General features: G+C 32.1%; 1 protein-coding gene and 1 long non-coding RNA gene across 2 annotated transcripts in view; both read right to left on the reverse strand.

Moving 5' to 3' along the window:
- Window positions 1-21,888: 21,888 nt before the first annotated feature.
- Window positions 21,889-35,392, reverse strand: LOC134712092 (homeobox protein OTX1-like). Its single transcript, XM_063573246.1, has 3 exons — window positions 34,787-35,392; window positions 31,811-32,016; window positions 21,889-22,544 (listed from the first exon to the last, which is right to left on the reverse strand). Exons 1-3 carry the CDS (start codon window positions 34,989-34,991, stop codon window positions 22,152-22,154), a joined length of 804 nt encoding a protein of 267 aa, XP_063429316.1. The 5' UTR covers window positions 34,992-35,392; the 3' UTR covers window positions 21,889-22,151.
- A 31,104-nt stretch (window positions 35,393-66,496) lies between these two features.
- The window catches only part of LOC134709626 (uncharacterized), a 13,806-nt gene continuing 8,213 nt past the window's right edge, over window positions 66,497-72,089 (reverse strand). The window contains exons 2-3 of the long non-coding RNA XR_010106005.1: window positions 67,424-67,631; window positions 66,497-66,772 (exon numbers count right to left, since the gene is read on the reverse strand). This is a non-coding gene — a long non-coding RNA (uncharacterized LOC134709626). The remainder of the gene's footprint in view (window positions 66,773-67,423; window positions 67,632-72,089) is intronic.

Here is a 72,089-nt window from a genome sequence, read left to right on the forward strand (position 1 = left end):
TTTCTGATAAAATACTCATAGAATGTTTTTCATTTGAACAAATGGTTTATTGTTTTCTGTACAGTAGTTAATATTGCGGATTAAAGCGTGGCAAAATAAAAGACGAAAAATTTCAGACAGACTTTCTTCTCTGTCGTACTTAATTTTTTTGTAAGCAAACTCTCTCGTGTGATTAACCATATAAGATTTTCCGCAGTTGGCATGCATAATGATGTTGTGCCAAATATTAGATTATTTTCTTGGGTTCTTCATACAAAAACTTGCCGTATTAAAAGTATAAAAGAAATCTAGCTGCGGAAAAAAAACTAAGTGTTTTTTAGAAAATATTTAAGTGGAGTTTTTTTTCACACAACATTGGTATTATTTATATATTGTAGAAGGTTAATACGTAAATCATCACATATCGTGGTACTATGTCATAATGAGACTTGCTGATGTGTGGGATTTTATTATATTGTTTATAAATCATTCCTATCAAGACAGTAAGAATATACAGCGTGTCAAAACAAGCATTTGAAAAGTTTTAATAGAAATTTATCACAAAATTAAATTTTAAATCGTAAATACGGCATTTTTTTACAGAAGTATTTAAGTGTATTAATATAAGAATAGACTGTTCAGTTCACATGGATAACGCTATGTTTAGAAAAAATATCTCAATTTCAACGTGCAATTTATCGGTTTGTTCTACGTTACATTCTAGCGTTGACTACCGATAACGACGTCAAATGCGATAAGGGTGGTTTTTGCTTGACGGGCGTCATATAGAAAACTTGACGTTCGTGACGTCACATACCTAACAATGACGTCATTCAAAAAGTTGACCTATTTTGTGGAAAATTTTTCTTGAGAAAAAAAAAATCGAACTAACTTTACGTAAAAAAAAAAATAAAAAAAAATAGGGGTGCGATAAAGGATAGGGGCGTGATAAAGGGTATGCGATAAAGGCTGCGCATCAAAGTTGCGCGATATGGATTAAACAGCAGGCTATTTATCACATATGCAAAACTATTGTATTTACTACTAAACATATGATAAATATATTTATCATATACTTAGACTAAATAACATATAAATTTTACCGTATGATAATAGCATTAAATTAACGTAAATTGCATATTTTTTTAATTGGTGCTTAGCGGGCTGATATGAAAAGTTTATCACATGCTTCGATTATTATCACATGCCTTTCCGTAACGTTATCACATGGCATTCCGGTGATACTCGGCCAATTCCGGAAAATACACTTCAATGCTACGTTTTCAGTGAAAAACATTACAAAGTAGTGTACAAAACAATTATAATGGAAAGTATATCGTGTAAAATAATAAAAGTAATAAAAATAATAAAAAAACAAACACATTATTAAATAAATGCATTTTAAAAAAAAATTCTGAAACATAATTTAGAAAGTTTCTTTACAAAAAATGACTTTTCCTAACAATGTTCATAATTATGTATATTGTTGAATCATTTTTTTTGTCGATTCGTTTATATTAAATTATTGTTTTTTTTCTCTCTGTTGAGGCATATGATAGAAAAAAGTCATATTGAATGTATCAAATTTTGGGTCTGACGTTCGTGAACGTTTTTACTCTTTAAACTTCGGGAACCACGTAAAAGGATCAATACATTAATCTGTTATTTTTCTTTACTGTTGAAGCATATGATAAAAAGATCATAACATGTCATTTTTCATATCGCATGTATTATCAGCCCTCGAGCCATGCGGCTCTTGGGCTGATATTAAACCTAGGGCTGATAATACATGCGATATGAAAAATTCCATGTAATAATCTGATAATATCATATCCAGAAATTTATCAACGAAATATATGCTCAGATTTTCAAGTTACAAGATGATGTTATTTCATTTATAGATTAAAAGCAAAATTTACCTCAAATTGCTGACAAGCAATCAAACCTTACAAGCACTTTGAATTTGGATTTCTCAGGGGCGTGGCATTACTTGTCGCATTGGCGACTTTTATTTCCATGCCCCAGCCATGTAATAAACCCTAAATAATGTATAGATTACGAGTGATAGAGGATTCTTTTTCATATGAAAACACATGGAAACATGACAAAATACTTTTAATATTGCCCAAACCTTTTTTGGTGGTCTTGATTAGGGAACATATGAATGGACAGCTAGATATGAAAAACATTACAGAAACAGAATTCCAAAAGGAAATTTTATAACATAGGCATCAGTAAATTTACCAAGCTGAATAGATATATAGAAAAACACACAGTTCAGGATTGTAGTCGAGAACCGATTTTGTAGAAAAAACGTTCAACAGAAATTCTGGCCAGCAATAAGAAAACCACAATTTGTATGAATGATATGCATGCCAGTCTCTCTGTTGTTATATCAACCAGTTAACCCACGATTTGATTTGAGCTATATTGCAATCGTCCGCGAGTGCGTCAGTCAAATATTTACATTCACATACATTTTACAGTCACGTTTATTTCAGAAACTGTTCGAAAATGACTTTATATTTGGTCAGTAGAGTACTGAGCTTGATAGTAATGATTTGTAAGGTGAGAGCTCTTTTCTGATCTTTTCAGTACATTCCCCTTGTTTGTCGATACTTTGATATTTTTTGGTATCTGGAATGGCTTTAAAAAAAATACACATTTTCTCTAAAATAATTTATAAACAAATTAATCCTCATTTCAACAGTCACGAGGTTAAATTTGTGTGCGCTTTTCAGAAATGATTGTTTTCAGTTAAATTAAAATATAGACTTCTGATTGCGTTATACTATATATGTGTTTATAGGGTTGAACATTTTTGGTGCCGTATTCTGCCCATTAGTTGTCTATTATAAAAATGATTGGATGGATCCAAAGCTTTGTACCTATATATTTGATGTGGGATTTGTCAGTAAAAATTGGACATGGAAAAAATCTTCCTAGCCATGTCAGTCACTGAAATAGAGGTCACAACTATAACATCAGAAGAATGCATTACGAAGTTGTGATTCACACCCAAGAAGCATCTGATCATACATACTTTCTAGTGACGACTTCAGTACAAATCTTTCGTCAAAGCCATAGGGTTCACTAGAAGCATCTTCCTCCGGATTTCGTCGAGAAACATCGTCAAGGATCTTTTTATAATCAAGTTCATTTTTTTTATAGACATACAAAAGTAACTTAAGTATTTAAGCGTTTCTTTTCCGATTATACTGCGCGAGAGGGTTCTAATATACTTTAACGACGAGTTTGCCCTTTTTATGCGACCTTAAAAATTGAAAATGTTTGGTCGGATATTGGTATCACGTCTGCGTCGTCGTCTGTGGCATCCGAATACTTTTAGTTTTCGCACTCTAACTTTAGTTTAAGTCAATAGAGATCTATGAAATTTGAACACAAGGTTTATGACCGCAAAAGGAAGGTTGGGATTGATATTGGAAGTTTTGGTCCTAACAGTTTAGGAATTAGGGGCCAAAAAGGGCCCAATTTGGCATTTTTTGGTTTTCGCACTATAACTTTAGTTTAAGGCAATAGAAAAGTATGAAATTTTGACACATGGTTTATGACCACAAAAGGAATGTTGGGATTGATATTGGAAGTTTTGGTCCCAACAGTTTAGGAATTAGGGGCCAAAAAGGGCCAAATTTGGCATTTTTTGGTTTTCGCACTATAAATTTAGTTTAAGGCACTGGAAAAGTATGAAATTTTGACACAAGGTTTATGACTACAAAAGGAAAGTTGGGATTGATTTTGGGAGTTTTGTTCCCAACAGTTTAGGAATAAGGTGCCAAAAAAAAGGGCCCAAATAAGCACTTTTCTTGATTTTCGCACCATAACTTTAGTATAAGTAAATAGAAATCTATGAAATTTAAATACAAGGTTTATGACCATAAGAGGGAGGTGGGGAGTGATTTCGGGAGTTTTGGTCCCAAATAATTAGGGTCAAAAATTAAACTTTGTTTGATTTTATCAAAAATTGAATATTGGGGTTCTCTGATATACCGAATCTAACCATGTATTTAGATTCTTAATTTTTGGTCCCGTTTTTATACGACCGCAAATTTTGAAAAAAAATTCGTCGTATATTGCTATCACGTTGGCGTCGTCGTCTGCGTCGTCGTCGTCGTCGTCGTCGTCCGAATACTTTTAGTTTTCGCACTCTAACTTTAGTAAAAGTGAATAGAAATCTATGAAATTTTACCACAAGGTTTATGACCATAAAAGGAAGGTTGGTATTGATTTTGGGAGTTTTGGTCCCAACATTTTAGGAATTAGGGGCCAAAAAGGGCCCAAATAAGCATTTTCTTGGTTTTCGCACTATAACTTTAGTTTAAGTTAATAGAAATCTATGAAATTTTGACACAAGGTTTATGACCACAAAAGAAAGGTTGGGATTGAATTTGGGAGTTTTGGTTTCAACAGTTTAGGAATTAGGGGCCAAAAAAGGGCCAAAATAAGCATTATTCTTGGTTTTTGCATAATAACTTTAGTTTAAGTAAATAGAAATCAATGAAATTTAAACACAATGTTAATGACCACAAAAGGAAGATTGGTATTGATTTTGGGAGTTTAGGTCCGAACAGTTTAGGAATAAGGGGCCAAAAAGGGACCCAAATAAGCATTTTTCTTGGTTTTCGCACCATAACGTTAGTATAAGTAAATGGAAATCTATGAAATTTAAACACAAGGTTTATGACCATAAAAGGAAGGTTGGTATTGATTTTAAGAGTTTTGGTCCCAACAGTTTAGGAATTAGGGGCCCAAAGGGTCCAAAATTAAACTTTGTTTGATTTCATCAAAATTGAATAATTGGGGTTCTTTGATATGCCGAATCTAACTGTGTATGTAGATTCTTAACTTTTGGTCATGTTTTCAAATTGGTCTACATTAAGGTCCAAAGGGTCCAAACTTAGTTTGATTTTGACAAAAAATGAATCGGTTGGGTTCTTTGATATGTTGAATCTAAAAATGTACTTAGATTCTTGATTATTGGCCCAGTTTTCAAATTGGTCCAAATCGGGGTCCAAAATTAAACTTTATTTGATTTCATAAAAAAATGAATAAATGGGGTTCTTTGATATGCCAAATCTAACTGTGTATGTAGATTCTTCATTTTTGGTCCCGTTTTCAAATTGGCCTACATTAAGGTCCAAAGGGTCCAACATAAAACTAAGTTTGATTTTAACAAAAATTAAATTCTTGGGCCTCTTTGATATGCTGAATCTAAACATGTACTTAGATTTTTGATTATGGGCCCAGTTTTCAAGTTGGTCCAAATCAGGATCTAAAATTATTATATAAAAGTATTGTGCAATAGCAAGTCTTTTCAATTGCACAGTATTGTGCAATGGCAAGAAATATCTAATTTCACAATATTGTGAAATAGCAAATTTTTTTTTAATTAGAGTTATCTTTCTTTGTCCAGAATAGTAAGCAAGAAATATCTAATTGCAAGATTTTTTTTTAATTGGAGTTATCTTTCTTTGTCCAGAATCAAATTAAATCTTTGTTATATACAATATACAATGTATATTCACTTTTTACTACCACCTGATAAATTTAAATAATCTTTACCATTCAGTGATAACAAGCAGTTTTTTTTACATCTTAATATTTTATGATGTATTTAAATGAGTAGTTATTGTTGCAAACTCCATTAGAATATTTTAATTGAGATTAGTTTTGGAATAAGGGAAAGGGGGATGTGATTAAAATATTGGGTTCAATTTTTCTCATTTGAAATTTCATAAATAAAAAGAAAATTTCTTCAAACATTTTTTTGAGAGGATTAATATTCAACAGCATAGTGAATTGCTCTAAGATTTTTAAGTTCATTAGAACACATTCATTCTGTGTCAGAAACCTATGCTGTGTCAACTATTTAATCACAATCCAAATTTAGAGCTGAATCCAGCTTGAATGTTGTGTCCATATTTGCCCCAACCGTTCAGGGTTCAACCTCTGTGGTCGTATAGAGCTACGCCCTGCGGAGCATCTGGTTAAATTGGTCTACATTAAGGTCCAAAGGGTCCAAAATTAAACTTAGTTTGATTTTAACATAAATTGAATTCTTGGGGTTCTTTGATATGCTGAATCTAAACATGTATTTTTTTTTTTTATTATGGGCCCAGTTTTCAAGTTGGTCCAAATCAGGGTTCAAAATTAAACTTTGTTTGATTTCAACAGATTATTCAATATATCGGTTTCTTCAATATGCTGAATCTAACCATGCATTTAGATTTTTGATATTTAGGACCGGTTATCAAATTGGTTCACATTGAGGTCTAAAGGGTCCAAAATTGAACTTTATTTGATTTCATCAAAAATTTAATTCTTGGGGTTTCTTTGATATGATGAATCTAACCATGTATTTAGATTTTGTATATTGGAATACCACAAAGGGATGGTAAGAACTGTCTTTGGGAGTTATGGCTCTAACCGTTAAGGAATAAGGTACAAAAAAAGGGGGGGGAGGGTTTCCAGGTTAATGGACAATTACAAAACATAATTTAAAGCAGTGTAAGGTTGGTAATTGAAACTCATTTTAATATCTCACCTAAACTGCTCTTTAATAAATTATGTATTTTGGAAATTTGCAAAAAAACTTTATTATTAATAAATTCCATTGGAAATTTGCAAAAAACTTTAGGTTAATGAACTTCATTGGAAATTTGCCAATATAAAATGTTGCATTGGAGTTATCTTTCTTTGCATATAATAGTAGTTAAATTAACTTAAATCATGACTGTATGACATTTTATGTTTTATGATGTATTTAAATGAGTAGTTATTGTTGAAAACTCCATAAGAAATTTGAATTGAGATCATTTTTCGAATAAGGGAAAGGGGGAGGTGAAAAAAATTGTTGGGGTTCAATTTTTCTTATTTCAGATTTCAGAAATGAAAAAGAAAATTTCTTCAAATATCAAAGGATTAATATTCAACAGCATACTGAATTGCTCAGAAGCAAAAACACAACATTTTAAGTTCATTAGACCACATTCATTCTGTGTCAGAAACCTATATATATATGCTGTGTCAACTATTTAATCACAATCCATATTCAGAGCTGTATCTAATTTAAATGTTGTTCCCATACTAGCCCCAACCGTTCAGAGTTCGATCCTCTGCGGTCGTATAAAGCTGCGGAGCATCTGGTTGTATACTAGGGTGGCCAAAGAAAGTACGCCATCTACGCCCCCTCTAGATCCGTCACGGTGACCGTGCCTACTTGTTTATTCTCAATCTAAGATTAGGAAATTGGGCCTGTTTAACTTTTTAAAACTGATGAATCTTGTAGACGAAACGCGCGACTGGTGCAAATATTAAATCTCAATCCTTGAATTTTTAATGATTTTTTTCAAATGAGTTTTTTTTTATGAATGTTTTCGGAACACATGCAGGTTCTGATAATAATGAGTTCTGTGATTAAAAAGACATCTACGTTATTTGCGCCATACACGCGAAATGTATGTTGTTCAGGCTTTAGCTTGCCAATGCGATACTTATTTTTCAGCAATGTTTACCAGCTAAAAATATTTAACGAAAATATATATTGCACCAAAATACGCATTTAAACAATAAATGTCTCTTTAGTGATGCTCCAGACCAAAATATTTGAAAAGCCAATTAAAACTTTTTACAAACAAAGAAATGCTGATAAACAAAAGTGGACAAAACACTGTTACCAAAGTGGGCAATGATTCAGAACTTTGCATAAGGGTAACCAAAGTGGGTAATGAATCATATATTTGCATGAGGGTAACTTAGTGGGGAAGGAACCGGAACTTTGCACGAGGGTAACCAAAGTGGGTAAGGAATCATATATTTGCATGAGGGTAACTTAGTGGGGAAGGAACCGGAACTTTGCACGAGGGTAACCAAAGTGGGTAAGGAATCATATATTTGCATGAGGGTAACTTAGTGGGTAAGGAATCGGAACTTTGCACGAGGGTAACCAAAGTGGGTAAGGAATCATATATTTGCATGAGGGTAACTTAGTGGGTAAGGAATCGAAACTTTGCACGAGGGTAACCAAAGTGGGTACGGAATCATATATTTGCATGAGGGTAACTTAAGTGGGTTAGGAATCAGAGCTTTTCATAAGGGTAACCAAAAGGGGAAGGAATCGGAGCTTTGCATAAGGGAAACATATTCCTCAATAAGATATACGAAAAAGCTAATCAAACCTTTTTTTTACAAACAAATGAAAAGATTGTAAACAAAAGCGGACAAAACACTGTAACCAAAGTGGGCAAGGATTCAGAACTGCATAAGGGTAACCAAAGTTAGTAAGGAATTAGAACTTTGCTTGAGGTTAACAAATGATGGCAAGGAATCAGAGCTTTGCATTTGGGTAACTAAAGTAGACAAGATATCAGAACTTTGCATGTGGGTAACTAAAGTAGACAAGAAATCAGAGCTTTGCGTGTGGGTAACCAAAGTAGACAAGGAATCAGAGCTTTGCGTGTGGGTAACTAAAGTAGACAAGAAATCAGAACTTTGCATGTGGGTAACTAAAGTAGACAAGAAATCAGAACTTTGCATGTGGGTAACTTAAATCGGCAAGGAATCCGAATTTTACATGAGGGTAACCAAAGTGGGTAAGGAATCAACGCTTTTCATTAGGGTAACCGAAGTGGGAGAGAAATCATAACTTTGCATGAGGATAACCGAAATAGGCAAGGAATCGGAACTGCATGAGGGTAACCAAAATTGGCAAGGAACCAGAGCTTTGCACAAGGGGGGTACAATCCTCAATATGATATACGAGGCTTTTGTTATGAATATTAGTTTTTGCTATTTATGTTGTTTTTTTTTAAAGTAGATAAAACATAAGAATATAGTTACATTAAAAGCTTAAGTTCTTTACTTCTTATTCGAATGAGATTAAGTGATACCTTCTCCTATTATCCATGTATACGCAATTCTGAATAACCTGAATAAAAGACATACCTCAATGTGACAACAATCCAACAAAAAAAAACCTGCAAAGATATCTAGTAGTTCACGACAACTAAGAGGATTGGTTTTGTATGATCTTACTTTTGTAGATGAAATATATATGACGAATAAAGAACCGGACCGGAATAATATTCCTATCACTCTTGATATCTACTTTCATGTTACACGTCATGTTTTATGTGTAACGGTTGGTGGTATAACACGAGTGACGGAACTATCGACAAGAATTTCAGAGGCATGGTACTGGAAGACAAGGAATGTTAGGAATTTAGACGGTGTTAGAAAATGCAGGTATGTATGATAGGGACAGAAAATTTGCAATACACCAGTCCTCCGTGAACGTACACTGAACATGGCACTCTCCATACGAGGCGCATGATTCAAAATCCACACCCGACCCGACCTGACAGTGTTTACATCCTGCATAGGCAAATTTACCTCTCAAGCGGAGAAACGGACACCAAAATGTATACCCTCTGAATGCTTGGATTTATTTTAGATATGTTGTTCATGTTTATTCGCCAGTCTTTATTGATTTCCCTGTGAGCCTGTGTATCCCCTGAAGCATGGGATTGGTAGATGGAATCAATCGAGGAGGATAATCAATCCTTTCTCATGTAAAACCTTACCTTTGGTGCCAAGGAATACTTTATATTCAATTTGCAAAAACAGATAAGCAAATAAGATTTTAATTAATTATCAGGAGGTTAATTTAGGTGTTTGTTCTGTTAAATTATACTTGTTCAGTAATCTGATAACACTTTGAAATACCCTAAATATGCAGTATCTTTACAAAACATGACCAATTTGTCCAAATACACGCAAACAGTCCTTAATTAGGAATTCAGTCCCGTTCTTTTATGTTATACTTTAATCACATTAATTCGTAGTTTGAAGCGAGATGTCGAAAGATTAAATTGTCGCAAAAGTATTGAGTGGTATGTACAAAATGTGCATTCGTTAAGTTGAGTAATTCTTAATTGCTGTGTTCTAAGACATTTATAGAAGAAAGGATTCTATAAACCATTATCCGACACTATTACTGAGCTATACAATTTTAATATACATATTTCTAAATTTGCAAATCAAAGTAGGTTCAGTTTGTGCTTCATAGCTAAGCCAATCTCATTACCACCAGTTAAATGTTGAACGAAGGAACACAGCATGCAACGGATCTAGGAGATAAACTGAATTGACGATAAAATTAGTCGGAGATAAGCCATATTACGTGACAACAAGGAATCTGATAGCCCAAGCATGCAACCATTTGCCTTCGTCTTTGGTAATTTATGTCTCAAAAGGATATAATTTAATTTAATAGATCTTTGATATTTGTTGCACACGGTGTATTGGGGAACATATTCCGCCCATTAAACAAGCGTTCTACGTAGATAGCTTGTCATCCAATATCGTTTGGCTAAATACGTTATTTCGTTTGACTATTGCTGTAAAAATTGATACCAGTTTAGGTAACGAACGCTTCATTCAATAACGTAATCAAATAACTATGGTTTTATTGCTCTATAAGGACCTCACAACCGTCATTGTATAGACGTATCAGTTCAGATGGTGTAGAAATTGAAAAGGACAAACTTAAATAGAAAAGATAATAATTGAAAGTAAACAAATCATTATGAGGTAACGTCCAGGCGATTGGTTTATCAACATTTCACAAATTGTCTGTGTATTCAACCGAATGGAGATAAAACAAATTATTTAATAGTTATAGCCAGTGTTGAATATATTTGTTATTAAATTATAATAGTTATGAATTGAGAGCACAAATGCTTTGCCCTGGTATAAAGAACTATATTTTGCTCCCTCCGTCGCAGTGTCACCCTTGTCTGCTCGTACGTATATACTGCAAAATTAGTAACTTTCGATTGTTTCACCAAATATTAAGAAACTTGTACACGATGCGTATTATCACAAAACAAAAACCAGGGTTTAGGATGTGTCACTTTTATTGTTCTTGAGCGGTTATGCCCCTTTATAAATGGAAACAATTCCTGAATGTATGAACCTTTTCAACAACGCTCATTTTCCACAGTTCTTTAGTTATGCCCCTTTATAACGTTAGATGCAAGCGAGGGGATAATCTGTTTCCAATTGACACATTCTCCATTTCTTATTTTCCATTCATTTTCATGGCTCGCCTATAAGTAAGGCCGCGAAGCAGGACACTTGCGGTCGTTGTTGACCGTGTCACATGAGTCAACATCTAATAAGTTATTGTCTCGCCTGGGACAAAAGTCGCGAAAGGTGAGACATATGTTGACTCCGACGAGGACACTGTTTGATATAGGAACTATTTGCGCTAGATCATATTGACGCACTGTTCTCTATGCCATGGTCCAGAAACTTTTAATTAATTACTTAACGTTGCTGTCCATCAGATAGTATTTTTTCTGAATTTTCTGCCGACAGGCTAGACACATTTCTGTATCAACGGTTTATTATTATTAAGTCTAATCGGAATAAAGAAATCATTGATATTTGGTAAACATATGAATCAACACCGATGCGCCTTAATTGTATACATATTTTAAAAGACATGGATTGTTGTTTGTTTTTGCTTCTCATTTATATTCAGATTTTTTTTTCGTATTTTATTAGGAAGTATTTACGGTATACCATCGATGTATGGTAAGCTGGTACAATAGCACATATGCACAAAAAATAGGGAAGGAAATATCTAGCTCCACCCACTGAAATCATTTATTTGAGTCTCCGACTTCTTATTGATACCTCATTTGCTTTCTATACAATATTATTTTCTCTTACGATACAGTAACATGGGAGGTAATGACGTTGCCAACGTAAAATGTTATTTTCGCGACGTCAAACTGTGACTTATCGGGAAAAGATGCATTTTTTGACTGATTTTTATACGACCGCAAAATTTGAAATTTTTTTCGTCGTATATTGCTATCACGTTGGCGTCGTCGTCTGCGTCGTCGTCGTCGTCGTCCGAATACTTTTGGTTTTCGCACTCTAACTTTAGTAAAAGTGAATAGAAATCTATGAAATTCTGACACAAGGTTAATGACCACAAAAGAAAGGTTGGGATTGATTTTGGGAGTTTTGGTTTCAACAGTTTAGGAATTAAGGGCCAAAAAAGGGCCCAAATAAGCATTATTCTTGGTTTTCGCACAATAACTTTAGTTTAAGTAAATAGAAATCAATGAAATTTAAACACAATGTTTATGACCATAAAAGGAATGTTGGTATAGATTTTGGGAGTTTTGGTCCCAACAGAATAAGGGGCCCAAAGGGGCCAAAATGAAACTTTGTTTGATTTCATCAAAATTGAATAATTGGGGTTCTTTGATATGCCGTATCTAACTGTGTATGTAGATTCTTAACTTTTGGTCCCATTTTCAAATTGGTCTACATTAAGGTCCAAAGGGTCCAAAATTAAACTTAGTTTGATTTTGACAAAAATTGAATCGGTTGGGTTCTTTGATATGCTGAATCTAAAAATGTACTTAGATTCTTGATTAGTGACCCAGTTTTCAAGTTGGTCCAAATCGGGGTTCAAAATTAAACTTTGTTTGATTTCATCAAAAATTGAATAAATGGGGTTCTTTGATATGCCAAATCTAACTGTATGTAGATTCTTCATTTTTGGTCCTGTTTTCAAATTGGTCTACATTAAAGTCCAAAGGGTCCAAAATTAAACTTAATTGAAATCTTGGGGCTCTTTGATATGCTGAATCCAAACATGTACTTAGATTTTTGATTATGGGCCCAGTTTTCAAGTTGGTTCAAATCAGGATCTAAAATTATTATATTAAGTATTGTGCAATAGCAAGTCTTTTCAATTGCACAGTATTGCACAATGGCAAGAAATATCTAATTGCACAATTTTGTGAAATAGCTAAAAAAAAAATAATTAGAGTTATCTTTCTTTGTCCAGAATAGTAAGCAAGAAATATCTAATTGCAGAATATTGTGCAATAGCAAGATTTTTTTTTAATTGGAGTTATCTTTCTTTGTCCAGAATCAACTTAAATCTTTGTTATATACAATATACAATGTATATTCACTTTTTACTACCAACTGATAAATTAAAATAATCTTTACCATTCAGTGATAACAAGCAGTTTTTTTTACATCTTAATATTTTATGATGTATTTAAATCAGAAGTTATTGTTGCAAACTCCATTAGAAATTTTAATTGAGATTAGTTTTGGAATAAGGGAAAGGGGGATGTGATTAAACAAATTGGGTTCAATTTTTCTCATTTGAAATTTCATAAATAAAAAGAAAATTTCTTCAAACATTTTTTTAAGAGGATTAATATTCAACAGCATAGTGAATTGCTCTAAGAGAAAACAAAAATTTAAAGTTCATTAGAACACATTTCTGTGTCAGAAACCTATGCTGTGTCAACTATTTAATCACAATCCAAATTTAGAGCTGAATCCAGCTTGAATGTTGTGTCCATACTTGCCCCAACCGTTCAGGGTTCAACCACTACAGTCGTATAAAGCTACGCCCTGCGGAGCATCTGGTTATCATTCAAACTGATTTAATTTGAAAACGAGTTCATGGACCCCTATTTTTCAAAACGGCAATTTGTTTCATTTTGCACGGAGATTATGTGACCCAAATTTTATAAAACTGTAAATAGAGGATTTTTTTTTAAATTAGATAAACATGCAGCAAAAAATGACGTTATTTCCTCAATTCATGAACATTTGATAAATACGAGTTATTTCTGAATAAAACAATGCATATTTTTTTAAGATACTTACAAAAAACAGAAATTAACGATTATTTAACCAAAAACAATTTGTGTTTATCTTTTATAACAAAAAAGTAATGTCTTTCTTTCGAAAAAGAAATTACGTCAACAAATCTGAATTTTGAGCAAATATACAAAATTTCGACCTCATTTTACTCAAAAAGTAGCGCATGAAGGTATATTTGATTTAATCAGGTAAAATATAGCCTACATGCAAATTTTCGTGAACTTGTAAATACAGGATCAAAACTGTATCGTATGTCCTTAAGGCGAGGTTCATGTATACATACATTATTGATATCCACTTTTATGTTTTATGCTTAGTTCGATTCGCCGTTTCGTAATCAAATACATTCTGGGTAATATATTGAAAAGCGTACACCAAAACGTTGTGATTGGTTAAAAACGTTCTAAACAATTGAAATTCAACCAATGACGTAACGTTATTTTCATTTTGGTGTACGAACAATGAGATTACCCATAGTCCTCTAGTTTCGGAAAGAATATGAGGCTCTGTCCCCCATAGACATGAGTGACTTTGGAATTTTTGTCTTCAAATTTCATACTTTATATATATTATCATAGTCATTATCCATGCTTCATTGACTTCGGAAGTGTTGCTTTATTCCAAAGTTTCAGCTTCGAATAAAATGTACTTGTAAGAAGAACTGCCATTGGACTTTTATTTATAGTTTCTTTACTCCCGCCGCAGCGGAGAGGGCATTGCGTTTTACCTTCGTCAGTCTGTACCTCCGTCTGTCTGTCCGTAGGTCCCGAAATTGGTTTACATTCTCCAACTATGTTGTGTCACTTTTACCTATCTGGTGTTATGCCCCTTTTACAAATGTAATGTTTTGTTTCCGTTCTCTTATCTTAAGTTTGCCCAAACCAAATGTTATGAAACTTATGAAACTACACAATGCCTATTACCATAAAACATAGATCAAGTACGAATTTGGGGATCATCACTTTTATTGTTCTTGAGTAATGCCCCTTTATATCGTTATATGCCAACGGGGAGATCATTCATATACACATTCCCCTTTCATTTAAATCCCCTACCGACGAAGCCGATGGGGACACATACGTTTTCCCGCATTCCCTTTCATCAAACTTAATTTAAAAATTCATTGTATATTAAGTCTATTGTTTTACCATAACAAGTTACAGATCAAGTTCAAATTTCGTTCTGTTCGGGTTATGTTTTGGAAGAGTTATGGGCCTTGGACTTCGACAATTCACTCAAATATTCAGTTTTCCACACTTTATTTTTGTTATTCTTAAATACATTTATTTTACTATTTTTTTTAAAGTTAACACCATCACAAGTTATAGATGAAGCTAGCATTTTGTTCAAGTACAAATATTTTTTTAACCGTTCGGGGACTATGTATTGCCATGCCATACTCTCAGAATGCTTTTTATGTATGTTATTTAATCATATTTGCTGTACGTTTACTTAACAATTGCTATTTGAATTGCTGTTACACCATTAGTATCTTTTTATCGCTGATCAAAGGGGAATGTTTTGTTTTAACTGATTATGTGACTGAATTGTTTTTCATTGACTTGTCAAATTTTATTATATCAAATATGGTTAAGAATTTTTGTACGAGACCATTGGTATTTTTGTTATTTTATTATTACATGTAACCCATTTGCAAGGATTTATTTAGCCATTGTATACTGAATTTAAAGTAATCACATTGTTTGATGTGAAGTTTCCTGATCTGAATGGATATCCAACTCTTATATAATCATCGCAGTTTATATAAAATTATTGCGGTTTTTGATTTTGCTAAAGTGCAAGCGAGACATCTCTGTGTTAAAATTATTTTTTTGGCAAGCAAACGGTCGCCTTTATTTCCTTTGGGTGCTTTGGTGTTTCTTATATTTCTAACACATTACATTTTGTCTCGTGTAAAGATGAAATCAAGCTTTGATTACATCGAGATCTTTCAATGCCACTTGAACGGTTTTTGAAAGCTTGATATTTGTTTCACTAGTAATATATATATACTTAGTTTGAAGCTTTTCCAATGGTCATCATTGCCAGCTAGTAGAAGTGCATCAATCTTGGAAGCACTACTTAATTTCCATTTGGATCAAGTCAAACTTAATCAAGGCTACACAATTTTTTATTTCATTGTCTTATTTTTTTCTTCTTCCTCATTTTTGTGATATATTCATTAGCTGATCCCCCCTTGAAACTAGCATGGCGAATTTGATAGAGCTAGTGTAATCAAAGACCTTTATTAAAATTCCTAATTTTGTTCTGATTGGCATCTGATTGTTGAATGGCCAACAGGATCAATTCTTGGATTCTGTTAAATCAATTTTGCCGAAATGCAAAGGTGAGAGTTTTTGTCGCTCCGTGGTGAAGGCCTCGCTGTTATTTTGGGATGAAGAACAGCAATATAAGCGCTGTTCTTTGCTTTTTGTGTGTTTTTGTTGTTGCTGTGCATGTACTGATTTTGTGCCATTGATTGATTACCCGATATCCTTTGTTTTTCTTTTACCTCTCTTTTTTATGAATGACGATTTAGAGAGTTCTTATGTTAGAACACGACCAGTATATAGAGACTTTCAGCTCATGTGGATCCTTAGTCCAAATGAGTTTTAATTAAACTATTATCTATTTTTTTGTGTAAACTATGCTTTTAAATCTAGGTATTAGAAGAATACAATTTTACATATGTATGACACACAGAACAACTTTTCTCTTTATGTTAACATCTCTTTCCTTTAGGCTGATCTTGCGTGGAGTTGATTCCTTTTTTTATACGACCGCAAAAAAAAATTGCGATCGTATAATGGTATGATGTTGTCGTCGTCGTCTTCGTCGTCCGAAGACACATTTAGTTTCTAGACAATAACTTTAGTTAAAGGGAATGGATCTCTATGACATTTAATAAGATGGTTCAATACCATAAGGGCAAGGTTGGGACAAATTTTGGAGATGATGGTTCCAACCGTTTGGAAATAAGGGCCCAAAAGAAGCATTTTTCTAATTTCAGGATAATAACTTGTGTATAAGTATTTCATTTGCTCTGAAATTGTACAACAATGTTCAATACCACAAATAAAAGGTTTGGATTCATTTTGGTGGTTTAATTTGGCATTTCATCAGATTTGAGTGTTTATAAAACTATTACTGTATCAAAAAATGAAAATGATAAAAATAGGAGAATTGGAATACTAATTTAATAATAATGTAACGATATGAAATTTACTTATGTTATAGATTATTAGGTTGAATTGAGTAGTCTCTCTTTGAATAAAAAACCCAAGCAGTTGACAGACTTTGACAAGATGGTTTACCCAACTCTGCATGGGGGAATCTGAACATGATCAAAAGCAAAACTGTATTTGCCAAACTATAGAACATCACCTTTAAAATCGTAAGGTGGCTTTTCTTATTACTATTTTTTTTATATAAAAATATAAGATACATCAGAATGTTGGCTTTATGATTTCAAAATGTTTGTACTATATTTGTTTCCAAGGTAACCAAAACTTTCCGATAACCTCTACGATATAGCGGTTATCTGTTCAGATAGACAGTCATAAACTTTTATGATCACTATTTTTTAACTTCAGTTTTTTATGACACCGTTGTAGACAAAGGGTGCATTTAAAAGTGTGATTCTTGACCATTCTTCCGTCCGTCCGACTTTCTGTTCGTTCCATATTCGTGTCAGCACTCTTACTTGTAAGTTTACCTCATCCTGATTTTTTTTCAACTTATATACAATGTTAAGAACCAAAATAAGCAGACAGGCAGACAGTCTTCGAATTTGGACACTGAAGGTACGCCCTAATGAAACCTTGAAAATTGTATTCCTTGTCGTTTTCTCACTCTAACTTAAGGGGGTAGACCTTGGTCCAGGGAGATAACTCTTTAATTCAGTGATGCGTTTGTAATTGTCAAGTTTTATTAATGTATTTTAAGCATTTACCTGAAACAGACTGAAAATAATCTATGTATCCTAGAAGCTTAGAACATATTTATGAAAATGGCTGACACAAACGTTCTGATGATTTTAAGAGTTATTTCCCTTAACCTAGGTCTACCACCTTAAGGGCATACGATACAGTTACAGGGAAGGTAATGACGTTGCTAACGTAATTTGTTATTTTCGCGACGTCAAACTGTGACATATCGGGAAAAGATGCATTTTTCGACTGATTTTTATCATTCAAACTGATTTAATTTGAAAACGAGTTCATGGACCCCTATTTTTCAAAACGGCATTTTGTTTCATTTTGCCGGGAAATTATGTCACCCAAATTTTATAAAACTGTAAATAGAGGATTTTTTTTAATTTTGATAAACATGCAGTAAAAAATGACGTTTTTTCCTCAATTCATGAACATTTGATGAATATGAGTTATTTCTGCCTATAAAATTGCATATTTTTTTTAAATATCTATAAAAAACAGAAATTACCGATTATTTAACCAAAAAAAATTTGTGTTTATCTTTTATAACAAAAAAGTTATGTCTTTCTTTCGAAAAAGAAATTACGGCCACAAATCTGAATTTTGAGCAAATATACAAAATTTCGACCTCATTTTACCCAAAAAGTAGCACATGAAGGTATATTTTTTTTTACATATTTGATTTAATCAGGTAAAAAATAGCCTATATGCAAATTTTCATGAACTTGTAAATACAGGATCAAAACTGTATCGTATGCCCTTAAGTTACTCTCAATGCTAACAAACACAACACGTAGATAGAGACCAAAGGGTTCTAATTCCCTAACAGTTCTTAGAGTTATTATAAAAAGAAGATGAGGTGTGATTGACAATTAGACAACTCTTTAAAAGAGACCAAATGACATAAAAATCACCAACTACATGTAACCGTACGGACTTCAATAAGGAACAAAGCACATACCAGCTTTAGTCAGCTTTAAAAGGCCCCATAAGGACAAATGTTAAATCATTTAAACGAGAAAACTGTTAAACTGTCTGATTTATGTACAAAATATTGAACGAACAACAAATGTGTAACACAGCAACAAACGACAACCACTGAATTACACGTTCCTGACTTGGGGGGAAGCACATACATACAGATGTGGGGTTACACAGCGGGATTCCAACACTCCCCTAACCTGGGACTGTGTATGCCCATCTTTTTAAATGGGATAATCCAAATCATGAGCGGGGGAATTCTTGTTCTTAGAGACATATCTTTTTTATCAACAACTGGCATTAATGTGTAATTCTTTAAGAAATTGTATATTTAAATATTCATGAACAATTTAAGGTATCATCCTTTTGCACACAAAAAAAATTATTTCTGCAATAAAAAGACAGGTTCTGTCACGACACTATAATGTTTCTTTATGTTCTTCTTCTATAATCATACGAAGATTTAATTTGTTGCGGTACTGCTGCTTTACTTTATATTTATCTATTTTGTATAATGAACTTTAAATACAGGCGGGATATTTCAGCATTTCAGGATGGGTGACGATAAAACTAATGAATATATGTTTTTACTTTTTCCAGCAGAAAAAAAAACCCATTTCAGTCTAAAAAACTTAGATGGTAACTTTATGTCAAAAATTTAAGGTTGCTATTAAAGTTATCTCATCAAAATATCATGCATATTCAGGATAAGAAAATGTTAACTTTATACACTTTAAATGGTCGAGTCTGAAATCTAGAATGACGTTAAGAAATGTGCATTTCCTCTGCAAAACATAGGGCAATACGGACATTATGTAAATTGACGGGTGCTGTCTCATTTCCAATCATGACACGTCTTATTATATAAATATACGCTTACTGCAGATCAAACACAAGTAGATGTCGTAGAAAACATTTGTTTGAATTACTGATTCTCAATTTCCATCTTAAAACTTGAAGATGTCAGCAATATAGTACACTGTGCAGAACATACATCCGTCCTTCTAGTCCTGTTTTAGAAATGTCAGTAAAAGGTATAGTTTACGGTAATGTAAAAAGTTGACATACAATGCAGTTGAAAAAAAGCCTTCTATTTTTGGCATGAAGTGACGAGGCAAAAAAATAATGGCTTCTTCGTATAATACATTTAATATATTTTCTAAGCTTTGTTAAAATTGAATTTCATTTTCTAAATATTTAAAACGAAATGGATACGGTTTCAAATTACTCTGATTCTGCTTGTCAAGTCTTTGCTAATTCTAAAATGCCGTGGTTGCCTATTGAAGATGCTGTTAATAACTATTCAAAAGATTGGGGAATTGAACCTAAACAGTTTTTGAGAGTTGCCTCATCGGGAATTGAACCCACAAACCCCAGCTCTCGACATCTTGCTTTTTTGTTTAAGATTAAAAGTAAATACGCTTCTAAGTCAAATGAATATACCCAGCTTTGTTATAGTTTGACCTGCTGAATCGGATTATCAGTGTTCTTCAAAATAACAAGTTCTGAAAATTGATACATGATACATTTATTAGAAATATTGCAATGTTTTTTAATTATAATTTTATTTGAATGAAATACTATTGTAATAAAACCATGCATTTTTAATATTTTTCAATGATCTAGGGCATTGATAGATTTAGATTTAATTGCGCAGTTGTAATGGGTCTAAAATTAAAAATACGTGGGATCTTCGATAATTACATCCGTTCCATGCAGTCTTTGTAGTGCCCTGGTTTTTTTTTATAGTTTTATGTGAAAGTAGAATGTCCTTGCAGCATTCATAGTTGTAAAACCATATAAAAAAAACCTAATAGTTTGCGAACACAAAGTCATCCTCGCTTGGAACACTTCCAAGTAGAAAACGACATGGTCATATAACAAGGTTCCAACACATTATACGTGATGGTGAGTATAGTTCCTGTCTTCGAAATTATGTTGGACTTGAGTATCTCAGTCTTAAGTTTTATGTGTTATGTTTTGTGGATTGGTGCTTATCTTTTGTTTTTTAATTGTCCTGTATGCTCACTGTTTTAGCTGTCCAGTCTCAAAGACAGATAGCGTAATATGCTTACTTTTATTTTATCATTCTATAGACTCAACCGTAGATATATTATGTCAGCATTTTTTTTATCCCACCGCCTGAAGTCTTAGTTCTTATTGGCTCATGTAACTATTTTCCATTAAATACCAAAGGACAATGATGTGAACGAGAACAGTTTTCACCGGTGAGAAAAATTTGTAACATATGGTCAGTTATTAGAAGACCCGAGATGACAATTCGAAACAATTCAGAACGTTAAATCAAACGCCCCGATTAATAATGAACTAACGAGTGGTCTGCAGTCTTCTGATTTGACATTGTCTTCAGTTTACAGAAAAGTCGTTAATTTTGTAAATTTTGAAATTTGTGAATTTTGAAATTTGTAAATTTTGAAATTTGTGAATTTTGAAATTTGTGAATTTTGAAATTTGACCAGAATTTGACTAGTTAAGTACCTTGTGTTATATATGGAAAAAAATTCTGAGACAAGTGCCTGTGACCGAAAGGAATGAAAACAATTATCTCATTTAAATTTGATGTAAGTATAAAGGTTTAACTTAAATGTCTGTCAAAGTCAACTTGAAGTTGGAAGTTTGGCTGTTACGCATATTTCAATCAAACGATTTTATGTATATACCAGATCAAACACAAAAAAAAAAAATGTCCAAGAGAGTGAAATAAAAAAACGAGATGCACTTATGAACCAAATCAACTAAGGAAAACTACTGAACATTCCTGACTTAGGACAGGTGCAAACAATACAGCAGGTTTAAACGTTTTAAAAGGTACCAACCTTCATCCTTAATTGAATCACCAGTGTTTAACTTCCATGTACTAGTAATGGGGTTTCAATAAAACTAAATATGACTACTTAGTTTGAATCAAGAATTTACACGAAAGGATTAAGAGACTAGTCATAGCATATGATGTAAGAAAGCAAACATTCAATGTTTGCGTTCCTTGAAAAAACCTACAAAATATAAGATGGCTTTTATTCCTTTAGTCTTGAGTTTAAAAAGCAGAAAGACGACACTAATTAAGGGGCAATCACAACGCATATTTTGAAATAGGACAGACAATACCATATAAATGGGGACTGAAAAAATAGCAAGACAAACCAGTCAACAAAAACTAATTAGAGATGAAAACACAACTGAAGACGAAACATCATATTGCAAAGTTTTCACGTTATAAAAAAAAGCATTTTTCTATACATGTAAATATTTTCTTGATTTTTATTATAGATTTGAATATGATTTAATACAAGTTTTCACATTAAGTTTTGGTCTCTTTCACGACATAAACATTTCCACATTCACTTTAGTCATGTCTATATGCATATTAGCTGTATCGCAAATTAGTTTGTAATTTACGAAGACTAGATATTTTATCTTGAAGTGCCAAGCGGAAAATTGTCCGTTAAAGAGTGTTCAAGGATATTAAATGATGACTACAAGATAATGTGTCCAGAAAAAAAAACCAAATCATGAATTACACATTGTTTTAACATCCTGACTGTCTGTTTTATCCGGTAAATTTCCATTCTCTGTCCTTTCATATACTGAATTTAATGGAAATTTGCCATGATGTGGATTTAAATCACTTCCTGTTGTGACGTCATTATCTGGAATGGAGGCTGCATTGTCCCCACACTCCTCGTCTGAACTTGAACATAACCGACTGTCTGACACAATACTTTCCTCGTCATCTACGGAGATTGTCATATCCTCTCCCATCTCCTCATTTGAGGGGTTTGTATCATTAACTACGGTTTCACATTTTTGTGTTTTTGTCTCTGTTTTGGTTGTCTTTTGTTTTGCAGCTTCCTCCTCACGCTTTTGTTTTCGCCACTTTGCTCTTCTGTTTTTAAACCATACCTGCAAAGATCAAACAAAACTGTACATGGCAATTACTGCATGTGAAACATTATCTTCATAATTCTTAAAACGTGTCGTATCTAATTCAAACACAATTTCCGCAAATTGATTGCTTTCTGCATAATTTATCGAGCCTCCTGAGTTATATATTATATTTTTATTAACACCTTTTATCTAATAGCATTATCGAAATACCATGAAATGTTTTTATGGCTTTTTCATATTTTTATGTAAAACAACTGAGCTGCTTCCCTGTATTCGTCTGAAACCGTTTAGCTAAATTGTGAGTCAAACGTCTTATTAAAGTTACACTATGAATAAAATGAGAATTAATGTAATTTCAACAAGGTAGCAGGTAAACAGCATTTAACATCATTTAAAGGGGGGAAATAAACGACTTTTAGATTTCAGTAATACACGAAAGATTATAGAAATTTTGGAAAATTCTAAACTGCACAAACAAAAAAAAGATGCATACACAGTAGGAGAAAAAAACAATAACATGTTCCAGACGTAAAATTAGTACACAATCTATGGGATAAATCAGATTTGTGTGCGCACTTCACCTTTGCCTATTTTAAAACCAATTGTTTAAAAAAGTAAAACAAAAAAATGATAAGGAGACCAACTTCAGCTAAATTAAGTAAGTAAATAAAAGAGGCACATATGTCAAAAAGTGCTAGATAATACAGGTACCTAATTTTTCATTCTGGATCCATGTAGAACTCTTAAAAATTTGTAAAGAGACATTGTTGTGTTTTGTAATGACAAATAACTGAAGCAATTTTCATTCACCAGTTATTCAACAGTTAGAATAAACTGAGTACATTACTAATTTAAGAGAATTGGAATACTTTAACACTAATAAATATTTTATTTTATTTCAGGGCAAAAAAAATAATCGAACAAAAAGTTACATTCAAAATCCGGTTTGTCTAAACAACCGAACGACAACGATTCGTCAAAATGAGAAGCAGTATGACGGACGGACGGATGTTAATCTGAGATAACGTGCGGGGGACGCTTAGTCGTGGAAATAGCTTTCATTGGACAATTTATTTCTTGTGTATTAATGATAATTGAGGATGACATTGTACATTAACATATTTGGTTTCTTAATCACTTTATCGTATTTATTCCGCGCAGTGAAATCAGAAAATTCAAAGCACGTGTTCAATATTTACCGGGATATTTCAAATATAAGGCAGGATTCATATCGGAATAATTTGATTACTCATATTTAACAAGTTTAAGGTGAATAATAATTTTTCACACTAGTGTGAATTTTGTCGCTGATCAATAAAGAGCAGTAGCTAGAAGACGCTAAAAAGTTAATGCCCCAAAACTGGTTACGAAAAAACTTGCATATATATCTTTTGTCAAGATTAATGATTTAGAAAATGTCAGATAAGTGAGAATTACATCGGATGAACAGACTACATACAATTTATTAAAATTTTCAAAGGTTTACAATTTTTAATAGTCCACTAATGTTCGTAACATGTGTTATGATATTTTGATGTTTCTTGATAAAATATAGATCTAAACACAATACTTTGCTTCCTATTTAATACTTTAATTATATTTTTCTTGATAAAATATAGATAGAAACACATTAATATGCTGACAGTGGCCCTAAATGCACTGGATTACGCATAAAGTACATTATTTACAGTACTTTGTTCAGTATATATAACCATGTACTGTGAGTTATTGTTGAATTTTTTCATTTTACCAACCAAAAAAAACTTCATTAATATTTGATTTTTATATCTTTATTTTAATAGATTTCATTTTACCAAAAAGAAAGCTTCGTTTAAAAAATATATATTACTTTATTTACTACCGACATTTTTATAACAGTTCTAAAAACGACTCGCTTGTTTTTGAAAAGATTTCTTCCATTTACCGGTAAAAATGATTTGAATATTTACTTATAAATGTTTGTAATTGTAAAATAATTTTATGATATAAAGAATAAAACTTAATGTTCTTTTTCGTAGATATGCTTTTGTGATTTAAGTCCTATGTACAAAAATTAAAGTTTGAATTAACAATGTGTATCATAGTAAATCAGATGTTATGATTGGTTAATGCCTTACTAACAAAAGACAAATGTAACCATAAAACACGTGCTACTGCTAATTTTTATTCGGTCCATCCTTCATTTCCTATGAGTTTCTTTTCACCTTTCATATTTTACATAGACAATAAATTTAATATAATAAGAAGAATAAAATAATTCGAAGTTGAACAAATCAGGTGCACAATTACCATAAACATTTTTTTTAGTATATTATGTCTGTAAAATGTATTGCATGAAAACTTTTAAATCTGGTGCAAAATAGAACAAAACAAAATCATAAAAAGTACATCAAAATGGTGTTAAATTAAAGTAGAGGCCACACATGGTTTTCGTAAATGAGTGTCGTCAAATAATACATGCAAATTATAATTTTTCTCCGATGATTGGTTATTGTTTTCTGAACATTTGAATCTTTGAAAAAATATGATATTAATAGTCCGAAGTTTCAACACAGACGATGTTAATGAATATAACCAACTCTTTATGTCTTATCTGGATTTAGTGTGTTGTTTGGTTGCTGTCACAAAAGGTATTATCCCATATATCATCGTGGTTTATATAGATTATAACGATAATATTTCCGAGATAGAAAATATCAACAATAAATGGTTGAACTATTTCGTCTTGTTTTTCATATGTCCTTTTAGAAGTTATAAGAATTAATATTGTATTATGATAGTTTTATGAACTCGTATGTTGTTTCAGTAATACTTTAATGTTAAGTTGAGAAAACTTAGGCGGTGGTTCCCATAATCTACATTCTATAAAGGCTTGCTGTCCACACGGATGTTATCTTTTGACGTCCCTTTGGTCTCGTTTAATATATAATCAAGGTTTAATATTTTTATGCTAATTTACTGCTTTTCCATTTAGCAATGACAATACATTAAAGCGATAATCGCAAATGATGATGTATTTAAAATTCTTACACGGTTTATCATAAATGAAATTGAGTTTTAACAATAGAAGTTATGATAATATCCATGTTTTCATTTTGATATGGGTAATTTGAAGAAATATCCTTTTATCTTCATCTCGATAGCTCTAAATTTTGTCTTTACCCTCTCGAGTAACGATGAAAAGCGTTTCAAGATATGATCTGTAATTCTAAACTCTTTGAAACGTTTTCATATATAGCCACTTCAGGGTTAAGCTATTTTACTTAATAATAAAATATAAAAGCCTCATTTGAAGTTCATATTCCACGCAAAGTTAGTTCCTAAGTGACTTAAACGAAATTCTCTTTTATAGTGGCTTGTCTTGAAGCCGATCTTTTGATATTTGTGATTTGGATGTTGTTTTCAGTAATTCGGAGATCGTGTGGCCATGATAGGACAGTGTAAAAGCAATTCCCATTTGTATGATTATACTGTGTTGGATTATAAATATCAAATCTTTCTGGATTGTTCATCTTTGATTTTTATGCATTTATGGAACAATTTACTGGTGGCCATCTTGTAATATTTTCTCTTATCTCAGAAATAGTTGTAATATTAAATAAAAACAACTTATACACTTTCTATTAGCTTTTTATTTAATTATTTAGCTATTTATTGATAGAGAAAATATTGTAAAATGATTCAATCGTAAACTAATTTTATGAGAGCTTTATACATCAATCGACAATCATGTATAATGAAGCAATAGTAAAACGATTTGATAAAAAGTTTATTGAAATGGAATTTGAAAAAAAAACATTAGAAAATACCAACAAAAAATGATTTTAGCAATATATAATATATGGTTGAGCAATCCACTTTTATAAATCTGTTTTATTCAATTATTCTAAGATTACTGTAAGTGGTCAGATACAAAAATGTACTTTGGCCTATATTTAACGGTTTACTTTTGCACATTGCGACTTCGATGGAGAGCTGTTTCGTTGGCACTCAGACCTTATCTTCTTATATATCAGTTCAAGTTTATTGATAAATTTAATAAAGAATTCTTGTTCATCATATGTATTGCTGATAATCATCTTGCTTTTAATATCCCAAGCAATTTGTTTTTAACTTTTCAAATGTGAAATTGAAAATTACTAAAACTCCAAACCTATCTTAGAAAATAAGAATATAATAATGTCAATATTCAAATAAATAAAATGAGCGAAAAAAAAATACCCTATTTTTTTCAATCTGAAAATACAGCAACCAATACCACAACACTATGTTATAATTGTATTTTATAAATTTTATTTTGAAAACGGTAGAAAGTGATATGTACAAGCTGATTGGATGGTCAGACTCCAAATTTTCTATTTTAAGTCTTTCTTTCATTACTTTCAGGACACGCTTATCATAATCATCTTTTTTGACCATTTTTTAAAGTTCTTCATAGTTCGGAAATGTTTGTTCTAAAAAAAAATGCATTCATCGACATATTTCTAGGAAATATAAATACTCAATATCTTTTTACAAAAGGACTTGTTTTTATTCAAATTCAAATTTATGAATATAAAAACAAGAAAAAAAAAAAACCCGGTATGTTGAATGTTTGGTAGATATGTACTATTATTCAAAGCGTGTGAGAAAACACATCGACAACGAGTACCAATTGAGGCACAACTGGTAATAAACAATGTCTAATGCTGTTGTTCTTCAAAATCGTGTCTATTTTAAATTTATATTGTTCTTATCATGATTTAGGGAATAATATTATGTTTTATTGCAGATTGTTTGCCTTGATTCTGTATTTATTAAGCGCCATCTTGAACCATATGTTACCATTATGGATTTAGTCATGGTCTCCTTCATAATTTACATAATTAACGTTTTCAGTAATATCATGTCAATGAAATTTTTTGATTGTACAATTTACATGTTTCCACGTAAGTTTCTAAACATTTGAAACCCTCAAAAAGCTCAATCACATTTGCTGTTTCAGTTGAGTGCCGATTGCTTTGATGACCATTCATATACAAATGCTCTTTATGTGACTTTTTTGTGTTTAGTATTTTATTACTCAAACGTAGCTTTCAGACCATATTTCAAAGGTTTACTATGTATATTAATTCTTTGTTCAGCTGAACACTATTATAATATCTTTAAACTGATTTCATTATAAAGAAGAAAATCGACACGATAACTAAAATATAATATTTAATATAGAATAACAGACAGATAATAAGCTAGAGGTAACACGTAAGGCGTATTATCATATTAGCTATTTACTGATCTTTTATTTGGCAAATACGCAAGGACGAGGTGTTCTAAAAGTTCATCATTGAAGGCCATTTGGTTGTTTGTCTGGGTATATAATCATTGACGGCTGTATGATTGTCTTAAAACTCCGTGATGTCTGTGAATTTTTTTTCATTGACGGTTGTACGGTTGTTTAAGAAAACTGGTGTATGTTCCTTTGAATCATTGAAGATTTTACGGTTGTGTTGGAACTCTGTGGTGTCTTTGTCTTTTAATCATTAACAGATGCACGTTGTCTAAAACTCTAAGGTGTCTGGGCCATTGAATCATTTCGGTTGAATGGTTGTGTTAAGAACACTATGGTGTCTTGGCCCTTTAATCATTGACGGTTATACGATTGTTTTAGAAATATGACGGTGTCTGTGACTTTTAGTCATTAACAGTTATTTCGTTGCTTTAGAAATCTGTGGTTTCTGTGTCTTTAAATCACTGGGTTGTATGGTTGTGTTAGAAAACCGTGCCTGCTTGGCCTTTTAATCATTGACGACCGTGCCGTTGTTTTAGAATACTTTGGTGTCTGCGACTTTTAATCATCGACGGTTATACTGGTGTTTTAGAACTATGTGTTGTCTGGGCCATTTAATCATTGACCGTTGTGCGGTAGTTTTAGAACATTACACATGCTGTCTGTGTCTTTTAATCAATAGCGGTTGTACGGTATTTTTATAACTCTATGGTGTCTGTGACTTTTAATCTATGCGGTCGTATGGCTGTTTTAAAACACTGTACAACTGTGTTTGTGTCTTTTGTCTTATAATATCGCATAGTTGTTTTAGCGCTTTGTAATGAGAGTGCTTTTCAATCATTGAAGGCAATCAGATTGTTTCAAAACTCTGTTGTTGTATCTGTGCCTTTTAATCATTGTGTTTGTATTGATGTTTTAAAACTCTGTTGTATTTGTGTCAATTTTTACCGAATGTCGTAAATTATACAGTATTAAAATTACCGGAAAAAACATTCTTTTGATCATTAAAATATCATCATCAAAAAGTTTAAAAGCTATGTTGTTTATATACCGTTTACCCATCGATCGCGATATGACTGTTTATAGACATCTAGTGTTTCTGTACCTTTTAATTTTAATTATTGCAGATCTTAATATGGTGACATGTTAATGATACTTTATAAATATGTTTGGCTTATGTCTTACTGGTGTTAGACCCGTATTTCCTTGTATTCAAATGGCTTGTGATCATGCAGACTAGTTGAAATTGATTAAACGTGGTAAAAAATATATGCTTTATCATGCTTTAGCTCTCTGTGATGTCAAGACATTTAGAAAAATATTTTGCGTGACGATGACATATTTCCTCATTTCATTTCATTCATTTATTTTTATCCATTTGAGAATCTTCTTTTCCAAATTAACTAACTCGTTTGAATTATTGGATTAAGCACATGTATATATACTCTGCTCCCCCGAAATTAGAGGAATTATATTTATTTTTGTAGTGAAATGTACATGTTATTCCCATTTTCCAGATAAGGATGACTTTATATGTTTGTACCGCGTGTTCATTGCTACTATTTCTCCAGGCTTAAAAGCTTTTACATGTATGACCTCATAATTTAGTTAATGCCTCTTTGTCTTGGTAATATTTATACAAGAACCGTTTTGATGATGATATTTTAATGATCAAAAGAATGTTTTTCCGGTAATTTTAATACTGTATAATTTACAAATGAGGAATAAAATAGCAGATAATCCCATTTTGAAATATCAAATCGGTATAGACAGAGTGGTCATTTGCCAAAACGGTTTCTGAACAACAAACGTCAAGTTATTGCAAACATATAAAAGAGGACGTTGACTAGAGATTTGTCGAGAAAATGGATCTATTTTACTCATTAATGTCTTTGAAATTATAGCGACATTTTTATGAATTAGGAATAATAATATCATATCTCGTTCCAGGTGATAGCCCGATGAACATTTTGTTTCATTAAATTTCGTAATGTTCTCATTAAAGTATAATCGAAACTGATTTTAATTCAAAAAGGTGGAAGTTTTAAATGGTGGCCTAATTAATTATTAAAGTAACAAACAATAATATAGATTGGAGATATCGAGTAAAGGATGATGATGCACATTTCATCATTCTAATATAGTTTTTAGAATGTTCACGCACTATGGTGTGTATACTGGAGAAACAATTACCAAATACTTATCTTAGATGAAATAGTACTGCGGAGTAATATAACCATTAATTCCTGACTAAGCTCAGTCTTAAATTTGTAATTTTTTACTGTTATACTCACAGGTCTATACGTTATAAAACTTTTTAGGCTACGTTTATTCTTATCCGTCTGAAAGAAGTACCTAGGCTTGCCGTCTGTTTGATTTTCACAAACTTCGTTCTTATTAATGATTGTTACCAACAGGGTCGAATGTAGAGAGTTGAGCAAAACTATAGACATATCATTAATAGACTGACTCTTTGAAATATACCTTAAAGTTGAATGCATTTGGTATTCCCTAATATTATGAGACTAGTACGCTTAACCAGTAGATGAAGGATCCGTGAGAACTTTAAAAAAAATTTAGAATGCAAATATCATTGTTCTTGTTTTAAAAGTCCAAATGTTCGTATATCTGTTTTCAACAATTTAGGTGGGCAAAAATTTCTTGAAACCGAAAACAGATTTCTGCTTTAAGTGCATATAAATCGCACATTGGCCCTCAAATTATAAATCATACTATTGTATTTACATTAATCTTATTTTTTCATGAGTATCCACTAATTCGTCCTTTTCAATTCAGTTTTAAATACCATGATATGGTCAAGGATGGTCTTGAAACATTGACGGTAATTTATAGAATGTGTCCCATATAATGCCCCTTCAAAAGTCAGATGTATATACCAAAGCTATATCATTACATCCTTCTACGAAATAAAATGGTGGTTGTTCAATCCCACAAATGTTAAACTGGTCCCTGGGGTCTGGACAGGAAATATAAAAAAAAAAAGTAACGGAGTTTAACTATAGGTGCATACTTTGTGGGAAAACCGTCTCAGCGGTATGAATCAGGTAAACAGAGTACTCTTGCTATTTTTGTACTTTTATAGACATTATATATAGGCGTGTCCTTTTTAGGGTCCAACTTTCCAGATATAGGAACAGTCGAGTTGAAGTAGAATAGGGATAATTATAAATATTTTATTTTAACCTTGAAAATATCGCTTGAAAAATTATACTGAATTTTATTGGTTAATGATTCCTTTAAAAACCACAAGTTGCAAGATAATGCATAACATTTCATATTTTTAATCTGGAAGATAGTGTTTAATGCTCAGAGTTTACCTTTAAAATAGTCAGATAAAAACCCCAGTAAAATAGTATGTTTGCTGCATCCAGTTACTTGCGCTAGTGACTTCCTACCGCGCATGTCAAATGTCCCGTGATTCCAATATAAATTATATAAGTGAAATGTAGATGCTCAGAGTATTTGATTCTAAATATAGGCCAAAAATGATTAACATTTTTCTCACCAAAATTAAGAAAGACCAAACCCGATCTGACAATATATATAATATTGAAATCAAATTTTATCAAATTTTATAATTTAAATTTTTAAGTCAGTCAGTAATTTCTTATATTTATGATGTTTCGTGGAAACTGTTTTCAAGCGTCTGGAAATAAAAATCCTTCAGGATCAAATTCAAAAGATAGAAATACAAGCGATAAATTTATTTTTTTTCGCTTTCTCGTAGGATTACAAGCGATTTTTCATTATGTTTTTTAATATTAATAGAGTGATTTCTTATTTTTAAAGATTTTATATAAACTCACACACATCCATCGAAATTGGACCATATTCTGAAATACATATACTTAGAAATATAACTTGAATTCGAACCATTGAAGGTGGATTGAAACTTAAGAATAGTATTAAATTTTGATTTTAATCATTGGATTTAAACAAATTGTTTCAAGTTTGTGACATGTAATGGTCATCTCCTAATGACGTACATACTAACCTCTACTCTTTCCTCTTTCAACTCTACTTTCATGGCCAGTTCTTCCCTCAACATCACATCCGGGTAATGGGTTTTATTGAATGTTCCTTCAAGTTCTTCAAGTTGTTCTTCTGTGAAGATTGTTCTGTGTCTCCGTTTACGTTTCTGTCCCATTTTCTCCAAGTCGAGGGCATTCAAAAACCCATGGAAAGGGTAGTGATACCGTACTACAAGGAAAAAATAAATATGCAAAAATACAATCAAAACGAAAAACCAGGCATCGTTTTATAAAGCCTGGGATTTCAGGATCAGGACCCCTCCTACCCTCCCCCTTTTATAGGAATAGGTATATCGTGTTATGTATGAGTGTATAAGTATTAGTTTGACTATACTTGGTCCATTGATCTCAACAATGACTGTACGGTAGTTCTCGCCTGACTTCTGCACTTTGTTTATGTCACATACATTCATAGTTTTTGTAGCGTAATACTTGTAAGCGGATTCCAGTTTACCATGACTGGTAAAGAATGTACTTTTTCAACGCATACATATTGAAAAGTTGTTCATTAACCTTTAGAACACGATATCATTATAAATCCCGGAACTTGCAATTTGTTCCTGGTTTTATTTTTATTAAGTGAATAACAAGCAGGTTTTATTTAACATTAACTAATTACCAATGTAGAATTAGCTGATAAATATTTATTGCAAATACAGGAATATCCATAAATTGGAGAATATATTTACGTTATCTTTTTACATTTAAATTTGCCATTTTGAAACATAAAAAAACATCTAAAATTAACTTCGGAAATATCCTCAAATTAGACAAAATATTTTTTTACATTTAAAGCTTTCCGTTTTATATTTAACAGTTTAATAATTATAGACAATTAAGAGTTATCTTTGAATTTTATATATTATCTTAACTTTCCATAGACACTTAACAAAGATGTATGATTTCGGTCAATATTTTTGGCTATTTTATTTTATATGTATGCTAATATCATTTCATTTTGTACATTGCAAAATATATTCACCAAACTATTACCCATGTGAAGTATTTCAAATTTCGTCTGAAAATTATATGCATTTTCGTGTTAATTCCGAGTTATTGCATTCAAAATAAATTTATCCGTGCACAGAGAAAGTACAAATGTCTCATATATTTTCCCTGTCCCAAAATTAATAATTCTAAAATTCTACTTGTTCTTCTTCTTTTGATAATCATTTTCTATGTAGCATTTCATATATACGCGAAATTACGTAAACGCCACCATGGACTGAACCAAAAAGTAGGTTTGTTCCCTGATATATAATATGTCGTGTCCGAAATTATTGTAATATAAATATCATCGAAGATAATGCATAAATATCCCGGAAAAAAAAAGAAAAAAAATAATAATCCAAAAATAAAACCCTATATAAGACTAAAAAATAAATATCCATATTGTGTTTTTTTAAAATGCTTTTCTAACTTTCTAATGCTTATTTTTGTGCAATGCTTATTTTTTTTAAATTATTATCTCTTTGTAATGTTTATTTTTTGTAATGCTTATTTCAAACAATTTAATTGAATCTTGCTTCATATAATTGAAGTAAAATGACAGATTTGACATTTTTTGGTGTAAAGTGAAATTTGTAAAAGACATGTACTAATCCCTAATGAACTTTGTATGACAGTATTGTACCGTTAATCTTCAATGACAGGGATTTGTTTGGTTAATTTTGTCTTATCACTAAACGATAAAAAAGCTGTTCAGCAAACTTCTTTTGAGGAATACTTATTATATTTTTAAAACCTTTTCAATTGTCGTATGATTAATAAGCTGAGGATGTGTTTATGAGCTGAGGAAATAGGCCACCTTTTAATTAAACCATGTTTTCTTATTATTAATAGTCAAGAAAATAAGAGGCGATTAATCTTATCATAGAAATTAAAATCTTTCAATAGCAATACGCTCATTTCTTTTAAATAAAATTTGATTTCACATCGGTGAAGTGGAATTTTAATGTTGATTTTACACCGTACCAAATTTAAGATAGGAATCTGCGTTTGCCGCGGGTTGAACATCAGAGCGATCATCAAATGATAAAACAACTTATTTAAAAGATTTACGTTCAAATCCTATAGACTAGTCAATGAACAGTTTAGTGCATATATGTCTAACGCGTCTGTAATTTTATATGATAATTTCTAAATTTTTTAACACCGATTAATTGAGATTATCAAGTTGATCTTAAAAGCAGTCTTCCTTTCTATTCAAATTTAATTCAGATAAAAATAAGGAGTAGATTTGTTCTTAAGATTTTCTTTTACTATTAAATTCAAATATAACTTCAATCTTTTACGAGGACTGTGAATCGTCCTGTAAACACGAATGAAAAAAAAGAGATGTGCTTATCATAAGCATAAGAAAATAAAAAGATAATATATCGCTAAAAAAAAATACGAATTAAGAAATGTTCTACTTGTATATTATTTCTGGTTGGTGCTAAGCTAAATAGTCTTATATTTATATATTTTCTCTTTAAATTCTTAGGAAAAATCCACATTTTTCACTCTAAATAATATATATTTTGGTCTCAAATATGTATTTTTTTCCTTTTAAATATGTTTGTTGGGCTGTAATTTGTGCTCTTCAATTTGTAAAAAAAGAAAGATAATAAAAATTGCATATTTGTATAAAAGGACATTATTATTGCTGGTGTAAAACATGATAATTTGATTAAAATAACGAGTCAAACAACTGAAATATATATAACATTTTCCATTGTACAAACACTAAAAAATGCTTAATTTAAAGATAAAATGTGTTATTTTGATATAATTATTAAAACGACAAAGATTACTGCAATCGTGGCACTAAACATAATAACTGAAAATATCTTGGGTATTTTTAAATATTGAAAACGTAGAATCATTGCAAAGTATGTATAATACAATCAGCAGGAACAGTTTTGATCACGAGATACTAATTTTGTTGTTATACTTACCAAAGCAGTCTCTCTGCAGTTGTGACATACTTGGTAGTTGAAATGGAGTCGGTCTAGGTGGATGCTGGACAGGTCTAGGAGATAGAATGTTCTCTATGGTGAACAAAGAAGAGTTAGACTGACTGTTAGCAGCTAATAATCCAAGCTGGTAATTCCTAAGACACGCCAACTGTTCATTGTGGTAATGATAAGGAAAATGCTGCATTCTCAGTGTTAGGATTTTTTTCAAATATTAAAAAATGTAACAAACTAGATTTGAACACGATGCTTTTCTTAAATTGTCAAACTTGTAAGTTTGCGTTCTCTTTGCAGCTTTCTAATACTTGCTCCTGCGTTTAAATGGTTAAGCTTCTGTCTGATTCAAGGACAGCTACAGCATTTTATATAATATTGAGGTAACAAAATTAAATTTTCCCTTTAAATTCGGCTCATCTTACAAAGAACGATCTACGGATTATGGTGAATACTGGGATGATCAGGTTACTTTAAGAACCAAGACGTGTCTAGCTAATCGGCAGGTATCCAGTTAATCACACTTTAGAATATTCATCGATAATTCACAAAAATAATCCAAACAAATCCTTAATAGGTAGTTTTATTGCTTTAATTTGTTTACACTTTGTAAAAGGTCCAATGATTTTTGTCCAAATCCGTTAAAACTTGGCCAGTGCCATAAAAACTAAACCAATGAAAACAAAACATAATTATAAGCCCCGCCCAGACGTTTTAGCACAAATGATATACATGGGCAAAACATCACAATTTGACGCAAGACGAACCATATTCATCTTTCATTTCTTTAAAGAAAACTTCAAGGCAACCTCTTTTCCTCTTTTATGTCCTCAAACGTTATCTTAAAATCAAGATTTTTCCTTTTTACGGTAGAAATATATATTATGAAATAAAACAAAAATATCATATTTAACTTTAGGACTAATCCACTGACATGGAATAGATGTTACACGAACATTCAATGATAAAAATACGGGTATGTCTTAAAACATTTTCTGAATTGAATTATTTGCAAGAGATGGTTAATAGTGTCTTGTCCTATAGACAAAATTCAACTTAATCTTACCAAAAAATTGGGGTACGATGACAAGCAACAGAAAACGCCCAGAAAATTTAGCGATTTTGTTAGCATGGAGATGTTTACTTAGATAGCGTCAATTGCTGTTGATTTCAACCACTTTTTTCAACACTGCGAATCTCTATCGTTACTGTGCTGACGATGGTAGCCAGTGCTTTAGCTTTACTGTCAAATGTATTTATTTTGACTTCTAAGCGTCAATTGAACTTTGCTTCCTAATTTAAAAGAACTACTTTTCGCATGCTTATTTATTTTTATAACAACGGAAACAAATATTTGCTAAAAGGTTACTATTTGGCCCTTTTATCGCTTATATTTTCTATTTTTGAACATGATTCTTTTTAATATCATCGATGACTGTTGCCAGTTAATAAAAAAGACTAGAAATTTCACCCCTTTTAATATTGAATGTTATCCATTTCAAATATGATGTTATCACTTTTTCAAATAATCATAAATGAAATGTAGTGTGAAAACGTTTATCACATAAACATTTATAATTTGTTAAAACATCTGAGATTATTTATACGATAGTATTAATATTATTCCAAGTTATAATGAACAACAATTGTCATCTAAAGGACATACATTTCAAATCGGATGTACATAGCAGATGTCATTTTATGTGCTATTAAATATTTTTTTAATCAAGCACCGTATAAATATATAATATTGTCATTACATATTTGGACAGAAATCCGTTACCAGAGAATTTTCACGGGCTGTAAGCATCCGGTTTTATCTTGCAACGTACATAAAATTTATTAAAACGATAATTTTGAAATTTCAATTTCCGTAATCATATTATATATATTTTCCAAATATGACAGAGTGTTAGACTAAGTTAATGCTTTTTATTCTTTCTTCAGAAAATTATCAAATGAAAAATACTCGTTATGATTTCTCTCAACCATTAAAAGTATGTTTGTGTCTAGGTCTTATGCATACCATGCTTACACCATTCAACATCTTGTTATTGTTTTTACAATACCTTTGCTTACACTTTATACTCTATCAATGAAATATATCTTTGTTTCGGACAAATGGAAAAGTTTTAGATATCAAATCAAGATATTGAGACAACTACATGACTTGGCTTTTCATGAATGCATATACCTATTATTAATTAATTAATTTTTTTTAAATACACTTACATACAATAAAAATATCTTATGTGTAATATACTACACAACTTTATACTACCGACTTTTTTCAGTAAAAGGTGCTTAAAAAAAGCAATTTCGACCGCCAAATTCAAGACTTTTTACCCCAATATTACACTTTCTAAATTTTCCAAGTTAAGATTTAACCTAAAGAAATCCAATAAAAAAATGTTAGAATTCTGAAATCGCAACGTAAGGAATATATTATTTTTTTCTATATTAAAAACCACCCGTCAGTCTTGAGATTCAAGTCATGGTCGAAAAAAAATGGCGAATTAGAATCGATGACAGACGAGCCTTGAAAACCTATGTTATTGTCACCGTAGTAGTCGCAAGATAGTGACAGGTTATATCGCCAAATCAATTTGATTTTGCTTCCGTATTAAGAAATTGATACTCTTTCATAATTAAAAAGGTTAATATTTTAACCCATTGAAGGAAAACCCATTTAACATTTCTATTATACATAGCCAAGCATATATTTTGAATCACATTGACATATTAACGGGTTGTTTTTTTCCAAAAGAGTTTATCATACACAATTATAATAAACAATAAAATGGCAAGACAATAACAACAATGAAATAGGCAAGCAGACATTCAAAAATCGGCAATAGTATACGATATATAATAAGACCTTTCAATATTACCAATATAACGCACACTATTTCATTGGAAGGTATGAATATTGCGGAAGTCTGTTAAAGACGGTTTATATTTTTTCTCTGATTTTCGACATAATCGTACATGTAAATTGTTTTAAGAAAATTGGGACGATTTTCATAGATAATACTCTGATTTAGAGTTAACAGATATAAGAAGATGTGGTATGAATGTCTATGAGACAACCTTCCATTCAAGTCACAATTTGTGAAAAGTAAAAAAAAAATCGTTTAGCTAGGTTCGCACCTAAACCTTAAGATATTTAAGAATATTAAAAACTCTCCGTTTTTTTCAAATTGTGGCATTTTATAAAAAATAACTACATCGATATTCTTTTTATATACGAATAATTCTAACCATGCAAAACTTGTCTTTCAATTTTCACAATATCAATAGTACAATAACACACCATATCTTCCATTTATTCAATTTGGGTCAAGTCAATTTTTTAGACCCTACCAGCCAGCCAGGCAGCTATTATAGTCACAAAAAAAAACACTTATTGACAGAGCATGCATTACAAATTGAAGCTATTCTGGTTTTAATAACAGTTATCAATTAAATTATCCAAGACTTAAAATTTCAGTGTAACAAAATAATAATGAATGATGAAAAAAAAAATAACGAAAATACCGAACTCCAAGGAAATTTTTAACAGATATTCCCGAAGCAAATGGCAAAATCAAAAGCTCAAACACATCAAAAGAACGGATAACAACTGTCATATTCTTGACTTGGTTCAGACATTTTCTAATGTAGAAAATATTGATCCTGGTACTTATAGATATTGGATTAACCGGAGAGTCCCATAAAACCCATATTGTTGTATATTTCAAATGATTTTCTAAAATATTTGTTTCTGTTAGTTGTTTTTAATATCAAAGACTTCCAGAATCCTACTGGTAAGCGGACACAAAACAAACAAAAGCTTTTTCATTGTTGAAGGCTATATGGTTAATTATAGTTTCTGTGTCATTTTGTCACTTGTTGAGAGTTGTCTTATTGGAAATCATACCACATCTTCTAACTTTTGTAAAAGCCCACATCTTATATGATTAAAATTCAGTTATATCGTTAGATTACCCTTCTTAGTGGTAAGTCTATCGAAATCATATATTATGTTTTTTAAAGGTGTCAAGATAAATCTTAAATCTCTTATTCCGTCAGATATTCAGTGAAGTCCAGAAAAATCATAATTATGATGAATTTTACAGAGTTTCCGAATCTTCAAACTTTTGTTAATTTCAAGAAAATAGTTAAATAAGTATACGACAGGTGACTCTACAGATCTTGAAAATAACACATTTTTACGGGTCTTTTTTTTTTTGTTGCCATTTAGAGAAATAAGTTCCTTCAAATCTTTTTTCAATGTGTGTATGAGACAAACAAATATTGGTATTTTAAAGAAAATCCTTTGGCTTAATCTTTGTCGTAATCTGTACTGCTATCGAATTGTGGTCTTCCCGTGCATTAATATCCTGACAGCTTTCTGTATGACGTGAACTGTTAGAACTCCAGCAACCACACAGCGCAAGTGCGAGGGGAAACCGCGATAATAGAAAAAGGAACCAAACGTTGAAGTCTAAAAGTGTTATAGAGTCTGAATGCCTTATCATTTAACAACTGTTATGACAAACTTAAATTAACAAATGGATACGCATGGAAAATGCAAAAAATGAATGAAAATAAACAACGTTCTATTTCACGTGTTCGGTGATTCTTGTGTGTTGATTGTTGATCAGTAAACTTTGTAACCAAAATCGGAAACTTAACAAGCATTCAAAAATGTGTGTATTTTTTTGTCAATTAAACATTACGAATTCGTATTTGATGAAAAGAAAATTGCAAAAAGAACTTAGTTAGGTATATAAATGAATAAGAATATGTAGTATGAGTGCCGATGAGACAACTCTCCATCCATGTAACAATGTATGAAAAGTTAACAATTTTAGGGCAAAGTACGGTCTTTATTATGAAGTCTCGGTTAACACTGAACAGCAAACTAACAAAATGACTTGTTTTGAACAATTCAAATAGGAAAACCATTATAAAAACTTGAAACGAACAAAACTTATTAGCCACACCAACAAACGACAACCGCCGAAAAACAGCCTGTGTCGCTCAACTTGGTTCGTGAGCATATATAACAAAGGACACACATATTGACAAACATAAAATTGAAGACACAATTCTCTGTTTTGGTGTTGGTGACTTCTTTGTAGATCTTACTTTACTGAACTTCTTGCTGTTTTTAATTATCTCTATCCATAATAAACTTGGCCCAGTAGTTTCAGAGGAAATTAAAGATTTTACAAAAATTTACGAAAAATCATGAAAATTTTCTTTAGAGGGCAATAACTCCAGAATGGGACAATTGGCAATTTTCATCATGTTGACTTATTTGTTTCATGCAGCTTGAATTGCTGAACAATATTGATGTTAACAGTTTATTTCTCTTATATAATATTCAAAAATAATAACCATTGAAAACTGCAAAATTTCTTTAAAATTACAAATTCAGGAACAGCAACACAAACAAGACGTTTTTAAAGCTTCTGAAAATTTCAGGACAAAAGGATCTTGACATGACGAACATTTTTACTCCTCTCAGATTTGTACTTAATGCTTTAGTATCAGATATAAGCCATAAACTGCGTTTTACCCCCATGTTCTGTTTTTAGCCATGGCGGTCATGTTTGTTGTTGGTCGGGTTCGCTGGATATATTTTAAAAACTATATACCATGAGGATGATTAAGGCCAAGTTTAACTTAATTTGTCTCAGTAGTTTCAGCTGAGAAGATTTTTGTCAAAGATTACCAAAAATTACGAAAACTTGTGAAAAATTGATTTTAAAGGGCAATAACTTATTAGAAAGAAGAAGAAAAATAGCACGTATAACGCTCTTTCGGGCCAAACAAAGATGTCTACAAATACAGCTTTTTCCCTAGGACCATCAGAGACTGGAATAAACTACCAGATGAACTATTAGAGATCGAGAGCAGTGAGGAATTGAAAACAAAGCTCACCAAGCTCCTCTGTAGTGGCTAGCAACACAAACAATCAATACTAGTAGAAAATGTTTTTAACCTGCACCTGTTTATAAATTTTTAGCATAATTTTGGAACCATTGTTTGTAAATATAGAAAGTTTATTGTCAAGTTGGAAGACGTCAAAAGTTATACTACACTTGAGTGATGGGTCGAAGTACCTTATCGAGTGACGACATAGCTTCGTAGATGTAGATGTAGATAACTCATTAAGGGATCAATTGACAATTTTTGTCATGTTGTCATATTTGTAGATTTTACTTTGCTTAATTGGTGGTTTATAGTTTATCTCTATCAATCATGAAATTAATGATAATAACCAAAAACTACAAAATTTTCTTCAAATTATTAACCCATGGGCAGTATCCCAACAACGGATTGTCAGATGCGACTGAAAAATTCATAACGATAGATCTTGACCTTATGAACAGTTTAACCCCACGTCAAATTTGCTATAAATGCTTTAGTTTCAGAGATATTAATAAAAAAATGCATTTTACCCCCATGTTCTATTTTTTATCATAACCGCCATTTTGATTGAAAGGCGGGGTCATCTGAGATGCCGTAAAGATAATTTAGGCTAAGTTTGGCCCAGTAGTTTCAGAGGAAAAGACATTTGTAAAAGTTAACGGACGACGACGACGGACAACGACGGGCAACGGACGCCAAGTAATGAGAAAGCTCACTTAGCCCTTTTGGAGCAGGTGATCTAATTGAAAACAGGAGTAGCAACAGTGTCAATGCATGAATTGGTTCAATAATCCAATTTACATTATAATCCCTATAAACTCGTTTCATATAACTTTAATCTAGTATATTATATAAACTCTATCCTCTCACGGCATTATTGGAATTAAAACGGGTTCATCATGTTGGTCCCTTTACAGAGGATTTATAAATAATTTGCATTCTACGTTTTACACACACCTTGATCAAAGTTAAACTGTCATAAATATACAACCGTAAAATTTCAAGTAAAACATATTGAAATTTTTTAAAACAAAAGCATGCAACCACTATGCGATTAGAATGTCTGCATTAGAATACACGGAAAAAAACTTAAAGGATATACTTCAGTTATAATGCATAGTTATTGCAAATCATATAGGTATGGTTTACTGATCAAATAGAATAATTCATCTTACAGTTTGCACCAACATTAAGTTATGCCAAACTCACAAGCCTTCGACATAATCTTGAGCCCAAAGGAGGAAATTTATAAATGATTAAACCAAGTGTATCTTCGCTCTGTTTAAACGCTTTACAAGTAGAAGGAGAATGACATGGCATTTTTGTAATTTATTTACCAAAAAGAACCCAAAGAGATTACTTTTGAGTAATTAAATAATTTAATCATAATCCGAAAAATTAGTTTACGAATTTTTAAAAAGACAACAAATTAATAAAGAATACCGAAACTATTTTATGCGAGGATATAAAGCGCACGCATCAACAACAGCCGATCTGCATGCATATGTTTCAAAAGTCAACGAAAGACATTTTTTTTTAAGGAATCGCATAACTCGAATTAAGTTGTGCTTCGGCAGGATAAGCAGATCCAAAATAAGCAACTAATGTACTTTGCTTAAAAAGGAAACGCAAATTTCGATTTACTTTTAGAACTGTTTTATGGAATCGCATAAACTCGAATTTAGTTGTGCCTCGGCAGAGTAAGCAAATCCAAAATAAAAGCAACTGGACTTTGCTTAAAAGGGAAACGCAAATTTCGATTAATTTTTAAGAACCGTTTTATGGAATCGCATAAACTCGAATTTAGTTGTGCCTCGTCAGCTAGGGTAAGCCAATCCAAAATAAAAACAACTGTATAAGAAGCGCAAAGTTCGATTCACTTTTAGAACTGTTGACAATAGATAAATGAATAATATATAACTAGATATAAAAGTAGTGAGTTATTTAAAATGTGTATTTGGCATACATAATGCCGTTCCGAGAAACTTGGGAAGTGTATTTTCAAATCCAGAATATTGAAGATAGATTTTAAAGAAAACTTATAATTTTCCACTCGAGAAGTGGAAGTCTACGGGTCGATACTCCATTCCAAGATCGGTTTGTGCACGTTTTTCATAAGTTCACAATTGAACAATCACTGTCCGCCCTAACAGCGGAACTACTTTATCCAGTTTCCCGTAGAATTTTCGCCCTGGCAGTACACCCTGACAGCGGAATTCGGCATGGACGAGCTCATTTTGAACTGATTGATACAATGGTACACAGACATGCAAGTGCTAGTTGGTATCACCCATTGAACGACTGGACTTTAAGGAACGTATGCCTAATTTGTTTCAGCGACGGGTTACCTCTTCCTCTCCAAAGATGTATTGAAAGCATTGAAATGAGCGTTTCGCCCGGATTACGTACAAAAAAAAACAGATTTTGCAGAGGAAGCCACTTGATGTGAGAAGAACACATCTTGTACGTGTATACAGAGACGATGTTTCACAGTCACATATGTTCAATGCTTTAGTCACCGACATAGGGAAACGTTTCAGGAATATCGGCTTTATACAACAAGGAAACTCAGAACAATATTAATAAATTGCAATGACTCTAAATGTTGCAATATTTCAACCATTAAGAACATCTTTCGGACGATCTTGATAAACACCTATGACAATTTAACGTCACACAAGTCACTGTACAAACTCAGTCAAGTGTTTCAACAGATACGACAAAGGATACTACATAACCGAAAGCAACATTTGATTCGACGAAGCTAACCATAGTCAAGGCTCTGAAACAAAAAAAAGTATCTTCTGGTAGAGCTTATCATTTTGTCCCTTTTTTGTGGTTAATATTGAAAATAACTGTTTCATTTTATGTATTGAGACTCAAATGGTTTCTGTAAATTGTATAGTATTTGTCTGATTTTAAATTACCTTTATCATGGTGTAGCTAGAGTGTGTTATCATTATAATGAATACAAGGGAAATGACCATTTATTTTCTTCAAGATAATTCAACTTATTTCGTGGTGGTCTTGATTTAACTTGCTCGCCATGAGTGCGCGAGGTCATTGGATCGATCTCAAAAGTAAAGACTTGAAAAATTGTATTTGCTGTTTCTCTGCTGACCTAGCAGCATTTAGGATGCTAGCATAAGGACGAAGGCAGTTAAATCAGAGTAAAATTGGTATGTCTTGGTAGAGTGACATGCTAGTCCAGCCCCGTTCTCCGTTGCTTATAGACATTTCTAATTTTAGAAGAAAAAAAATTAAACATATTAGAATTAGTCCCTGAAACGAGAGCTGGACTAGGTAACATGAATTACTGTTGACTGTTGTAATATTTAAAACGTTAAAAGTATTGAATAGTGTGCCGGTCTAGTGCAGAGCATTAGGAATTGTTATGCTTCGTTTTGCGTGGGAGTGTTAAAACGACGACGAAAACCCATCCTGTTTGATTTTGACTTTTTATGTATTGTTTTAAACGACTGTGATATCTTTGGCGTATTACTGTATTTCTTTTCTTGATGATTTTTTTTAAATTGAAGCTGTCTTTCTTTAATTTTCGAAAAAAAAATCATGCTCTGCTTATCCTTTCGTTGTTTCTGTAATACAATTCTAAGCCATTACTTTTACCGGAAGCAAAGCTATACTTTTTAGCTGTACAAGAACTCTGCATTGACTACTATTATTAATATTTCATCTGCAAATAACATTAATCGTCCTTTGACGATTTACTTCAAAGAGATGAGAAAAGTAGACTATACCATTGATAACATTACACAGCATCTTCAATTCAAAATTAACATAATGCTCAAAATCGGATTCCGGTTTCAATAATCTATATGCAGTATGGATGAAATAATTGAAAATTTAAATCAACAAAATGAACGATAAAACACCTGAGATAGAGATAATTGTCAAATTTTCAATTTGAAGACATAATTTCCTGTTAATATGTAATGTTAATGCATCTAATATTTTATTGATACTAAATTAACATTTACATAAGGTTTTAAATAATAGAGGACATTTTTTAGTTATAAGTATGGCGAGCTGTATTGATAGGAATCAAATGCTACTATAAATAATAATCCAATAATTATATTCTGTCCGTAACATCACGACTGTTTAAATTAGATTTATCGTTTTTTTTACCTTTTTGCACCTGAGATTATTTTTCTTGCGTAAAATGTAACATATCGTAGATGTACACAAATAAAACCTAACATAATTACTCATATTATCATACTAAAGTAAAGCTGCTTTTATTACTATTCTTTATTTTGACATTCGCCGAAAAAGGTTCAGTGGTAATCAGCAGAGCCAACAAGACCATGCGATGCTCATACCTGGATTTTTTTTTACAAAGGGGAGCGAAAGATAACAAAGATACAGTCAAAATCATAGATCAATAATAAACTGACAACGCCATGGCTACAAATTAAAAAGACAAACAGACAAATAATAGTACACAAGACACAACAGAGAAAACTAAAGACTAAGCAAAAACTGGGGGTGATCTCATGTGCTTCGGAAGGGTAAGCAAATCCTTCTCCACATGTGTCACCAGTCGTGTTGTTCGTGTTATTACAATGGCTGATTATGAAATAATATCTGATAACCATTGATATGTACCATTGCCTTATTATCTTTTTCTTCATTGCAATTTATCGCCTGTAGTAATGTTAACCTGCCGACCCGTAGGCACTTGTTGCGCAGTGAACTGCTCATTCCTCTAGAACATCTGATATACGCATCTGGCTTTCTGTTGGTTAAATGTGTTTTTTTCTTGTTGAATGTTGTTTGTCTAGTTGTCTTTTTTCTTTAGGTCATGATACTGTCTGTATTCTTCGACAAACGGTTTTTGATTGCCTTTTTGTTATCTTCTCTCAATTTTAAATATCATTCTTCAGTTTACGTTTTCGATTTATTATAAAACCAAGAATACATATAGTTCTAGTTTACGTGAGGAGCTTTAAGACAAACAAAAAACTTTTAACTGAGGTAGTAAGAAACTCATAACGTATACCAAAAACATATATCTTAAGATCAGAAGAATCAAGACAACACATTCGTTACTCATTGAAAATAAGGAGATGTGGTATGAGTGCAAATGAGACGACTGTCCATCGAAGTCACAATGTGTTAAAAGTTAACCATTATATGTCAAAGTACGACATTCAACACGGAGTCTCTCGGGGTCTCGGCTCACACCGAATGACTATACAACCTTCAACTTGAAAGGGACAAGTTTTGCTGCTGAACCAAATCCTTGCATTTTTAACAGCCATTGACAAACAATCTTGAAACAGCAACACAATCGCAGCGACCGTCATGTAGACAAATACCCGTCGCATGTGCAAACATTTTTATAAATATCGTCTTAGTCATGTGTCTACCTCTTTGTAAGTCCAACCTGCTACAGTTGATTGTGTTATCATCATGAATTTATAATAAAGCCAACGATTATCAATTAAAACACAGTAAAGCAGAATAATTTATAATTCTATATAAATTCTGTTCGGCTAAGCCTCAATTAATGGATTGTAAAGTCGATAATCCGCAATAATTTAACTAGTGTCTGGGTGTTATGTTTTACAGACGCAATTAATGCATATCTAGCAGAAAATCGGACCAAGCTACAAAAAAAATAAATGCCGATATTTCAAAATTTTAAAGTACGAAAACATCGTTTGATGTGTACTTTTATCGTGATTGACATTGGCCTTCTCTTAAACTAATATTACTGACACAGAGGTAGTAACGAGTATACTAAACCAAAAGCTATCAATTTTCTAAAAAAAAAAGAAATGAACGAATTCTGACATTGTTCACAGCAATCAGTTGGGTCTTACCAATAACAATAAACAATTTACATGAGCCGTCGATTCTACAACTATAGATGTTTGGACGGAATACAACGTAGAACTGTATGTCTTTTTTTCGATGACAGTTAAAGAAAGTAAAGGGTATATGACATAGAGAGGGTAGTAACAAAAGGGTATATGACATAGAGAGGGTAGTAACAAAAGGGTATATGACATAGAGAGGGTAGTAACAAAAGAGTATATGACATAGAGAGGGTAGAAACAAAAGGGTATATGACATAGAGAGGGTAGTAACAAAAGGGTATATGACATAGAGAGGGTAGTAACAAAAGAGTATATGACATAGAGAGGGTAGTAACAAAAGGGTATATGATATAGAGAGGGTAGTAAAAAAAGAGTATATGACATAGAGAGGGTAGTAACAAAAGGGTATATGACATAGAGAGGGTAGTAACAAAAGGGTATATGACATAGAGAGGGTAGAAACAAAAGGGTATATGACATAGAGAGGGTAGTAACAAAGGGTATATGACATAGAGAGGGTAGTAACAAAGGGTATATGACATAGAGAGGGTAGTAACAAAAGGGTATATGACATAGAGAGGGTAGTAACAAAAGGGTATATGACATAGAGAGGGTAGTAACAAAAGGGTATATGACATAGAGAGGGTAGTAACAAAAGGGTATATGATATAGAGAGGGTAGTAAAAAAGAGTATATGACATAGAGAGGGTAGTAACAAAAGGGTATATGACATAGAGAGGGTAGTAACAAAGGGTATATGACATAGAGAGGGTAGTAACAAAAGGGTATATGACATAGAGAGGGTAGTAACAAAAGGGTATATGACATAGAGAGGGTAGAAACAAAAGGGTATATGACATAGAGAGGGTAGTAACAAAGGGTATATGACATAGAGAGGGTAGTAACAAAAGGGTATATGACATAGAGAGGGTAGTAACAAAAGGGTATATGACATAGAGAGGGTAGAAACAAAAGGGTATATGACATAGAGAGGGTAGTAACAAAAGAGTATATGACATAGAGAGGGTAGTAACAAAAGGGTATATGATATAGAGAGGGTAGTAAAAAAAGAGTATATGACATAGAGAGGGTAGTAACAAAAGGGTATATGACATAGAGAGGGTAGTAACAAAAGAGTATATGACATAGAGAGGGTAGTAACAAAAGAACCCTGTTATAAAGTAAATAATCATGTCACCACAGCTCAGATTAATGACGACACCAAACAGGAGCCTGTAATTCAGTGGTTGTCGTTTGTTTATGTGTTACATATTTGTTTTTCGTTCATTTTTTACATAAATAAGGCCGTTTGTTTTCTCGCTTGAATTGTTTTACGTTGTCTTATCGGGACATTTTATAGCTGACTATATGCGGTATGGGCTTTGCTCATTGTTGAAGGCCGTACGGTGACCTATAATTGTTAATGTTTGTGTCATTTTGGTCTTTTGTGGATAGTTTTCTCATTGGCAATCATACCACATCTTCTTTTTTATATTTTAGAATTCCCAACTTTTATTTGGTTACACAAAAGACAGTAAACATATTTTCATCTCGTCTTCTAGCAAGTGGTACATACTACTGATCGTTCGAAGCTTCATTAACTACTATCAAATAACTTATCATTAACCTTTGTTATAAAACATACGAAAAGAGAAGAATTAACTATGATTAAGTATAGACAAATTTTTGAATGTTTTTTTTTAGATAAAGTACGTGCTTTTTTATGTTGTTCTTTTTGATTTGATTGACGGTTTTGACTTTGTGAGTTGTTTTCCTCTTATATAACTAAAAAAATATGTTTCTATCTCATTCAAATAAAAAAAAACTACTATTTCAATACTTCTATACAATATGGAAATGCCAGTTTCGCTTATTATTCATATCAGCAGTCCAGTAAACTTGCTTATAATATCTAAACCCGGTGTAAAAATGTCAGGATTATTTTTTGGATGTGCAGTTTGTAAAGAATCAGATATATCAAAATTACCTGCAATAAATTTAAGTCATTAATTAAAAAAAATATCTGATAGCATGTTAAAAAATCTTTAAGTGACCGCGATCAATCTTGTTTATATTTTAACTGTCCTTCTGTATGACAAAAGAACACAACTCCTTTGGTATGATATTGTCTGTATCAACTATCCTTCATGACGATTTAATTTGATCCACAAAATCAACTTTCGTTATATTTATTGGATTTTAATAAGACAGCTTGTTAATGTTGATTTTGTAAGTATCTCTACGAAGAAAGGATTCCTATTTGTTTGAGCCACCGAGTCGACATTCGTAAGTTATAAAAATTTACCAGAAGAACTCGACGAGTGAATGCTACGGTCGATTTTCGTAAGTATATTTGCGAAGAAAGGATCCCTTTTTGTTCGAGCCACCGAGTCGACATTCGTAAGTTATCAAAATTTACCAGAAGAACTCGACGAGTGAATGCTACGGTGGTTTTTCGTAAGTATCTTTGCGAAGAAAGGATCCCTATTTATTTGATCCACCGAGTCGACATTCGTAAGTTATCAAAATTTACCAGAAGAACTCGACGAGTGAATGCTACTGTGGATTTTCGTAAGTATCTTTGCGAAGAAAGGATCCCTATTTGTTTGATCCACCGAGTCGACATTCGTAAGTTATCAAAATTTACCAGAAGAACTCGACGAGTGAATGCTACGGTCGATTTTCGTAAGTATCTTTGCGAAGAAAGGATCCCTTTTTGTTCGAGCCACCGAGTCGACATTCGTTAGTTATCAAAATTTAACAGAAGAACTCGACGAGTGAATGCTACGGTGGATTTTCGTAAGTATCTTTGCGAAGAAAGTATCCCTATTTGTTTGATCCACCGAGTCGACATTCGTAAGTTATCAAAATTTACCAAAAGAACTCGACGAGTGAATGCTACGGTCGATTTTCGTAAGTATATTTGCGAAGAAAGGATCCCTTTTTGTTCGAGCCACCGAGTCGACATTCGTAAGTTATCAAAATTTACCAGAAGAACTCGACGAGTGAATGCTACGGTGGTTTTTCGTAAGTATCTTTGCGAAGAAAGGATCCCTATTTGTTTGATCCACCGAGTCGACATTCGTAAGTTATCAAAATTTACCAAAAGAACTCGACGAGTGAATGCTACGGTCGATTTTCGTAAGTATCTTTGCGAAGAAAGGATTCCTATTTGTTTGAGCCACCGAGTCGACATTCGTAAGTTATAAAAATTTATCAGAAGAACTCGACGAATGAATGCTACGGTCGATTTTCGTAAGTATCTTTGCGAAGAAAGGATCACTTTTTGTTCGAGCCACCGAGTCGACATTCGTAAGTTATCAAAATTTACCAGAAGAACTCGACGAGTGAATGCTACTGTGGATTTTCGTAAGCATCTTTGCGAAGAAAGGATCCCTATTTGTTTGATCCACCGAGTCGACATTCGTAAGTTATCAAAATTTACCAGAAGAACTCGACGAGTGAATGCTACAGTCGATTTTCGTAAGTATCTTTGCGAAGAAAGGATCCCTTTTTGTTCGAGCCACCGAGTCGACATTCGTTAGTTATCAAAATTTAACAGAAGAACTCGACGAGTGAATGCTACAGTGGATTTTCGTAAGTATCTTTGCGAAGAAAGGATCCCTATTTGTTTGATCCACCGAGTCGACATTCGTAAGTTATCAAAATTTACCAGAAGAACTCGACGAGTGAATGCTGCTGTCAATTTTTTTAAGTATCAAAATAAAGAAAGGATCCCTTTTTGTTTGATCCAACGAGTCGTCATTCGTAGATTATCGAAATTTACCAGAAGAACTCGACGAGTGAATGCTGCTGTCAATTTTTTTAAGTATCTAAATAAAGAAAAGATCCCTTTTTGTTCGATCCAACGAGTCGCCATTCGTTGGTTATCGAAATTTACCAGAGGAAATCGACGAGTGAATGCTATACGGTCGATTTTTATAAGTTTCTGAATGAAGAAATGGTTCATATTTTTTCGACTCAACGAGTCGACATTTGTAGGTTATCGGAATTTACCAGAGGAACTCGACGAGTGAATGCTGCTGTCGATTTTTGTAAGTATCTAAACAAAGAAAGGATTCCTATTTGTGCGATCCAATGAATCGGCATTTGTAGGTAATCGGAATTTACCAGAGGAACTCGACGAGTGAATGTTACTGTCGACTTTTGTAAGTTTCTGAATGAAGAAAAGAGTCCTATTTGTTCGATCCAACGAATTGACATTTGTAAGTTATCGGATTTTACCAAGAATAACTCGAAGAATGAATGATACGGTCGATTTTTGTAAGTATCTAGATAAGGAAAGTACTCCTATTTGTTTGATCCAACAACTCGACACTCGTAGGTTATCGAGGTTTACTAACTTAAGGGAACTCGATGAGTGCATCTTTAGGTAGGTTTCGTGTTACCAATAAAGATCAATTTCTCTGTTCCCTTTGTGTTTGTTCGTATCGGTATTTGATTGAGAATTTCAAGTTTTTCTTCAATGTCTTGATTCTTACTCTCACCGACTCTTCCCTGAGCGCACGAAGTATAATCTTTTTAGTCATACATTTTTATAGAGGTTCGTCACATGCTTTTGCTTTCCAAATTAAATTCAATTAACACACTTTCTAAGTATACATTATAATTGTTTAAAACATTAAATCTGTGGTCTGATATCTGTAAATAAGTTTAGAAATATGATCTGGTCTAAACAATTTTCTATTTCGGTAAAGCCCGTTATTTTTTATTGGTTTATATCCGCAGTAATTAAATCATTGAATATTTCAGCTATTTATTATCTATTTATGAATAATAAATATATAAGTTAATTTTTAAACTTTTATTATTAGTTCATCAAGTATTTAGCAATCCATTTAAAGTGATTGAAACAAAAACCTGGGTTTCCGTTTTCAAAGCGCTGGTAACAACTACTGTATATTGACGATTGGCTATGCATTCCTTTGATTGTCATCTGCAAGTCAATTTAGAAGTGGGTGATGAAAGAATGCAATCAAATATAAAGGGTTTTTATTTACACGTATATCTACTCAAAACTAACTTGATTAATGAACAAATCGAGATAAAACTTTGGCGTGATTATGATCACGTCATCTGATATTAAATTCCCTGATCAATCAAAGCGCACAATTAATTCAGACCTGTTAACAGGAAATTCAGTAAATATTGGATTTGCAGCTTAAAGCAAATCTTGTGCTGCAACAAACCTTTATTTTTGAGACATTTAAATAATCGGAAAAACAAGAATCCGCAATTACAAATCTAACATGAAACCTTTAAATTCAAAAGAAACAGATGCCAGCACAAAAAATGATGATGACAATAAAATTTTCTTGGATTACATTAAAGCAATGTTCTTTCTTTTGATGCATCACGCTTTGCATAAAGCTTAAATATTTGAAAAGGTTAAATAGTGTATTTCATCTCCGATAAAAGTATTTTAGGGAAAGCGATAGCATTAAAATCTTGTAAGAATACAAAGAATTAAAAAAAATGAATTTCAGGCATGTTTTATAGAGGATGGTTTGGTAATTGCTATATTAGTACATGCCAGGAACTAAACCAAAGAGAGAAGAGACTAGGGTAAAACCATACAGAATAATAAAATACAGTAAATACAAGCAATTGGAAGCCATTGTTGTGTTTAATATCAAGAGATCATCTCGCCCATATCTTCTGATGATTATTTAGTCCATCAGCTAGTTCTCAAAAGCGCTCTAGTTAAGGAGTTTGTGTTACACCCCAGGGTACCGCGATTTTTTTTGATAGAATTCAACTTCATTATCTTATTGATAAAATACAAGGTGTTAGACTAAAAAAAAAGTGTCCAAAAGAGGTTTAAAAACGTCCCTTTCAATGGTCCCCTCATTTAGCAATCACGACTAAGTAATTTTCAATTAATTTTTTTGATATAAAGCGACTAAAAAAAATTAAAGTATAGGTGTAAACAACTAAAACAGATACAACACTATCATATTTAATGTTACTCTGAAGATTTTTTGTTTTAAAAAAAGTTTTTTTTTTACCATACAAACAATCCGATTTTTTGGGTTAAAATTAAAGCATATTTTTTCCTTTCAAAAAGAAATTCGTTATACATTTACCCGTTTAAGTTAATTAAACTTTAGAATTAATCATTATACAATGTTTCAATCATTTGCAGTATTTATATATCGTCTAAAACATAAAATATTTGATAAAATATATGTACGTGCAAATACTCGTTAAATAACGGAAATCATCAAATTACCGTCTTTGATTCAGTATACAACATGTACAATGCATTCACACATAAGCATTATCAATTTGCAACTGAAAACACACATTTTCATGTCGATTTATGATGTTTTGGTGAGACAAATTATTTTATAAGGTGAATGTGTAACAAAATATTACTGAAAAAGTACAAATTCAGGTGGGTTTTTTTGCGTTCAGAAAAGGTGCACTCTATCGAACTCAATAAAAGTGTGCTTGATTACATTTTGTGGTTTAGCTATGTAGTGATTGAATTAAGATTATTAAGTCATTCAATCGACAAACATCGCTTTGAATGAACGTCAAATAGTCAGTTATGAGAATTGGCCATACTTTTTACGTTCTTAGTTTTCTAAGAGATACAAAAAAAAATTGGCTTTGTTGTTTTCAGTTTAAATAAACATTCTGCTAAGCGTTGGTTGTTAAATGTACATGAATTGAAACTGTTATCAAAGGTACCAAAATTATAATTTAGTATGCCAGACGCGCGTTTCGTCTACATAAGACTCATCAGTGACGCTCATATCAAAATATTTGTAAAGCCAAACAAGTACAAAGTTGAAGAGCATTGAGAATCCAAAATTCTAAAAAATTGCCAAATACGCCTAAGGTAGTCTATGTTTGGGATAAGAACATCCTTAGTTTTTCGAACAAATCAACGTTTTATAAACAGGAAATTTATATAAATGACCGCATTATTGATATTCATGTCAACACAGATTGTTGACTACTGGGCTGGTGATACCATCGGGCATGAAACGTCCACCAGCAGTGATAAGAGCTTCAATATCCTTAAAATTCGAGATTTGGTAGGAATGGGTAACCCTGAAACATCCACACAAAAAAACTTTAAAAAACTCAAATGAAGAGGGACAAAACTGATGTTATGAAATTGTTTCAGACACTACAAAGCTAGCCAAATCAATTTGAAACATCTGAACAGTTATATGGCTTGTTCTCGGGTTCTGTTGCTTCTTCGGAATTAACGTGCAACCTTCTAAACGCGTAGGAAAAGGGAAAGTTTGCCTCAACAATTTTCATTAATGAACGGCTTATACAAAAGTCAACCGATATCTTCAAAACAATTAAAAGATTATCATTGCTTACATTTTTAAAAAAGGAAATAAAAGACAAGCAGTTAATGGCTGATAAGAACAACAAAACATTGAGAGCAGATGAAAAAAAATGTCGCTTGCTTGTCATAGCCCAGACAAGATAGTTGGTTATGCAATAGGCTCTCCTGTTTGAATTAGGTCCTCTTCCAATGTATCTTGCAAAATTTGATGGTACACATGTAATGAAAATTAAAATATGTTCTGGATGGTTTTTTAGAAAATGGTCATTATTTAGGAAAGCATGTGGATATTTGATGACATGGCAGTTATTCAACCCATTACTAGGATACCAAGCATTTTTTTTTATTTGGCAATTGTTATTTTAAAAACCATCCTTTTAGTTTCGAAAAGAGATCCTTAATTGATTTTGTCACTGATTAGTATCCCACAACATCCATAAAAAAAAATTAAAACAGCAGGTCCTTGGGAGGGCAAATCCTTACGGTAAGTTCTAGACCATCACAATCGTGTTCTTGGGAATGGAAGAAATGTTTGTTAGTTGGGGAAAAAAAGTTGCTCTTGTTGAATTCTTTGGTTTGGAAAAGGGTAAATAATCCTATAGATTTACACTTGAATGTATTGATTTATGTGTATCACATGGAAGTATATGCCACAAAATAAATGTTGGAAAAGAAATAGCGTAGAATAGTTTTATCTTATAATCAAACAGGAAGAAGCCGATTACAAAATGTTTCTTAAAGCAAAAATATGCAGCTGACAAAAGTTACGACTCCATTGTTATAAAACCTTCTGATATTGATGTGGAAGTATTGGCTTACTATTTTCAAAGTTGGCTTGCATATCAATTCTAACATTGTTAGATTGGTGAGAATGTTTGTAGAAAACGGCCAAGATTTCACGGCAATACAGTACAGGTTGTGATTCAGTAAGTGTTTTGTCTAGTGAAGGAAAAAAAGCAAAGTATTCGGCTTTTTTACACGTTATGTGTTTGTGGAAGGTCTATTCCATTGTGATGAAATTTTTGAAGAGGTTGACGAAGAGTTGGCAAAACACTCGAGAGGTTTTCGTGTTCTATATATGGCTACGAAATTAAAAATATCGATGAATAAAGATCAGAACGTTTTGAAATGCAACAAAAAAAAAGATTTATTGTCATCTACTGCCCCCAACAAAAGATGCAATGTTTAAGCACATTAAACCATCCAACTTTCAGACGAAGATTTGGAAATCTGCTCTTAAACAAAACACTGGTCTGTTGCTAAACAACTATAGTTTGATTGTTTAGAACGATTTGATCAGTATCAATTGGCTAGACCAACCACCAGCGTTAGATGCTTTAATAATTCTGAAGTGCTGTTCATTTAAAGCTGGTTGTGCCAACAACAGATGTTCATGTGTTCAACAAGGTTTATCCTGAACAGATACCTGTATGTAAATGCTCGAAAGCTTGTAGATATAAGGATTATCAAAACGTTGATATTGCTAACGATGACGACGAATATGATGAAAATGATGATAATGATAATTCGGTAGATGCAGGTGACCAAACTGATGATGATTCTATGGATTGACCTTCTGCGTGACCTTAAAATATAGTGATTTGTTGTTAAAAAAAATGAAAGATAGAAATCTAGAAACCCTGACAGTTTTGTGTGTTTTAATATGTAAGTTATTTTATAAATATGATGTAAAAATTTATGACAGAATCGTGCATTTCTAGTTGCCTATGTTTGTGTCTGTCGTTGATTCTATGTTTTTGTTTTTTACCTTTTAATGTGTTTTTTTCAACAGCCTTTACATTGTAGTTACATTATGCTCTATGTTTCAATATAAAAAATATACCATTTTATCAAGAAAATTAGTACTTTTGCTTCTTTTCATTCAAAATCATGAATTTTGGAAATTACCCTCCCCCTTTTTTCTTGGTCCTCTACGATTTAAAAATTAATTGAAAATTAGCCTGCGTTTGAATAAGATATGATTTGTTCCATTTAATTAAAAGAAAAGTACTGAATTATTGGTTATTTTTACATTTTTCTATAAATATGTGCAAAACAAAATTTTTGATATACCCTTAAATAAGTCCCCGTTTTACCCCTTTTGGACACTTTTTCCAAAGTCTAACACCTCTTAAAATATTCTCCATATATTACTCTTTAAATTTATACCAAAAAATTGCGGTACCCTGGGGTGTAACACAGAAATGAAATTTTGCCCTACCAGCTGATGGACTAATTATACAGCAGTTATAATACGTTTTGTTCTTTTCTCTGTATCTTGCGTGCGAACGAGTTTTTAAACTATTGTACCCGGTCATTATATAGTTTGGATTGCGGTAACTTGGCCATATCGGCAGTATCTGATGTAAATGAACAGAAGGATATCCGAAAATATAAGATTGATACAGAGTAGCCAATGTCTGCGCTGACCATGCTTTAAGTCGAGGCAGGCAATGTTCGGATATGCTTATTTGTTTATCTCATTTTGATTTTTATGGGCTTTACTCCTGTAAGGATAATTGACCAACACTAATTTCTTATTCGTTCGGAATATAACTGATATAAACCTTTTAACTTTTATTAAAATGCGATAAGCAATGCATTCATAATAACACTGGTGTTCATTTTTCAAATAGTATTAAAAATTAGCAAGAATAAAAAATCTGCACAAACAAAGCAAATAAATCATTTATAGAAATAAAAAATGAATTTGATTTTCGAATCGTCTGATATATCTTTGTTGTAAAATATTGACGTTCATTTATTTTTAGATCTATTCCTAATAGTAAAAGCTGCTTTAAGAGCTAAACAGGTTCATTTATATATTATATACATTTAAAAAGGACATGCATCTGTCTCAATGATAGTCGAACTGCAAGACTTTTCGAACGCGAGAACGCTTATAAAACATCGGTTTCTGTATAATTTAACAGGTCCACGCCCCCAAATAAATCGACCAATGCAGATTTTCGAACTCTTCCAATCTTTAAATTATTTTGGCAACAAAATAAATCAATAGGTTAACACCATATTTCATACACCTTCTAAAATATATTAACGGACCTATTGTAAGAAAAATTGTAAAGTTTAAAAATAATGAAAAATTGAAATTAACTTTAAAAAGCAACCTCAATCAGGCATACGCCAGAAAGGAATCTTCAGAAAGTAATCTTCAAAACGTTGATATGTTCATTATATGTTCGTGTTCATGATACGTTACTATAGTCACTTATATTGTTGCAAGCTTTATACCCTCAGACACCATTGCAAACTCTGAAAACAAACTCATTACATTTTAGAAGACGTGTAGTCTCTTTCGTTTACCATGTATATCTCAAAAACAGAAACAAGTTAAACGGAGTATAAATTGCTATGACAAATAAAAAGTAAAGACGTTTCTTTTGTTGCTACTTATTTGTTTTGTTTTCCGCATGTTTGTCAGGGAATGCGAGGATAAAATCTCATATTTAGGGTATTTTTATTATTATATGATTCATGCAACCTGTATAGTTTATTTACGATGTCTTATTACAAGATTGGTCCTCTTGGTGTATAATTGTTTGAAAATTAGGTTTCAACTAATTTCTAAATAATTCTCAAATAATAATAAGCAAGTTTAAAGAGTTGTTCTTTTTTTTTTAAAAACATTTGAGTTGGTTCTATCAAATAAAATCATGTCATGTCATTTTATTTTTATTGAATCTGCAAAGCACCAACGCTTGATAGTTTGATTTGGATAAGCATATGCTAAGGGAAAGGATAGGGACATAATACAAGAGGTCTATGCTATGGATTTTCCTAGTGATAAATAAACAAATTGTTCATTTTATCGGAATTTCAATAGTACAAGAGTTGGGTGACTAAATATAGAGATTAGATTGTAGAGAAAGATAAACTAACCAATAGACCAAGCTTTTATATACCCGATTATCTCGTCATAATGTTGCTACTTCCCAACTCATTACATATTCTGTTAATAAACATCACATTAGGATAAATAACGAGAAAATATTACTAATAAAATTATGAATATTTCAAGATATTATTCACAAATAAATAGTTTAATCTAAAAAATTTACTAATTCTGATTTTGCACCTGTTTAATTTTCCACACCTGGGTTTGTAATTTGAAAAGAAGTTCAAATTTGTTCACAATGCAATAAACTATTTGAATCATAAAATAACTCTTTAAATGTAAATTTTAGATAATTTCAGATTATAGATATAAAAAGTGTTGTTCACAAGAAGATTCCATTTTAACAGATGAGAATATAGCTTCTGGCCAAACGAGAATTAAGCGAAGTTGAAATCAAAATATTTACTAATTTGTGTGTCATAGATAGTTAAATCAAGCGTGAAATTTTCTTTACCAGTAATTAACCTGATAAACCGTTTATTTAGTTGTTAAACGTAAAATCTTCACATACAAATGATTTAATTGCAAAGTTTGCTTAAGCTTTTCTTTTCTGATTAACTTTTCGCGTGTCACGGGGATTATCTAAATAGACTTTCTAAGCTTTAGATCAACTTATGATGCCTTATCTTAAGGGCCAAATAATCAAATCCAATTTGTCCCCTCGTGCGATAACAAGCGTATAAAGATGTCTCAGGCTGACAAAACATGTGTTTATTTGTTTTTCACTTGTGTTTTATTCTAATAAAGTATTGATAAGCTCTCTTTTGTTATTAAAATTGTTAGCATATAAAAATCACAAACCGTATCAATCTTTTTCGAAAAAAAAATGTTAAATTTCTTAAAATCATTGCCTTTAAATTGGCTAATTTTCTTATTTTCGCGTTTAGTTTTTCTCACTTTCAGCGCTTTTTTGATATCGTTATATTTTTATTGCATAAGTAATTATCTTGTAGACTTTTTTTGCGGAAAAATGTTCATTTCAAAGGAAAAAATATCTCGTGCAAAGTGTCAGTCAATCAGGAACAGAATAGATTGATGAATGGAAGCCTTAAATATTTTCTAAGAAAATCAGGAACGGATCAAAGATGGTAATTAAATGGATTCTCTTTTTAAATGGACAAGTAAATCTTTTTATCCTTTTAGCACGCCTGCTTATCTTCTTTTTTACAGAGCAAAATTTGTGGACGATTTTCTTTGTATCTTACCATTCTTTTAATAAAAAGACTTGATCAACCATTGTATGGTTGTTATTTTACACCCATCGTCATTTTTAATATACTTAAACCTTGGATAAATGACTTAACATTTAACCGTCGTGCAGTTCACCACGAGAGACGATGGCGCAATAATTTGTATTCACAAAACAGTTCGTTCACGCGTTGCGCTGGTTACTTTTTATTTTATATAAGTAAGAAATTATCTTTAAATATGAATTACATTTCCCTTTTGAGTGGTTTTATACTAGTAATTTTTGGGGCCCTTTATAGCTGGCTGTTCGATGTGAGAATAGGCTCCGTGTTAAAGGCCGTACCTTGACCTATAATGGTTTACTTTTATAAATTGTTACATACTAGTAGATGGAGAATTGTCTAATTGGCACTGATATTACATCTTCTTATATCTATAAAAGTAATTAAATTTTTGAATTCGTTTCACAGGATATTGCTTTATAAAGACGAAATCGTGATGCATATAGATTTATACACCTAGTAATAAAAGTTTCGTTCAATATTAAAACTTAAAATATAGACAGGAAACATTACTCAATGGCAGTAAATCATACCACATTTGCCATATTTTCGTTGATAATCCTATTTAACGAATTAATGTAGTTGATCTTGAATTTTTATTTCAAGCAGAATCTTCCTTTCTTTTGTAAAGTCCTTATATTACAACGAATGAAATGATCATTTAATCACAATAACTTTGATGTTATTAAATTTTTAACATAAATTATCACTAATATTAAAATTCAAATTTAAAAGAATGTCTACAGGATTGGAATAACTTACATTCACGTGGTATAAAACGCAAATATCAGCTGTTTTCTAGAATTTATTAATCTGTACCCTTATATAGGTGTATTTATATTTACGACTTAGCTAACTCGTTATCACAACTAAGCTAGCTTGGCATAATGACTAAGTAAATCCTTGAAATTACTTAGCTAACAACTAAGCAAGCTCGTCGTAACGGTTCATCTGAATTGTTATTACGAGCAACTATGTCATGATAACGAGTTCGTTTAATTGTTATCAAAGGTACCAGGATTATAATTTAGTACGCCAGACGCGCGTTTCGTCTACATAAGACTCATCAGTGACGCTCATATCAAAATAGTAATAAACCAAACAAATTCAAAGTGGAAGAGCATTGAGGATCCAAAATTCCAAAAAGTTGTGCCAAATACGGCTAATGTAATCTATGACTGGGATATGAAAAGCCTTAGTTTTTCGAAAAATTCAAAGTTTTGTAAACAGGAAATTTATAAAAATGACCACATAATTGATATTCATGTCAACACCGAAGTGCTGACTACTGGGCTGGTGATACCCTCGGGGACGAAACGTCAACCAGCAGAGGCATCGACCCAGTGCTGTAAATTGTTATCAAAGGTACCAGGATTATAATTTAGTACGCCAGACGCGCGTTTCGTCTACATAAGACTCATCAGTGACGCTCATAGATAAATTCAGCCGTATAAGAAAAGCAAAATGAGAATGTTAAATTCGATGTATGCCTTTTTGTGCTTCTTTGTTACATTTGTTGTTTATGTAGTGATATTAAGATGATAACACAATATTGACTGTTGTACCCCTATTTTTGACATTTTTACTCTTTGAGTATGTTTGTTTTGTTCATGCATCGTTGAAAATGTAATGGAATTTGATGCGACTGTCATACAAGTGAGAGGTTTAGCTAGCTATAAAACCGGGTTCAATCCACCATTTTCTACATTAGAAAATGCCTGTACCAAGTCAGGAATATGACAGTTGTTATCCATTCGTTTGATGTGTTTGGACTTTTGATTTTGCCTTTTGATTTTTGATTTTCCTTTTTGAATTTTCCTCGGAGTTCAGTATTTTTGTGATTTTACTTTTTTCATATCAAAATAGTAATAAACCAAACAAATACAAAGTTGAAGAGCATTGAGGATCCAAAATTCCAAAAAGTTGTGATAATGAGTTAAAGTAGTTAAAATTTCAAGTTACTAAGTCGCGGTAGCGGATTAAAAATAAAATACACCCAACACTAGTTAGCCTCCGTAGTATTTCTTTTAGATTGTAAATATATGGAAAAACTAGATAACAATAAACGTTATATATAGAGTTTTGTGTATGATTCTTCTTATTAACTGCAATTTCAACTTGCATTTCATGTGAACAAGTTATATTTCAGGATGCTTGCTATACTTTTATTGATCATTTTCTAATTTATTTTATAATCATGTGGCCTTTCCCTCAACATAGTCCGAGATTACTCTGACGTCCGACGGCTGTTTTGCCAGACAAGCTGTGGCCGTGGGACGTCAGAGCTCGTCCCATATCAAAACATGGATATTTGCCCACCAAAAACAGATGCGCTGCTTCGTCAATTCTGGAGCCGACTGAGGGCCTTGGAATTATATAAATCGGACTTCAATCTTTTCATTTTTCATTTATCTCTTCATTTATGTAAGTTTCACGGTTCCAGAAGCGACGAAGCTGCGCAAGTGGGCAAACATCCACTTTTTGAACGGCCCAAGCTTGTCTGGCAAAACAGCTGTCGGACGTCAGAGTAATCTCGGACTACCCTCAACATAGCATTTCTCCACAATAATCCCAGTATTTATCATATATTTTGTTCTAAATAAAAAAAAAAAATGCATTTTATTAACACAACTTTTATTTAAATTACCGTCATTTTAAATATCTTTTTTTGTGAAAATAAAGATTAAATTCTTCCTTTTGTAAAATTGTCATAGCCTGTATTTCTAGCTTAAAAAATAAAAAAATGCATAAACATCTTCAGCAATGAAATTCAAATACCATTTAAAACAGAAATTACACAAACAAGTTATCATGTATTATTCAAACTAATAGATTCATGGGTTTGCAAAATTTAACGATGGTTCGCATACTAGAATTATTTACGAGACTAATTCAATTTAAAAATCATAATTTCAAAGATTTAATTATGCAAACATTTTTGCATATTCTATGTTTCCAACACAGCTTAATGAATTCTTGAAACATTATTCACCATGATGAAGACATAAAAGAGATGCGACAATTTATCTTGAACTCACTGTTCTCACGGGATCGAACTTGAAAAACTGAGGAGACATTTGAAATTTGATACTCATTCTAATGTTTTAGATTCTAAATGAATATCTTTATATATTTCCCAACAAGCCATCACATAAAAATACTATTCGCCGCTTCACATTGCACGTTTTTGGTAATACACTATTGCATTTGACATGTACATGTATATGTTTGCATCGAATGGTACCCTCAACTAAATATTAATCGTGATATAACTAAAATAATATGTAACTTTACTTCCCATAGAAAAGCAGATTAATAATGACCTTCTTATTCGACTTTTTCATTTTACTCAGCATGTGCCAAATTGTAAATTAGAAGTGTTTTTGTACCTCATCTTTTATAGTATGGATATATACAATCAGGCTACATGTTCAGATTTAAGACATTATTGCTGATCAATACTATGTACTTATAATTTGGTCATATACAGACTGTTTATCGCGTGTTTACACTTATTGTATATGTACCAATTGATATTTAACTCACAAAAAGCATGATTTGTTATTACTTTATAGTAGCTGTGATTGTGTTTGAACTAGGTTCCAGTCACTGTAAGTAATCTGTAAGTAATTATTAATATTGCATTCTCAATTTGATTAGATAGGTACTTTTAATTGTTTCTCAAGTTTGTTGCTGTGCTCCGTACCTATCTGAGCAGTCAAGTCATATTTTAAATCACAAATAAGACCTTTTGTTTTCTCTTTTGTTTTTTCTTCATATTTTGTAATGAACTTTTTTTAACTGTCAATACGAAAATGGTTTTGCTTATTGTTGAAGGTCTATTTAGCAATCATACCAAATCTTCTAATTTTTATATCAATATGCGCAATCCATTTCAGTAGGAGATACATAAATATTCCATATTGATAGAACTTTAGAAGATTTTTCTATAGGAATGGGAGTTTGAATAAATAAGCCTTTTATAGCTGACTATGCAGTATGGGAATTGCTCGTTGAAGGCTGTACCTCTAGCTGGTATTATCGGTCCACAGATGAATTATCACGTTGTGATTGGTTAAACGCCGTCACGTGGTGACCCCCTCTGAGACCTTATCGCACCGCGGGTAAAATATCATGTTTCGATTGGTTTAACGCCGTCACGTGGTGACCCCCTATGAGACCGTAGGGGGTTAGTAAATTTCATAGCAGTAGGACAACCGGATGTACCTTTTTGGCCAAAATGTGATTCGGCGGCGCTCAGTAGTCCTACGCCGAAAATTGGACTATTTTGCGTCGGCCGACGTCAGCTGAAAAATGGCGCGCTTTTGTAAAAACATTTCATTCGTTTACAGCAAAGTACCGGCGGCAAATGCTGTTGATTGTAAGCTCATTTATAAGAGAAAAATATATGAGTTTACTTATTATTTACATGTTTGAACAAAAAAATGAAAGAAAATCTTATTTTTTTCACATCTGAACATCGAATTTCGGATTTCGATTTTCTGCACTGTAGAATTTAATAGCGATATTAAAAAGGGGTACAAAAAAAAGCCTATCCTTCAATTACCTTAAATTTTTTACATTGTAATTTCGCTAGTTTTTCAAATCGAAATCCGAAAAGAAAAGGGGTGTCCACAGTAGGGCAAAAAATTGTACCCATTTTAAAGTAGGGGTCTAATTTTTTTGAAGGTTTTCCCTTGCATGGCCGGTAGAATTAGAAATTGGAAAAGATTCTGTTTATAAAGTAAATATTCATTCAACTATCAAGAATAGCTGAATCCTTATATATGTAACCCCTATAAAAATATCAATATGTGTCAATAAATTGTAAAATTATCTTTTTTTTTCGAAATTGAAGAAGACGCCATTTTCGCCTATTTCTCTATTACGTCTATTGGTCTGCTATAATTATTAGATGATTCTAAAAAATCTCCGCCTCGATTTTTTTTATACTTTCATTTTATAATCTTTGGTACATAATGCAGATGTTATGAAAAAATTAGACACTTCTATCGAGTAGAAATGGAGAACGGTCATCTTTATTTTGCATGTCCCCACTATGGGGGCGTGGTCATCCTTTCACCTTGATTCTGAAGTACACGATTGCTATTCATCTCTCGAAATTAATTCTCAAATAAATATCAGTGAAACAAAATGAATATATTTTAAGACATCAACAAATTTTAAGTGCTACTGATTTTTTTAACAGAATATGCCGGAATCGACCCCATCCGATGTTGTGTCAATACATAGATCAACGTTGTCAATTTCCGCCATTCCGGCGCCGAAAATGTCAACGTAAAATGTCATTAAAAGTTGGAATCTTTTCTTCTTTGCAGTGGCGGATGCAGGAATTTTCGAAAGGGGGGGTGCTAGCCCAGGGCAAAGGGGGGGTGCAGGGGGGGGGTGCAAAATTATCCCGATTCAAATGCATTGATCGGCCAAAATAAAGGGGGGGTGCGGACCCCCGGAACCCCCCCTCTGGATCCGCCACTGCTTTGTATCAATTTTGTTTATCTTAATGTCAAGAAAGTCATGCAATATGTTGAATCCATATCAACGTTATACCAAAACAGGCCTTACTTGGTAAACTAACAGTTTGAGGCCTACATCATCATCATGAGATTGACTTGTTGACATCGTACTTGAAGTTGATCAAGATTCATTTCGTGCATGTTGTTACCAGGTTACCGGTCGCTAATTTTTTTTAAATGAACAACTTACTATCTGTTTGGTCATATCGATTTCTTTCATAATTTTCCTTTCGTTCGTTAATACAATTATTGTTATGTGTTTTGTTTTCAGTGTTTCCCTTTTTTTGTCAAAAAGGGGGTTGGGGTCGGGTGCTCTTTTAATGTTATCAAAGGCATGCGTGATTTTTAGGGGCTTATGGTTCTCAATTTCTGGTTTGCTGTTAAGGTTCAATATCTACTTGACTTTACTTATTTCAAATCTGCAGTTTCTTAGATCAATGATTATTTACAATTACTATACTAGTACTACAAATATATAGTAATATATTTTGCATAGGAGGAGGGGTTGGCCATTTGCTTTTTTGGGGGAATTCGAAGAGAATCCTGATGTGTTTGTATTAGTGCTTATATAAAAAAAAAAGATGTGGTATGATTGCCAATGAGTCAACTACCCACAAAAGATTAAAATGCCACAAACATTAACAACTATAAGTCACCGTACAGCCTTCAACAATGAGTCTTTCAAACAATTGCTTGTCTGTTCTAGGTACTTTACCTTTATATCCAATCAAAGGTACCTGTTCATTTTTTTTTGTTATTTTGTTAACTGTAAATTGTTTGAATGAAGTATGTCAAAGTTTGTTGCCAACTTTTTTAATAAACCGCATAACCATAACATTGGGGATCTATAGGATTTTTTTCTAGATTTTCTATTTATTAATTTGCATCCATTGCATCATATGATTTTATTTTTTAATATATTTCACTCTTGCATAAAGACACAGAATATAATATTCCTTTTCAGGTCGTCGTGTGTCATGTTATTTAGGGGTCTTTTGTATATGTAGCTTTCTATACGTTATTGGTTCTGCTAAAATAAATGTTGAAGGCTGATCATAAAACAATTCCATACACCAAATATAGTTGACCAATTGAATTGCATATAGTATAAGAAAAAAGACCAAAACTCAAAAACTTAACTTTGACCACTGAACCATAAAAATGAGGTGAAGGTTAGATGACAACTGCCAGCTAGACATGTTCATCTTACAACCATTCCATACACCATATACAGTAGACCTGTTGCATACAGAGTAAGAGAAAAACGACCAAAACACAAAAACTTAACTATAACCACTGAACCAAGAAAATGAGGTCAGGTCAGATGACACCTGCCAGTTGGACATGTACACCTTACAGTTCTTCCATACACTAAATATCCTAGACCTATTGCTTATAGTATTTGAGATATGGACTTGACCACCAAAACTTAACCTTGTTCACTGATCCATGAAATGAGGTCGAGGTCAATTGAAAATTGCCCGACGGGCATGAGGACCTTGCAAGATATGACATACCAAATATAGTTATCCTATTACTTATAATGAGAGAGAATTTAATATTACAAAAAATCTTAACCTTTTTTTCAAGAAGTCACTGAACCATGAAAATGAGGTCTAGGACATTGGACATGTGACTGACGGAAACTTCTTAACATGAGGCATCTATATACAAAGAATGAAGCATCCAGGTCTTTCAACCTTCTAAAATATAGAGCTTTTAAGTAATTATCTAACATCGCCGCCTAATCAGCCGGCTCACTGTCCCTTTGTCTAGCTTTCTGCAACAAAATCGCAGGCTCGACAAAAATGAGGAATCTTATAAATTATACAACTGATATATTCCTTTGAAATATTTTTTTCATGAAAACAACTGAGACAATAATCTGATTTTTTTACTAAATATAGTGACATTTCACTGTCACTTATGTACATTTGAATGTTGATGAGTCTTTGCATATTTCAAAATCCTCTTTTTACTACACATTGAGCCCATAGTCAGCTTAAGACTGAGTTAAGTTTCATTTATTCAAATCCTGCACAAGTTCAACAAAAATGTCTGCTAATAAACACTTGAACCACCTTGGTTACCATTCTGTACATGAACATATCTCTCATATAAATTTTGCTGATTCCAGGTATCAAAATTTTCATCCTCCAGTATGTGTTGTGTACTGAAAAAAAAAAAAAAATTGTTATTAAATTAAGTTTGTTGATTCAATTGAAAAGTAATGATGAATGATAATTATAATATATTATATTTTATTGTTATTTGCATCTTTGACAAAAATATGGTCTGCTTAAGTCATTCTCTTATCTGAAGAAAATGGTCAATTTTATTAAACCACTTCATTCTCATGGATATGATGCACATAAAGTAAGAGTTAATTCCCTTATATTGTTTTTTTTATCTTTATAAATTAATTTTAAATTATAGTACCCTTCATTCTTGAAATTTGGTTTTACATCCAAATGAAACTATATTGAAATTATACAGCATAGATAATAGTATAAAATCTTTAAACTATTAAACATGTTAAAAGTATACCATTTGGTCTTAAAGTCTGTGTATAAATGTGCATTTCATAAATAAATATAAACTATAAATTTTAACTTCCATTCCCAATTTATTCCATCAATTGGCAATTTTCTTGTCTGACTGTTAAATGTAAGATATATTCAGTCTATTTCCTTATCAAAATAGTTAATATATAATCATGATAATGTCTATCATTTTTTTGTTTCATTTTTGAGGGATTGAAATCATAGCGCATTGTAAATAACCCACTGTTGTTACCCTGAACAGACACATTTGGATTACTTACCCTTAATATATTCTAGTCATATTGTTTTGTATTAACAAAATAATTTTGCTTTCGACATTACTCGTTGTTGACTCTCTATTTGATTACTGTTTTCCTGCTGTATGTATATCAATCATACATGTGCATGTACTGCAAGTGGTTTTGTTGATATATATATAAAAGTCCTCTGTTTTGAATTTTTGATTCATAGTGAACATCTTTCTCTATCCTGTATATAAAGCAAATGTACATACAATTACTAAATAAGCTGAATATATACTAAATTATTCAAAGCAAAATTAAACTTTGCATTGTTATAATCAACACATGAATACAAATTTGCCAAATAAATTACCAAGAATTTTTTTTTATTTTCTTGCTCTAATGAAGACCCATTGGTGGCCGTTGACTGTTGTCTGCTCTTTGTTTGGGTTGCTGGTTCTTTGACATATTATCCATTTCCATTCTCAATTTTATATATTTATTATGTATTAGAAATTGTTATGCCTCTAGCAATTCTGCTCAAAACATAAAAGTTACAGGCAAATTTAAAACATACATGTATTATAATAGTGTACATGAATATACAACATGTCCATTGTACAATGCAAGCTGAAATTTTATACATTTTGGGGGCACTCACAACCTAGTTTTAATTTAAATTCATGAACCACCACTGTCATAACACCGCTCTGTTCCGCAATAGCAAATCCGGGGGTAATTCCGTATACGTTCCGAAATTAGTATTCCGGTATAACTTCCGGGGCGTTCAACATCATCAGCAGCTAAGATGAACGCAGCATCCTCTACTATGTTCACGAAGAAAAAAAGGTAAGGCAGACATGAATAGCGTTATCTTACTTTAAGATTTATATTTGATATGTGATATGAGTGCCAAAGGCAACTAGAAGCCCAAATGCAAAATGACATGTTTTTTTTTTAACTTTTTAAGCGTAACCGTACGTAGAAATTATTATAAATCAAGGAATGTATCTCCCTCATGCAAAGCTCTGATTCCTTTCACGGATTTGGCTATACTTTTTGGTCTTTTGAATTATAGCTCTTCATCTTTTATATATACTTTGGATTGCAAATATTTTGGCCACGAGCATCACTGAAGAGACATGTATATATTGTCGAAATGCGCATCTGGTGCAAGAAAAATTGGTACCGTTAATTTTATTGTGTTAGTCAGTTACTGGCAGTAATACTGCACTTTAGTCAAGTGCTATAAATTGGGATGCCAACTTTTCTGCTAAAATGACAGAACTTTCAATCTATTGTGTACCTATCTGAACACATTTGACCCCCCCCCCCCCCCTCCAAAAAAAGAAAGTAAGTTACGGTGCAGTCCGGTGTATCCACGCACCTAAGACTTATGACTTCACTTCATTCAACTGATAAAACCAATAATTGGATAAATTTGTGTGAACACATTCATAACATACTTTTATTTCATAAAATTTTCTGTTTGTATGGTTTCATCCAGAGCAAAAAATATTTCAATCTGATATTAATTTGACTTAAATAAAACAAAAATAATCTGATGATGTAATTTTTTTAATGGAAATTGGCCAAATATGGTAAATCACGGGATTGCAGTTATTTATTAATTCTTGAACTTATCAATTTTATTCTTTTTTATCCCTTCGGAAGGCTATATTTTTTGCTCTGCATCCTTGGAAGTGTGTCTGGTACAAACCCAGCTATATTTCGTAGTAAAACATCTTTCCTTTATTTCAAATAAGCTATTTTTGGAAGGCATGCGCGAAATCACCGGACATTGGAGGAACTCTCAGAACAGGGGTTTTCCTAATTTTGGACACACATTACACAAAATCTAAGTCTGGAGCTGGCATGTCAGTTAACTGCTAGTAGTCTGTTGTTATTTATGTATTATTGTCATTTTGTTTATTTTCTTTGGTTACATCTTCTGACATCAGACTTGGACTTCTCTTGAACTGAATTTTAATGTGCGTATTGTTATGCTTTTACTTTTCTACACTGGTTAGAGGTATAGGGGGAGGGTTGAGATCTCACAAACATGTTTAACCCCGCCGCATTTTTGCGCCTGTCCCAAGTCAGGAGCCTCTGGCCTTTGTTAGTCTTGTATTATTTAAATTTTAGTTTCTTGTGTACAATTTGGAAATTAGTATGGCGTTCATTATCACTGAACTAGTATATATTTGTTTAGGGGCCAGCTGAAGGACGGCTCCGGGTGCGGGAATTTCTCGCTACATTGAAGACCTGTTGGTGACCTTCTGCTGTTGTGTTTTTTTATTTTGGTCGGGTTGTTGTCTCTTTGACACATTCCCCATTTCCATTCTCAATTTTATTAAAACAATAACAAGAACGATTTTGTATGTGTTACTGTGTTCATATGACGAAATCAGCTGATGCGCGATATCACGGGCCGCGCGGACACCGGGGACTCCACTGTATATTAATACAATGAAAAAAAATTGATAAAAATTATTTTAAAATTCTAACTGTCTGACAACATATCCAATTATATTACATTGATTGCTTAGAAATAAAATAATAAAATGACCTTTTTTATCATGTTTATTTTTATATTTTTCAGCACTGGAAAGAAATATTGTTGTGTCCCAGGATGCAGTCATACATCTGACAAGATAGGACCAGATGGAACAAAATTTATACTTCACCGTATTCCCATGTCAGAAAAAAAAGCCCATATTAAAAAACTGTGGATTCAGAGACTTAAAAATGTGAGGGCAAACTTAATTGTTAATGACAGTACAAGAGTTTGTAGTGCTCATTTTGATGGACCATTTACACATGAATCAATTCCAACTATCTTTCCTTCTAAGCCAATGAAGAAGGTGACTACACGTCGTCCACTTTTTAGAAAAGAAGTCCATTCAGAAAATACAAATACTGACACAGCGGAGTTAGACGAAAATGAAAATATAAAAATACCAAACATTAGTATCATGAAGGATCTTAATATTGCCTCTGACATTGACAAAGTAAATACGTGTTCATTCAGGACAAGCTGTACACAAACTGAAATTACTACATTTACAACCAATGCAAGTACATGTACAACAACAGACAATATTGAGACAGATATCAAGATCCATTCTGTGAGTGTAGGCATTCAGACAGACTTGCCACAAATAACAATTGAAAATGTGAAACATGATAATGCCAAAGTGAGATTTTACACTGGATTTGTTAATTTTAGTGTTTTTTGGATGTTCTTTTCAGTACTACTTAAACATGGAGCAGATAAGCTGAATTATTGGGAAGGAGAATCCCGATCCATGGGTGAAAAATCCTACCAACAAGAAGGAAATTTAAAACCAGGAAGAAAGCGCTTTTTAAGACCAATTGATGAATTCTTTATGGTTATGATGCGATTGCGACTAGGACTTCTGCAGGAACATTTAGCTGATATTTTTAGAGTGTCTGAATCCACTGTTTCTCGTATAATGAACACTTGGATTAACTTTCTATTTGATAATTGCAAATCATTAGTAACCTGGCCAACACGAGAACAAATAGTTTGTAACTTGCCAAAACTTTTCACTGGGCATCCAGATACAAGAATTGTGGTAGATTGCACTGAATTTTACATTGAAAAACCTTCATCATTAAAGGCTCAATGGATGACATGGTCTGAATACAAGCACTCTAACACCTTCAAGGTACTGATTGGTGTAACACCAAGTGGCATGGTAACTTTCATTTCTAGACTGTGGGGAGGAAATGTGTCAGATCGTCACATTGTGCAACATGATGAATTTTTGCCAAAACTAAGCAAAGGGGATGTAATTATGGCTGATAAGGGCTTCACCGTAGAAGACCTGCTTCCAGCTGATGTGGGACTAAATATGCCACCAAGAGTCTCAACGAAGAAGCAGATGTCACACCTGGAATTTTTTAAAACCAATAGCATTGCTTCTGCAAGAATAGTTGTGGAAATGAAAATGGAGCAAATAAAAAACTATAATATACTAAACTCTCGTTTACCAATATCTGAGGCTCATTTATCAGAGCAAATGATTTTCATTTGTGCCGCATTTACAAATTTGTTGCCTCCACTTCTTAAATAAAACTGTTCATGTATTTTGCTTGCTAATCATGCCAATTTAACTTCCAAAATTTAAAACTTATTAAGACCAAATAATGGAAATTCCAAGATATTCATATATTTTGTATTTAATGGTTGTACATACACAGTGTCAGGGATGCAACATAATCAGTTGAAATTGTTGTATACATTTTTGTATGCTTAAAAGCAGAATCGATAGAAAAATATGACTAAAATTATATATAGTTATTTTCAGTATGTCTGTCATGTCTGTCATTAAAAATAAAACATTTTAAATCATGGGAACTCTTTTAAAAATATTAAAACACAAGTTTATTTTAACAAAATTGATATATACTTGGTGTATTTTTGTCAAAAGAATCAACACTTATATGAAAGAAATAACCTTTACTTTAATTATCAAATGATTATATTATTTAAAAACTTTAACCTACATTTTATAATTCATATATTTCTTTCAACTGTTCTGTCTGTTGTAAATGGAAAGTGTCAGGAGTGCAACAATTCTGGTTAAACACGGTGTTGATATACAATTTTTTTTTATTTATTATTATTGATATTTGAATAATTTTTTTTTGGTGTACGCCTTCTAAAAGGGTTACTCTT

Source organism: Mytilus trossulus, chromosome 3 (genome assembly GCF_036588685.1).
Source record: "Mytilus trossulus isolate FHL-02 chromosome 3, PNRI_Mtr1.1.1.hap1, whole genome shotgun sequence".
In the NCBI taxonomy this organism is placed as follows: domain Eukaryota; kingdom Metazoa; phylum Mollusca; class Bivalvia; order Mytilida; family Mytilidae; genus Mytilus; species Mytilus trossulus.

Excerpts from the sequence above, each read along its gene's own strand:
- LOC134712092 (XM_063573246.1), bottom strand. The coding sequence starts at position 34,991 with ATGCAGCATTTTCCTTATCATTACCACAATGAACAGTTGGCGTGTCTT. Across the intron at positions 32,017-34,786 it reads ACTGCAGAGAGACTGCTTTG|TACGGTATCACTACCCTTTC; the intron begins GTAAGTATAACA and ends TTTTCCTTGTAG. Across the intron at positions 22,545-31,810 it reads TGAAAGAGGAAAGAGTAGAG|GTATGGTTTAAAAACAGAAG; the intron begins GTTAGTATGTAC and ends TGATCTTTGCAG.